Below are 72,089 nucleotides of genomic sequence, written 5' to 3'. Positions count from 1 at the left end.
ATAGAAGGAAACGGACAGCACTTCCATTACAAAAACCGTGATTTATTCAGCCCATTTGGCACAGCGAGGCAACATTTTGGCTCGGACACAGAGCCTTTCTCAAGCATGCTTGAGAAAGGCTCTGTGTTCAAGTCGAAACGTTGCCTCACTGTGCCACATGGGCTGAATAAATCACGGTTTTCTATTGGAAGTGCTGTCGGTTTCCATATATATATATAAGAAAAAAGGCAGCACTTGTGATGAAAAAAAGTGGAAGGTTTATTCACCCAGCAACGTTTCAGCTCTCTCATTGGAGCCTTTGTCCAGCTAAATAACATGTGCATAGTGGCATACATAAGTAGTGCAAACTATTTCATAATTACAAATCGATGATTAAACAATAAAGTGCAAGTGCATCAAAAGTTTACCAGTGTTAAAAATACAATTCATCTGTCGCCATGATTATATCCCAAATAGTTGTGAACATGATCATATGAAGCACATATAGTGAGCGGTACAGTGAAAAAATCTATAAACATACATGATTGCCAATCAAATATAGTAAAGTGTACACAGTATGTGGCAATGACAGATCAATTAAAACATTAAAAAACCTTGAATAAGTCCCGTTGAATCATAGAGACCTGGTGGAATCTGCTGGCGTCCGGAAAGGTAATCGGCGCATGCGCAGCTCCATGTGCTCTCACGAGACACGTGATAATTAGTGTTGATCACGAATATTCGAATTTCGAATTTTTATCGCGAATATAGGTACTTCGAAAATTCGCGAATATTTCGAATATAGTTATATATATTCGTAATTTCGAATATTCGATTTTTTTCAGATTTTTTTCCCCGATTATTTTTATTTTTTTTAAATCAGTAGATATGATCCCTTACTGCTTCTAGCTTGTGGGCCAATAAGAAGGCTGCAATATACTTGACTTTAGGAGTAGTGATGAGCGGCAGGGGTCATATTCGAAAATGCTAAAAAAAAAATTGTTGAAAAAATCGGCAAGGTAATGATTGTGTAATATACAAATTTTCGTAATTCGAATTTTCGTATTCGAATTTTTATTGCGAATTTTTCAACTTTTAGACAAAGATTATAGCACTATATTAGCTAAATTGCTCTATATTCGTTTTTTTCGAATATTCGCTATATTGCTATATATTCTTGTTTTAAAAAGTTATAGCAATATAGCGAATATTCGAAAAAAAAACTAATATAGAGCAATTTAGCTAATATAGTGCTATAATCTTCTTTGTGTAATAGTTGTAATTTTTTTCTCATCTGAAGCTCAGATTGGAAAAAAATTACAACTATAAAAAAAAAGATTATAGCACTAAATTAGCTAAATTGCTCTATATTCGTTTTTTTTCGAATATTCGCTATATTGCTATATATTACGAATATTCGAAAAAACTGTTAGCAATATAGCGAATATTCGAAAAATCGAATATAAAGCAATTTAGCTAATATAGTGCTATAATCTTCTTTTTCTAATAGTTGCAAGTTGAAAAATTCGCAAGAAAAATTTGAATCCGAAAATTCGAATTAAGAAAATTTGCATATTACACAATCATTACCTTGCCGAATTTTTTAAATCGCGAATTTTCGAATTTTCGAATATTCGACGAATATTCTAAAAAATATTCGCGAAATATCGCGAATTCGAATATGACCCCTGCCGCTCATCACTAGTGATAATGACAGAGAATACAGGAACCACATTAGAGATGGCCGCTGTCCAACTTTGCACCAGGAACATGCTCGTGCCCATACAGGCCGACAAGTTCCCTGTACAGAATTACAAGAGACACTTACAGTGTCCAGCGCTCCGCAGTTTAAAGCAGATAAAGCCGATCCACAAACGGAAGATCGGCGGGTGAGCACCAGTCTCCGTAATGGAATGTCTGTATCAGGGGGGCATCACGGCCTATCAAACCGCATACCCCCCTCTGTCCAGACCTGTCAGCATGTCCGCTCCATGACAAGAACCCACCACAATGATGTGATCCCGATTCCCTGTCTCAGCGGGTGTAGTCACAGATGAACTGCATCAGAGCATTGCATAATGACAACTAGACAGATCTACCCGTCAGGAGTCAGTGTCACTCAAGTCCCGAATGGGGCTAGAGTGGCATCAAATCACAGACAGGGATTGTCACTATTTAAAAAATTCCAGAGGTGGTATCCCAACATAATTAATTGTTTAATAGCATATAAATGGATCGCCTGCATAGTTCCTCCAGTCTTCACCAAACGTGACCATTCATGATAATAAAGTCAAAGATATTGTCCTACAAAAAAAAGAGAACACAGTTAGACATATAGGACATGTTGTTTTCCCTAAATAGAATACAAGGCGAGAGCACATACTTAACTGGTGACTAGATTACCCTAAATTCTACATTTAAGCCCTGTGGCTTCAAAGTACTTAGCGTGTAAATCCAATAAAGCTCTCTTCTTTTCAATAATTTGGTTCTATCACCACCTCGTCTCAAAAGAGGTATTTGTTCCAAAAATCTAAACCATAAATCCTTTTCAGTATGTTTCGCCTCAGTAAAGTGTTTAGATACGGGAAGATCCATTTTTTGGTTTTCTAATGGAATGCCGATGTTGATTGAGTCGAGTTTTGACATCCCAGGTGGTTTCACCTATGTATAGAAGGTGGCAGGGGCAGGTCAACAAATAAATAACATGGGACGAGTCACATGTTAGATATTGTTTAGTTTTAATCATTTGGCCGGAGACCGGGTGAACAAATGAATCACCCCGTAACATCAGGTTGCAATTTACACAGTTATAGCATGGAAAACAACCTTTGCGGGGGGATCCAAAATATGTCTCACAAGTTTCCCTAGATAAACCTATATCGGACTTAACCAATCTGTCATCCAGATTGCGACTTCTCCGGTATGAGTATAAAGGCAAAGATTTAAATTCTTCAACATTCTCAAAATTACTGGTCAATATTCTCCAATGCTTTTTTAAAATAGCTGAAATATTATCACTATTAGTACTGAACTCAGACACAAAAGGTATACTGGCTTTGGAACGTTTAGTATCACCTAATCCCTCCCTGATGGCCTCTTTGGTGAGGGGCTTAATTCTGCCTAGATGTTCTTGGATACGTTTTTTAGGGTATCCACGTGTCCGAAATTTGGACCCCATTTCTTGCAGCCTAATATCTACTGAGGTGGGGTCTTGCACAATTTTCTTAATTCTAAGTAATTGGCTAAAAGGAAGTGACCTAATCATAGGTCTAGGATGATGACTCTCAAAATGTAGCAAAGTATTTTTGTCTGTGGGCTTCACATATAAGTTAGTGACTAGCCTGTCATTACAAATGCTGACCTCAGTGTCCAAAAACTGTATAGTTTCCTCAGAATGCATCAACATGAATTTGACACTGGGGTCAATAGTGTTCAAAAAGAGGTGAAACGCCATGAGGTCCTCTGTGGCACCGACCCAAATCAGGAAAATGTAGTTGATGTACCGCCACCACCCCAGCACATGGCTGAAGTGGTGGCTCACATAGACGACAGACTCGTCAAGATGTGTCATGTAAAGATTTGCGTAGGTCGGCAACACATTGGACCCCATCGCGGTCCCCCGCAATTGCAGAAAAAAATCATCTTGAAACAGAAAATAATTGCGAGTGAGGAAAAACCTCACTTTCCGGACGCCAGCAGATTCCACCAGGTCTCTATGATTCAGCGTGGCTTATTCAAGGTTTTTTTATGTTTTAATTGATTTATCATTGCCACACACTGTGTACACTATACTATATTTGATTGGCAATCATGTATGTTTATAGATTTTCTCACTGTACCGATCTCAATATGTACTTCATATGATCATGTTCACAACTATTTGGGATATAATCATGGCAACAGATGAATTGTATTTTTAACACTGTTAAACTTTTGATGCACTTGCACTTTATTGTTTAATCATCGATTTGTAATTATGAAATAGTTTGCACTACTTATGTATGCCACTATGCACATGTTATTTAGCTGGACAAAGGCTCCAATGAGAGAACTGAAACATTGCTACTAGATGGGTGAATAAACCGTCCACAGTTTTTTTATCACAATTTGGAGTGCTGCCTTTTTTCTTCTATATACATTTGGGACCTTGGTCTCAGGCCCCCAGGAGGACTTGCACCCGTATTTAATGACCTAGTTGTAAGTAGCCGACCAAGCTCAATATATAATATCATGAGTGCATCCAGGCGTTCTTGGAACATTGTACTCCTCAGTTTGGTTTTTACATGTGTCAGTTTTGAAAAGGCTCTTTCACATGAACAGCTTGTCACAGGTAACACTGTAAAGCCCACCTTGTGTTTGACAGTGACTTTACAGTCTTTAACCGAGTTCCTACTTCTTGAGAAATCTTCTCCATTACAGCACGTCTCACAGGACTTCTCTCCATGAAGGCATAACGAGTCTGAATAATGCCAAAGAAGTCAAACACTGTTCTGATTTGTCTACTTGAGGTGCATGCATCAACTAGGACAAGGTTTAAACAATGTGCATAGCAGTGTACATAGAGTATTTCATGTTTTTTTTCTTTACATTTCATCTGAACACCTGCAGTGCATCCAGACATAGTAGCTGCTCCGTCAAAGCACACAGAGATCACTGATGACCAGTTGGTTTTAAAAATTTCAAGAACATTATTTATTTGGTCAAAAATCGACTGAGCATCAACTTTTAAGAGCCTTTGAATTGAAACAAAATGCTCAACTGGACCTTGCTGTTCATTATTAAAATATCGTACAACAACAGACATCTGTTCATGGTGTCCACAGTCAGCAGTATCATCTGCAATTATTGAGATCATTTAACAATTTATTGCTGACACCATTTTTTGTTGCACAATATTATGTAAGGCCATAATTAAATCATTCTGTATGCGGTTACTCAGATATGTTGCATTTCGAAGTGATTCTTGAAAATGTCTTTGCATGACAGGATCATATTTTTTTAGTAGATTGACAATATTTAGAAATAAACCTCTCGTGGCTATCTGTTTTTTCATTGTGACCTCGAAATGGTCTGCCACCTGTTGCCAAACACCGAACAATGTTAGTCGCTGAATTAGATTTCTGTTCTTGCACCTTTCTTCTTCTTTTGATAGATAAACTTTCTTGCTCTCATCTAGTAACACATCAATAGGTTTTCCTTCACTAAAGTTTTGACTATGCAGAAGTGCTCAGCATATGAGATTTGGATTGTTGGTAAGTTTTAAAACATTCATTAGTCCTGTGCCAGTTTCTGAATCCCTTTTCAATAAAGGCTGGATCAGCGTGACCTTTTTGTGTTGCATCACTAGAAGAAAAGCAACGGCAGTAGAAACAAAATGCTGCATCTTTTGCTGGACTGTATTCAAGCCACTTGTATTTTCCATACCAATCACTCTGAAAATGTATTTGTTTATTCCCTGTTTTAGTTCTCGGAAACATCCTCAGTTTTGGCTGATAAGGGCCTCTAGCTACTCGATTCTGGTGTTCAAATCTGTTCTGGGGAATGCTACAGACTGGATCATTAGCTGCTATGTTTGATTGCTTTGTTGAACAAAGACCTGAACTAACATATATTGTCACCACCAGACATCTGAGAAGCTCTGACAGACGTCCTTCAGAACCTCCTCCTTGAGGTTTCCTTTTGTTTTTCTTTCATTTTCTCACCTCGTTAGCCTCTCTCAGCTGTCATGTAGTTGCACTGATTGCATGCCTTTAAATCCCTCCCCATACTGCATCACTTTGCGGTTTATATTACTTCCTGGAGTGTGTGCATGCTGATGCTACTACTGAGTCTTCTACAGATAAGTTTTGTTTGCTCATTTGTGTTTTCCTGTTTGCTGGATCCCAGGTGACCCTGACTCCCTGCGTATCAAGTGTAGGGAGCCGGTGGTCGTGTCCCCTCACTATTATAGGGTGTTCAGGTGTTATACAGTCGAGGTACGAGGATATGCGATCATCTACCATTGGGATTTTCGCATAGGCTGAGCAGTTAGGGAGAGAGCCAGGTCTGATGCAGGGCTCTCCCTTTTGTTCCTTAGTTTTGGATCCAGTCAGTCGGATCTTCATTTTGTGTCTTCTAGTTTTCTGTACACCTTCCGTGACATTATAAACCGCCAAAACCGTCTCAAGCATGGATCCGGTTTCACTTTTGACTGAACGCATGCAGGGTCTTTCATTGGAGGTAGCAGATCTCCGTAAGACTCTTTCTCAGTTTCAGGTGACCGATTCAGCTTGCGTTCATGGAGTTTGTTCTGAGCCTAAGATACGTTCTCCGGGGGTAGTGAGAATTTTGTTTGTTTTAGAGAGGCTTGCAAACTCCATTTTCGCCTACTTCCCCATTCCTCTGGTGATGAGGAGCGGAGGGTGGGGATCATTATCTCGCTGCTCAGGGATAACGCTCAGTCCTTGGCCTTTTCGTTGCAAGTGGGGGCACAGCCCCTCCGTTCAGTGGATGAATTTTTTTTAGCCCTGGGTCAGATATATGATGATCCGGATCGTATTGCTCTGGCTGAGTCTAGACTACGTCTTTTATGTCAGGGTAAACAGTCCGCAGAGATATACTGTTCAGAATTTCGGAGATGGGCAGCTGATACTGGTTGGAATGATGCTGCACTCCGAAGTCAATTTTGCCATGGTCTTTCAGAGGGATTGAAAGATGCATTTGCCTTTCATGAGAGACCTACCTCCTTGGACTCTGCCATGTCTCGGGCCGTTCGTATTGACAGGCGTCTTAGAGAGAGAGGAGAGATCACTCCTTCCTGTCATACTCAGTCCAAGGACAGTGCGGCGGTCTCATTCAGTGCACAGGGGTCTCAGTCGCTCTCAATCCCTTCTGAGCAGGAGCCCATGCAGCTGGGTTTGATTGCCTCTGACAATAGAAGATTCAGCCCTCATAGGAAGGTTTGTTTCTGTTGTGGGGGTATAAATCATTTGGCAAATGTTTGTCCCTCTAGGAGATTCAGGCAGTTTTTTGAGAGTAATAAAGTAACAAAAAGAAAAAATCCTCTAAAAACATTCCATCTGTTACTATTTGCAAGGTTGATGCGGAAATTAAAGGTTTTCAGTTTGCTTGTAGTTCCCGTTTTGTCCTACCTGCCAGGGTGGCGCTAGAGAGCAAGAACATTTTTTGTGAGATTTTTGTAGATAGTGGAGCAGCTGTCAATCTCATTGATAATCAATTTGCTATAACTCATGGTTTCCAGGTATGCACTTTGGGAAAGGATATACCTGTTCTTGCTATTGATTCCGTTCCACTTTCTCAGAAATCGTTAAAGGGCATAGTTCACAATATCCGTTTGATTGTGAGTGATACTCATGTTGAGGATGTGTCATGTTTCGTCCTAAGCGGGTTGCCTACTCCTCTAGTGTTGGGGCTACCCTGGCTCACTAAACATAACCCCACCATTGATTGGTAAGCGAGGCAAATAAATGGTTGGAGTGACTTTTGCAGAGAGAATTGCCTCACGACATCTGTTTCTGAGGTTTCTACTAAGACTGTACCATCTTTTCTCTCTGAATTTTCGGATGTGTTCTCTGAGAGTGGTGTTCAGGACTTGCCCCCGCACAGGGAGTACGATTGCCCTATTAATCTCACCCCAGGCACCAAGCTGCCTAAATCTCGTTTATACAATCTCTCCCAACCTGAAAGGGTCGCTATGCGTGCTTATATCTCTGAGAGTCTAAGAAAGGGACACATATGACCCTCGAAGTCACCTGTTGCCGCAGCTTTTTTCTTTGTTAAGAAAAAAGATGGTTCTTTAAGACCATGTCTGGATTTCAGGGAGCTGAACAGTATCACAATTTGCGACCCTTATCCGCTTCCTCTGATCCCAGACCTGTTTAACCAGATTTTTGGGGCTAAAGTTTTTTCCAAGTTGGATCTAAGAGGGGCATACAACCTGGTCAGGGTCAGAGAAGGAGACGAATGGAAGACGGCCTTCAATACCCTTGAGGGCCATTTTGAGAATTTGGTTATGCCTTTTGGTTTGATGAATGCTCCAGCCGTCTTTCAGCATTTTGTGAACAGCATTTTTTATCATTTAATGGGGAAATTTGTATTAGTGTATCTAGATGACATTTTGATTTTTTCTCCTGATTTCAAAACTCATAAGGAGCACTTACGTCAGGTCTTGCTCATCCTGCGGGAGAATAAATTGTACGCTAAACTGGAAAAATGTGTGTTTGCGGTTCCAGAAATTCAATTTCTGGGGTTTCTTCTCTCCGCTTCTGGTTTTCGCATGGACCCCGAGAAGGTCCGCGCTGTGCTTGAGTGGGAGCTTCCTGAGAATCAGAAGGCGCTGATGCGTTTTTTGGGTTTTGCCAATTATTACAGGAAGTTTATTTTGAATTATTCCTCTGTTGTTAAACCACTCACTGATATGACTAGAAAGGGGGTAGATTTTTCCTCCTGGTCGGTAGAGGCGCGTAAGGCCTTTTCTAATATCAAGGAGAGTTTTGCTTCCGCTCCCATCTTGGTACAACCTGATATTTCTCTACCCTTCATAGTTGAGGTTGATGCTTCTGAGGTGGGTGTGGGTGCGGTCTTGTCTCAGGGTCCCTCTCCTGCCAAATGGCGACCGTGTGCCTTTTTCTCGAAGAAACTCTCCACCACAGAGAGAAATTACGATTTGGGAGTTAGGGAGTTGTTGGCCATCAAGTTGGCTTTTGAGGAATGGCGCCATTGGCTAGAGGGAGCCAGACACCCTATTACCGTGTTTACTGACCATAAGAATCTGGCCTACTTGGAGTCAGCCAAGCGTCTGAACCCGAGACATGCCAGATGGTCTTTGTTCTTTTCAAGGTTTAATTTTGTTGTCACGTTCCACCCTGGGGTTAAGAATGTGAAGGCGGATGCCCTGTCACGTTATTTTCCGGGAGGTGGGAATTTTGAAGACCCCGGTCCCATTTTGGCTGAAGGTGTGGTGGTCTCTGCTCTTTATCCTGAATTGGAGGCAGAGGTTCAGGTAGCCCAGTCAGAGGCTCCTGATCTTTGTCCTCCTGGGAGGAACACCACGATACGGTCCTTGCTGGGCACCCGGGGGCAAGAGCCACAGTGGATCTCATCGCTCGGAGATTCTGGTGGCCGGCGCTTCGTAAGTCGGTTGAGGGTTTTGTGGCAGCCTGCGAGACCTGCGCTCGTGCCAAAGTCCCTCATTCACGGCCATCAGGTCCTCTCCTTCCGTTACCCATTCCTTCCCGTCCTTGGACACATCTGTCCATGGACTTCATTACGGACCTGCCTCGTTCCTCGGGGAAGACTGTGATTCTGGTGGTGGTGGACTATTTTAGCAAAATGGTGCATTTCATTCCTTTTCCTGGCTTGCCCAATGCTAAGACGCTGGCGCAGGCATTTATTGATCACATTGTCAAATTGCATGGTATTCCTTCGGACGTAGTCTCTGATAGGGGCACACAGTTTGTTTCCAGATTCTGGAAGGCTTTCTGTTCTCGCTTGGGGGTTCGGTTGTCATTCTCTTCTGCTTTCCACCCACAGTCGAATGGTCAGACAGAGCGCGTCAATCAGAATCTGGAGACATATCTGCGCTGTTTTGTGGCGGAGAATCAGGAGGATTGGTGTTCTTTTTTGTCCCTTGCTGAGTTTGCTTTAAATAACCGTCGTCAGGAGTTCTCTGATAAGTCACCATTTTTTGGTGCATATGGGTTTCATCCGCAGTTTGGGACATTCTCTGGAGAGGGGTCTTCTGGTTTACCTGATGAGGACAGATTCTCCTCGTCTTTGTCATCTATTTGGCAAAAGATTCAGGATAATCTAAAGAGCATGAGTGAGAGATATAAGCCTGTGGCGGATAAGAGACGTGTGCCTGGTCCGGACCTGAATGTTGGTGATCTGGTGTGGTTGTCTACTAAGAATATCAAATTGAAGGTTCCCTCCTGGAAGTTGGGTCCTAAGTTTATTGGACCTTACAAAATCTTGTCCGTCATCAATCCTGTTGCCTACCGTCTTGATCTTCCTCAGACTTGGAAGATCCATATTGTTTTTCATAAGTCCTTATTAAAACCTTATGTCCAACCCATTGTACCCTCATCTTTGCCTCCTCCTCCGGTTGTGGTTGATGGTAATCTTGAATTTCAGGTCTCTAGGATTGTGGATTCTCGTGTTGTCCACGGTTCTCTCCAGTACCTCGTTCATTGGGAGGGTTATGGTCCTGAGGAGAGGATGTGGGTCCCAGTGACGGACATTAAGGCCACTCGTCTCATCAGGGCTTTCCATAGGTCCCATCCTGAGAAGGTGGGCTCTTAGTGTCCGGAGTCCACTCGTAGAAGGAGGGGTACTGTCACCACCAGACATCTGAGAAGCTCTGACAGACGTCCTTCAGAACCTACTCCTTGAGGTTTCCTTTTGTTTTGCTTTCATTTTCTCACCTCGTTAGCCTCTCTCAGCTGTCATGTAGTTGCACTGATTGCATGCCTTTAAATCCCTCCCCATACTGCATCACTTTGCGGTTTACATTACTTCCTGGAGTGTGTGCATGCTGATGCTACTACTGAGTCTTCTACAGATAAGTTTTGTTCGTTCATTTGTGTTTTCCTGTTTGCTGGATCCCAGGTGACCCTGACTCCCTCCGTATCAAGTGTAGGGAGCCGGTGGTCGTGTCCCCTCACTATTATAGGGTGTTCAGGTGTTATACAGTCAAGGTACGAGGATATGCGATCATCTGCCATTGGGATTTTTGCATAGGCTGAGCAGTTAGGGAGAGAGCCAGGTCTGATGCAGGGCTCTCCCTTTTGTTCCTTAGTTTTGGATCCAGTCAGTCGGATCTTCATTTTGTGTCTTCTAGTTTTCTGTACACCTTCCGTGACATATATAATGTCTTCTGTTTGGTCCTGACCTGCCGCTTGGCACTTACTGGAACTACACTTTGGTTCTGGTTCTGGTTCATCAGTTTGTATGTCTGATGGCTTTAAATATGAAGTGCTCTGTTCAAAACTAAAAAAAATAACATCCTCAGCTTCATCAAGACTTGACGCTTGTAATACACTGCTACACACTGAGTCATCAACTGGTACATTTTCTGAGTGTAAACTGCACTGATCGGAACCAACAGAAATATCTTCTTCTGCACTTTTATCAGGAACATACTCAGGCACAGTGTTAGCCACCGAGTCTGAGGTATTGGCTTTTTTTGGTTTCTTGATAACAAACCGATCCATATTTTGGAATTCTGTATCTCGTAATTACTCTTTTCAGGATAACAGACTGTGTATCTTCCAAGATTAAAATAGTCAGAAAAATCTGTATTTGAATCTAAACTAACTATTAATCAGTAGTAGGCAGTAGACATTTGACCCTTTAAGTTAGATGATACAGCTGAGCCGCCCTGACCCTGAAAGTAAATGAATAATGCCTTGAGTGAAAAAAAAAGCTTCAGCCTGATGAAGGGAGAAGAAATCATTTTTTAAACTTACTCTACCTGGCTGCCGCCTGGAACCCGTTCTGGGAGAAAACGCCGGGCTCTGCTCTGACACTGTGCTGTCCTACTCTGCGTGATGTCACAGAACGTGTGTATGTGAACGCGTACGTTACAGGCAGTTGCGACTCTAGGAACAATATATAGGGGGGCACAGAAGATACACAGTAAAAAATGGTGGTGGGGGCACTAATAATTTACACCACTTAATCATACTACAGAAAAAACTAAATAAGTATATATATAAATAAGATTACAAAATACAAGAGTATTGCGGTATGCAGGGAATACCTTTTTATTGTTCTATCCTAATACTTAAAAGACAAGCTTTCAATAGTTTTCCTTTCTTCCTCGGTAGGCTTGAGTACTCAGAAACAATCTATTCCTAAGGGTGGGTTCACATTTGCGTTATGCCATTCCTTTATAGGTTCCGTTTCAAACGGAATATAACGGAATGGCCAGATGGAATGCAAAACGGAAACCTTTAAAAGGCATTCCGTTTTGCTCTGTCCTAAAAGAAGTTTATGAGAAAGCATAACGGATCCGTCTGGGTCCCCTTATGCAAGAGGGAAAACAAAGTCCTGTCGACAGGATTTTGTTTTCCGTCTTGCATAACGGGAACGAGATGGATCCGTTTTGATTCCCATAGACTTTTAAGAGGACGGAGAGCAAACGGAATGCCTCTTGTAGAGTCTGCACTGTACGAGAGAGAGATAGCAGTGGCTGTGAAGGGAAAAGTTCTAGAGCACACAATGACAGCCCCAGAGCCTTTCTGCTGCCTGACCAACCGTATGCTTCCACCGTGCCAGCCCAGCCTGCAGGACATCAGAGAGGCCTGGGGTCCACATTACAGCACCACTACATTTACATTTATTTATTATCAAAAAGCATTATACATAACAAAAATAAAACTGACTAGGCTCCAAAAGCTAGGGAACAAATGGGTCACCCCCTATCAATCCCTAAAAGAATTTCCCTACGCTGCTATGCCCATGTGCATATCTCAATGGTAGATATTCACATGCCCACGTACCTAAGCTGAAACACACTGGACCAAACCCTCAGCAGTAGGGGAAAGGGAAAGAGACTACCAGCTCCTTCAGCCACCAAAGGAGCTAGCGTCACTCTAGGGGCCTAGTAAAAACAGACACAGAAGGAAAAAGGACTTATCTTTAGATGAGTTGGAGCAGACAATCCACCAAAACTTCCAGCACACAAACAAGGAAGCACTATAACACTGCATATGGGCATCTGTGGATGACACTCAGCTGTTATGGGCATCTGTGGATGACATACTGTTATGGGCATCTGTGGATGACAATATTATGGGGGCATCTGTGGATGACGCACTGTTATGGGCATCTGTGGATGACACTGTTCTGGGCATCTGTGGATGACACACTGTTATGAGGCATCTGTGGATGACTCACTGTTATGAGGCATCTGTGGATGACACTGTTATGGGGGCATCTGTGGATGACATTACTATGGGGGCATCTGTGGATCACGCACTGTTATGGGCATCTGTGGATGACACTATTATGGGGACATCTGTGGATGACACACTGTTATGGGCATCTGTGGATGACACTCCACTGTTATGGGCAAACTGTTATGGGCATCAGTGGATGACACATGGTTATGGGCATCTGTGGATGACTCACTGTTATGGGCTCCTGTAGGTGACACTATTATGGGGGCATCTGTGGATGACGCACTGTTATGGGCATCTGTGGATGACACACTGTTATGAGGCATCTGTGGATGACACTGTTATGGGGGCATCTGTGGATGGCATACTGTTATGGGCATCAGTGGATGACACACGGTTGTGGGGGCATCTGTGGATGATGCACTGTTATTAACAGTGCGTCATCCACAGATCCCCCCATAACAGTATCATCCACAGATCCCCCCCCCCCATAACAGTGTCATCCACAGATATCCCCTTAATAGACTGTTAAGGGGATATCTGTGGATGGCACTGTTATGGGGGCATCTGTGTGGAATTTGACACAGATGCGGGGGGATCTGTGGATGACACTGTTATGGGGGGCCGGGGGAATCTGTGGATGACACATATACAGCAGCATCTTGAGCTATATATGTGTCACCATCCACAGATATCTCCCCCCCCCCATAACAGTGTCCCTGACAGTGACTAACCCCCAACAGGGGGTGGAGGCCGGCAACTATTGTAAGACCCCACCGTTCCTTATGTAAGTGAGCTTGTAAATAAACTTGTGCCAAGTTGTACTACTATCTAATAATCTATCACTAACGTACTGGCACAGTCAGGACTCCAGATAGTATTCGCATCAGTTTTTCACAATGCATAAAAGACATCACCATCCATTCACTGGGCAGGCAGACAGGCTCCCGCTCTTCAAACATTCAAACTAGGCGGCCTGGCGGCAGCGTAACGTGGCATCACGCACTCCATCACGCCGCACGCACATGCTCCTCCCACTTTATTAATGAAGCAGGCAGGGCAGGCGTGTGACGGAGTGAGTGACGTTATGCGGCCAGCCGCCGGGAGACAGAGTCACAGAGCACAGGAGCAGTGGATACATTACAGTATTATACTCGTCGTCAGTCGATGTATGTCATACATTGAAGCTGTGCGGACACTAGTGCGGGGCTGGCAGGCGGCAGTGCAGGGGGCGGAGGACAGGGGTGTGGTTAGGGTGTGCCCAGGCACACCCGGCACACCCTGTGTGCACGCCTATGAGCACTGCCCTAGCCGTTTTAATTGTCTAGGGCAGCGCTAAAGCTCGCCCATCCATGCCGTTGACGTCACTTGGCTTCCTGGCAGCCCCATGGAGAGCCCGGTTCGTCACATGAACTCCTGAAAATGCCTTTGCCCTGTGCGATTCAGCACAGGGCAAAGGAGAGCATCAGAGCATGAACTGCTCTAATGCTCAAGTCAGGGGAGCTGCCTGGGTGAAAATGGAGGAATGTCCTGACATCCCGGAGCTCTGAACCTGGACATCCCCTTTAAGATGCACTTATTGAAATCACTGCCAACGTTTTGGTCTGTCATGGACCTTGTTCACGGTCCAAACAGCATAGAGAAATGAGGTAGAAAGACGCCATCCTTCTACCTCATTTCTCTATGCTGTTTGGGCCATGAACAAGGTCTGTGACAGACTGAAACGTTGGATGTGATTTCTATATGTGAATCTTAAGAATTAAATAAATATTATTTTTTATTGAAACTTCAAGTGCCGTGATTCTCCAAGTCCAAACCCCATCGTTTAACCCCTCAGATACGGGGGCAGCAGGGGCTCCAATCGGTTACCATAACAGCTTGGGGCCTGTTAAGGCTCCCAGGGCTGTCATAGTAACCTCCTAGCTAAGCTCTACACAAGGCAAAACTGAGCATGGAGCATGTTAAAGGTTTTCTTTCACTAGAATTAACCCTATAAAACTGGCTGACATAAGCTATGTGCTAATGTCAGCAGACCCCAACTGTACTATTTTTATGCTTATGGGTGCCCTGGTTACGTCACAATTTTAACTTTGATGATATACTTATTCGCCTCTAGGAGCAGGGGGGGGGGCGTTGCTCCTGCTCCTAGAGGCTCCGTTCTCCTACCTCAAGTCACGCCCTGCCGTCCTTGATTGACAGGGCCAGGCAGCATTCATCTCTTCCTGCCAGCCGTGTGTGCTAGGACTGCGCAGGCACAAGATTTATCCAGCACACAGCGTCGGCGGAGAAGACAAATGCTGGCCCTGTCAATCAAGGACGGCAGGGCGTGACTTGAGGTGGGAGAATGGAGCCTCTAGGAGCAGGAGCAACGCCCCCTTGCTCCTAGAGGCTATTTAGCATATGATCAAAGTTAAAATTGTGAAGTAACCGGGGCATCCATAAGCATAAAAATAGTACAGTTAGGGTCTGCTGACATTAGCACATCGCTAATGTCAGCCAGTTTAATAGGGTTAATTCTGGAGACAGAAACTCTTTAAAATCCTTTTCACCCTAAAAGATCTCTATTAGGGTTCATGCACTCGAACGTGTGCCGCCCGTGCCATGCATTGGCAACCGCAACTATGTTTGCCTGATCACACAAACCGCACTATATTTAGCTGCAATTACTTTTTGAAAATTTTATCAGGTATGAAAAGTAATAAAATAGTCTTTATGTCAGTCATCAGAGGAAAATACTTCTAGCTCCATCCACAAACTCCTCGTATGGCATGTTTTACTTGGTTGTTTCTCAATGTATAGATGAAAGGGTTCAACATTGGTGTTATTATAGTGTTCAGGACTACTGCCATTTTGTTGAATTCTACAGTAGATCCACTAATGAAACGCAAACACATGAAAACAGAGCCTGAATAGAATATTAAAACAAGGATAAGGTGGGAAGAACAGGTGGAAAAAGTCTTCCATCGCTGCCCACTTGACCGTATTTTACAAATGGCTAAGATAATAAGTGTATATGACACTGTGATGCAGAGAAGGGATCCAAGAACAGTAAATGAAGAAGCTATTAGATTTAGAAGATCAATTAGGCTAGTGTCTTGACAGACAAGCTTTAGAAATGGATCAATGTCACAAAAAAAATGCTGAATAACATTAGAACCACAAAATGGTAGGTTAAAGGTAAGAATAGTAGCTGGTAAAGTATCTGCAAAGCCACACAACCAAGAACCTGCAGCAAGGTACAGGATTACTCTATGGTTCATCACAGTAACATAATGTAAAGGTTGACATATTGCCACATACCTATCAAAAGACATAACTGCTAAGAGGAAGAAATCAACGGAAGCTAATACAAAATAGAAATAACATTGGAAAACACAACCCCAATAGGAGATTGCACGGTTGCCAAATCCAACAATGGACAGAAATTTTGGTGTGATTGTTGTAGTGACACATATTTCTACAATAGACAGGTTGGACACAAAGAAGTACATGGGAGTGTGGAGACTTGGACAATTTAATGTTAGAGCAACTATGAGAATGTTTCCAGCCAAAGTGATCAAGTAGGAGACTAGAAGTAGTGAGAAAATGAAGATCTGAAGAGATCTAGTATAATGTATTTCTATTAGAAGAAAACTTTTAGTGGTATTGAATAGAGTTGAGCGAACACCTGGATGTTCGGGTTCGAGAAGTTCGGCCGAACATCCCGGAAATGTTCGGGTTCGGGATCCGAACCCGATCCGAACTTCGTCCCGAACCCGAACCCCATTGAAGTCAATGGGGACCCGAACTTTTCGGCACTAAAAAGGCTGTAAAACAGCCCAGGAAAGAGCTAGAGGGCTGCAAAAGGCAGCAACATGTAGGTAAATCCCCTGCAAACAAATGTGGATAGGGAAATGAATTAAAATAAAAATTAAATAAATAAAAATTAACCAAAATCAATTGGAGAGAGGTTCCATAGCAGAGAATCTGGCTTCCCGTCACCCACCACTGGAACAGTCCATTCTCAGATATTTAGGCCCCGGCACCCAGGCAGAGGAGAGAGGTCCCGTAACAGAGAATCTGTCTTCATGTCAGCAGAGAATTAGTCTGCATGTCATAGCAGAGAATGAGGCTTCACGTCAGCCACCACTGCAACAGTCCATTGGCATATATTTAGGCCCAGCACCCAGGCAGAGGAGGGAGGTCCCGTAACAGAGAATCTGTCTTCATGTCAGCAGAGAATTAGTCTGCATGTCATAGCAGAGAATGAGGCTTCACGTCAGCCACCACTGCAACAGTCCATTGGCATATATTTAGGCCCAGCACACACACAGGCAGAGGAGAGAGGTCCCGTAACAGAGAATCTGGCTTCATGTCAGCAGAGAATCAGTCTGCATGTCATAGCAGAGAATGAGGCTTCACGTCAGCCACCACTGCAACAGTCCATTGGCATATATTTAGGCCCAGCACACACACAGGCAGAGGAGAGAGGTCCCGTAACAGAGAATCTGGCTTCATGTCAGCAGAGAATCAGTCTGCATGTCATAGCAGAGAATGAGGCTTCACGTCAGCCACCACTGCAACAGTCCATTGGCATATATTTAGGCCCAGCACACACACAGGCAGAGGAGAGAGGTCCCGTAACAGAGAATCTGGCTTCATGTCAGCAGAGAATCAGTCTGCATGTCATAGCAGAGAATGAGGCTTCACGTCAGCCACCACTGCAACAGTCCATTGGCATATATTTAGGCCCAGCACACACAGGCAGAGGAGAGAGGTCCCGTAACAGAGGATCTGGCTTCATGTCAGCAGAGAATCAGTCTGCATGTCATAGCAGAGAATCAGGCTTCACGTCAGCCACCACTGCAACAGTCCATTGTCATAAATTTAGGCCCAGCACCCAGGCAGAGGAGAGAGGTCCCGTAACAGACAATCTGGCTTCATGTCAGCAGAGAATTAGTCTGCATGTCATAGCAGAGAATGAGGCTTCACGTCAGCCACCACTGCAACAGTCCATTGGCATATATTTAGGCCTAGCACACAGGCAGAGGAGAGAGGTCCCGTAACAGACAATCTGGCTTCATGTCAGCAGAGAATCAGTCTGCATGTCATAGCAGAGAATGAGGCTTCACGTCACCCACCACTGCAACAGTCCATTGGCATATATTTAGGCCTAGCACACAGGCAGAGCAGAGAGGTCCCGTAACAGACGATCTGGCTTCATGTCAGCAGAGAATCAGTCTGCATGTCATAGCAGAGAATGAGGCTTCACGTCACCCACCACTGCAACAGTCCATTGGCATATATTTAGGCCTAGCACACAGGCAGAGCAGAGAGGTCCCGTAACAGACAATCTGGCTTCATGTACAGCAGAGAATCAGTCTGCATGTCATAGCAGAGAATGAGGCTTCACGTCACCCACCACTGCAACAGTCCATTGGCATATATTTAGGCCTAGCACACAGGCAGAGCAGAGAGGTCCCGTAACAGACAATCTGGCTTCATGTCAGCAGAGAATCAGTCTGCATGTCATAGCAGAGAATGAGGCTTCACGTCACCCACCACTGCAACAGTCCATTGGCATATATTTAGGCCTAGCACACAGGCAGAGCAGAGAGGTCCCGTAACAGACAATCTGGCTTCATGACAGCAGAGAATCAGTCTGCATGTCATAGCAGAGAATGAGGCTTCACGTCACCCACCACTGCAACAGTCCATTGGCATATATTTAGGCCTAGCACACAGGCAGAGCAGAGAGGTCCCGTAACAGACGATCTGGCTTCATGTCAGCAGAGAATCAGTCTGCATGTCATAGCAGAGAATGAGGCTTCACGTCACCCACCACTGCAACAGTCCATTGGCATATATTTAGGCCTAGCACACAGGCAGAGCAGAGAGGTCCCGTAACAGACAATCTGGCTTCATGTCAGCAGAGAATCAGTCTGCATGTCATAGCAGAGAATCAGGCTTCACGTCAGCCACCACTGCAACAGTCCATTGTCATAAATTTAGGCCCAGCACCCAGGCAGAGGAGAGAGGTCCCGTAACAGACAATCTGGCTTCATGTCAGCAGAGAATTAGTCTGCATGTCATAGCAGAGAATCAGGCTTCATGTCAGCCACCACTGCAACAGTCCATTGGCATATATTTAGGCCTAGCACACAGGCAGAGGAGAGGTTCATTCAACTTTGGGTAGCCTCGCAATATAATGGTAAAATGAAAATAAAAATAGGATTGAATGAGGAAGTGCCCTGGAGTCCAATAATATATGGTTATGGGGAGGTAGTTAATGTCTAATCTGGACAAGGGACGGACAGGTCCTGTGGGATCCATGCCTGGTTCATTTTTATGAACGTCAGCTTGTCCACATTGGCTGTAGACAGGCGGCTGCGTTTGTCTGTAATGACGCCCCCTGCCGTGCTGAATACACGTTCAGACAAAACGCTGGCTGCCGGGCAGGCCAGCACCTCCAAGGCATAAAAGGCTAGCTCTGGCCACGTGGACAATTTAGAGACCCAGAAGTTGAATGGGGCCGAACCATCAGTCAGTACGTGGAGGGGTGTGCACACGTACTGTTCCACCATGTTAGTGAAATGTTGCCTCCTGCTAACACGTTGCGTATCAGGTGGTGGTGCAGTTAGCTGTGGCGTGTTGACAAAAGTTTTCCACATCTCTGCCATGCTAACCCTGCCCTCAGAGGAGCTGGCCGTGACACAGCTGCCTTGGCGACCTCTTGCTCCTCCTCTGCCTTGGCCTTGGGCTTCCACTTGTTCCCCTGTGACATTTGGGAATGCTCTCAGTAGCGCGTCTACCAACGTGCGCTTGTACTCGCGCATCTTCCTATCACGCTCCAGTGCAGGAAGTAAGGTGGGCACATTGTCTTTGTAGCGTGGATCCAGCAGGGTGGCAACCCAGTAGTCCGCACAGGTTAAAATGTGGGCAACTCTGCTGTCGTTGCGCAGGCACTGCAGCATGTAGTCGCTCATGTGTGCCAGGCTGCCCAGGGGTAAGGACAAGCTGTCCTCTGTGGGAGGCGTATCGTCATCGTCCTGCCTTTCCCCCCAGCCACGCACCAGTGATGGACCCGAGCTGCGTTGGGTGCCACCCCGCTGTGACCATGCTTCATCCTCATCCTCCTCCACCTCCTCCTCATCCTCGTCCTCCTCGTCCTCCAGTAGTGGGCCCTGGCTGGCCACATTTGTACCTGGCCTCTGCTGTTGCCAAAAACCTCCCTCTGAGTCACTTCGAAGAGACTGGCCTGAAAGTGCTAAAAATGACCCCTCTTCCTCCTCCTCCTCCTCCTCCTCCTGGGCCACCTCCTCTTCCATCATCGCCCTAAGTGTTTTCTCAAGGAGACATAGAAGTGGTATTGTAACGCTGATAACGGTGTCATCGCCACTGGCCATGTTGGTGGAGTACTCGAAACAGCGCAACAGGGCACACAGGTCTCGCATGGAGGCCCAGTCATTGGTGGTGAAGTGGTGCTGTTCTGTAGTGCGACTGACCCGTGCGTGCTGCAGCTGAAACTCCACTATGGCCTGCTGCTGCTCGCACAGTCTGTCCAGCATGTGCAAGGTGGAGTTCCACCTGGTGGGCACGTCGCATATGAGGCGGTGAGCGGGAAGGCCGAAGTTACGCTGTAGCGCAGACAGGCGAGCAGCAGCAGGATGTGAACGCCGGAAGCGCGAACAGACGGCCCGCACTTTATGCAGCAGCTCTGACATGTCGGGGTAGTTGTGAATGAACTTCTGCACCACCAAATTCAGCACATGCGCCAAGCAAGGGATGTGCGTCAAATTGGCTAGTCCCAGAGCTGCAACGAGATTTCGCCCATTATCACACACCACCAGGCCGGGCTTGAGGCTCACCGGCAGCAACCACTCGTCGGTCTGTTGTTCAATACCCCGCCACAACTCCTGTGCGGTGTGGGGCCTGTCCCCCAAACATATGAGTTTCAGAATGGCCTGCTGACGTTTACCCCGGGCTGTGCTGAAGTTGGTGGTGAAGGTGTGTGGCTGACTGGATGAGCAGGTGGAAGAAGAGGAGGAGGAAGCCGAGAAGGAGGAGGTGGCAACAGGAGGCAAAGAATGTTGCCCTGCGATCCTTGGCGGCGGAAGGACGTGCGCCAAACAGCTCTCCGCCTGGGGCCCAGCTGCCACTACATTTACCCAGTGTGCAGTTAGGGAGATATAGCGTCCCTGGCCGTGCTTACTGGTCCACGTATCTGTGGTTAGGTGGACCTTGCTACAGATGGCGTTGCGCAGTGCACACTTGATTTTATCGGATACTTGGTTGTGCAGGGAAGGCACGGCTCTCTTGGAGAAGTAGTGCCGGCTGGGAACAACATACTGTGGGACAGCAAGCGACATGAGCTGTTTGAAGCTGTCTGTGTCCACCAGCCTAAATGACAGCATTTCATAGGCCAGTAGTTTAGAAATGCTGGCATTCAGGGCCAGGGATCGAGGGTGGCTAGGTGGGAATTTACGCTTTCTATCAAATGTTTGTGAGATGGAGAGCTGAACGCTGGCGTGTGACATGGTTGAGACGCTTGGTGACGGAGGTGGTGGTGGTGGTGTTGGTGGTACATCCCCTGTTTGCTGGGCGGCAGGTGCCAACGTTCCTCCAGAGGCGGAGGAAGAGGCCGAGGCGGCAGCAGCAGAATAGGCCGAGGCGGCAGCAGCAGAAGAGGTAGCAGGGGGAGCCTGAGTGACTTCCTTGGTTTTAAGGTGTTTACTCCACTGCAGTTCATGCTTTGCATGCAGGTGCCTGGTCATGCAGGTTGTGCTCAGGTTCAGAACGTTAATGCCTCGCTTCAGGCTCTGATGGCACAGCGTGCAAACCACTCGGGTCTTGTCGTCAGCACATTGTTTGAAGAAGTGCCATGCCAGGGAACTCCTTGAAGCTGCCTTTGGGGTGCTCGGTCCCAGATGGCGGCGGTCAGTAGCAGGCGGAGTCTCTTGGCGGCGGGTGTTCTGCTTTTGCCCACTGCTCCCTCTTTTGCTACGCTGTTGGCTCGGTCTCACCACTGCCTCTTCCTCCGAACTGTGAAAGTCAGTGGCACGACCTTCATTCCATGTGGGGTCTAGGACCTCATCGTCCCCTGCATCGTCTTCCACCCAGTCTTGATCCCTGACCTCCTGTTCAGTCTGCACACTGCAGAAAGACGCAGCAGTTGGCACCTGTGTTTCGTCATCATCAGAGACATGCTGAGGTGGTATTCCCATGTCCTCATCATCAGGAAACATAAGTGGTTGTGCGTCAGTGCATTCTATGTCTTTCACCGCTGGGGAAGGGCTAGGTGGATGCCCTTGGGAAACCCTGCCAGCGGAGTCTTCAAACAGCATAAGAGACTGCTGCATAACTTGAGGCTGAGACAGTTTCCCTGGTATGCATGGGGGTGATGTGACAGACTGATGGGGTTGGTTTTCAGGCGCCATCTGTGCGCTTTCTGCAGAAGACTGGGTGGGAGATAATGTGAACGTGCTGGATCCACTGTCGGCCACCCAATTGACTAATGCCTGTACCTGCTCAGGCCTTACCATCCTTAGAACGGCATTGGGCCCCACCATATATCGCTGTAAATTCTGGCGGCTACTGGGACCTGAGGTAGTTGGTACACTAGGACGTGTGGATGTGGCAGAACGGCCACGTCCTCTCCCAGCACCAGAGGGTCCACTAACACCACCACGACCATGTCCACGTCCGCGTCCCTTACTAGATGTTTTTCTCATTGTTATGGTTCACCACAACAACAAATATATTATTTGGCCCAATGTATTGTATTCAAATTCAGCGGGATATAAATTTGAGGCCTAGTATTTAGGCGCTGGGTGACCGGTATGGATTTAGTGACAGAATTAGACTTGGAAATGCACAGAAGCGTGTGTGTGTGAAGTTATTCTGAATGACCCAATGTGCACCTTGAATATTATATACCCTTTTAGGGATAGATTTCAAATAGCTCTGATATAGCAGAAACCACTAAATTATGAAATTGCTAAATTGGGAATTGTATTTCAACCCAGAACAAAAAATGTGCTTTGACGGACACTAAATAACTTTCCCAGCCACAACAGGACAGCGTTAACGAGAGATTTAGCAGGATATAAATTTGAGGCCTAGTATTTAGGCGCTGGGTGACAGGTATGGGTTTAGTGACAGAATTAGACTTAGAAATACACAGTAGCGGGTGTGTGTGAAGTTATTCTGAATGACCCAATGTGCACCTTGAATATTATATACCCTTTTAGGGATAGATTTCAAATAGCTCTGATATAGCAGAAACCACTAAATTATGAAATTGCTAAATTGGGAATTGTATTTCAACCCAGAACAAAAAATGTGCTTTGACGGACACTAAATAACTTTCCCAGCCACAACAGGACAGCGTTAACGAGAGATTTAGCAGGATATAAATTTGAGGCCTAGTATTTAGGCGCTGGGTGACAGGTATGGGTTTAGTGACAGAATTAGACTTAGAAATACACAGTAGCGGGTGTGTGTGAAGTTATTCTGAATGACCCAATGTGCACCTTGAATATTATATACCCTTTTAGGGATAGATTTCAAATAGCTCTGATATAGCAGAAACCACTAAATTATGAAATTGCTAAATTGGGAATTGTATTTCAACCCAGAACAAAAAATGTGCTTTGACGGACACTAAATAACTTTCCCAGCCACAACAGGACAGCGTTAACGAGAGATTTAGCAGGATATAAATTTGAGGCCTAGTATTTAGGCGCTGGGTGACAGGTATGGGTTTAGTGACAGAATTAGACTTAGAAATACACAGTAGCGGGTGTGTGTGAAGTTATTCTGAATGACCCAATGTGCACCTTGAATATTATATACCCTTTTAGGGATAGATTTCAAATAGCTCTGATATAGCAGAAACCACTAAATTATGAAATTGCTAAATTGGGAATTGTATTTCAACCCAGAACAAAAAATGTGCTTTGACGGACACTAAATAACTTTCCCAGCCACAACAGGACAGCGTTAACGAGAGATTTAGCAGGATATAAATTTGAGGCCTAGTATTTAGGCGCTGGGTGACAGGTATGGGTTTAGTGACAGAATTAGACTTGGAAATACACAGTAGCGGGTGTGTGTGAAGTTATTCTGAATGACCCAATGTGCACCTTGAATATTATATACCCTTTTAGGGATAGATTTCAAATAGCTCTGATATAGCAGAAACCACTAAATTATGAAATTGTTAAATTGGGAATTGTATTTAAACCCAGAACAAAAAATGTGCTTTGACGGACACTAAATAACTTTCCCAGCCACAACAGGACAGCGTTAACGAGAGATTTAGCAGGATATAAATTTGAGGCCTAGTATTTAGGCGCTGGGTGACAGGTATGGGTTTAGTGACAGAATTAGACTTAGAAATACACAGTAGCGGGTGTGTGTGAAGTTATTCTGAATGACCCAATGTGCACCTTGAATATTATATACCCTTTTAGAGATAGATTTCAAATAGCTCTGATATAGCAGAAACCACTAAATTATGAAATTGCTAAATTGGGAATTGTATTTCAACCCAGAACAAGAAATGTGCTTGAACGGACACTAAATAACTCGCCCAGCTACAGCACTAAGGACAGATTTAGCTGGATATAAATTTGAGGCCTAGTATTTAGGCGCTGGGTGACAGGTATGGGTTTAGTGACAGAATTAGACTTGGAAATACACAGTAGCGGGTGTGTGTGAAGTTATTCTGAATGTCCCTATGTGCACCTTCAATATGATCTACCCTTTTAGGGATAGATTTCAAATAGCTCTGATATAGCAGAAACCACTAAATTATGAAATTGCTAAATTGGGAATTGTATTTCAACCCAGAACAAGAAATGTGCTTGAACGGACACTAAATAACTCGCCCAGCTACAGCACTAAGGACAGATTTAGCTGGATATAAATTTGAGGCCTAGTATTTAGGCGCTGGGTGACAGGTATGGGTTTAGTGACAGAATTAGACTTGGAAATACACAGTAGCGGGTGTGTGTGAAGTTATTCTGAATGACCCAATGTGCACCTTGAATATTATATACCCTTTTAGGGATAGATTTCAAATAGCTCTGATATAGCAGAAACCACTAAATTATGAAATTGCTAAATTGGGAATTGTATTTCAACCCAGAACAAAAAATGTGCTTTGACGGACACTAAATAACTTTCCCAGCCACAACAGGACAGCGTTAACGAGAGATTTAGCAGGATATAAATTTGAGGCCTAGTATTTAGGCGCTGGGTGACAGGTATGGGTTTAGTGACAGAATTAGACTTGGAAATACACAGTAGCGGGTGTGTGTGAAGTTATTCTGAATGACCCAATGTGCACCTTGAATATTATATACCCTTTTAGGGATAGATTTCAAATAGCTCTGATATAGCAGAAACCACTAAATTATGAAATTGTTAAATTGGGAATTGTATTTAAACCCAGAACAAAAAATGTGCTTTGACGGACACTAAATAACTTTCCCAGCCACAACAGGACAGCGTTAACTAGAGATTTAGCAGGATATAAATTTGAGGCCTAGTATTTAGGCGCTGGGTGACAGGTATGGGTTTAGTGACAGAATTAGACTTAGAAATACACAGTAGCGGGTGTGTGTGAAGTTATTCTGAATGACCCAATGTGCACCTTGAATATTATATACCCTTTTAGGGATAGATTTCAAATAGCTCTGATATAGCAGAAACCACTAAATTATGAAATTGCTAAATTGGGAATTGTATTTCAACCCAGAACAAGAAATGTGCTTGAACGGACACTAAATAACTCGCCCAGCTACAGCACTAAGGACAGATTTAGCTGGATATAAATTTGAGGCCTAGTATTTAGGCGCTGGGTGACAGGTATGGGTTTAGTGACAGAATTAGACTTGGAAATGCACAGTAGCGGGTGTGTGAAGTTATTCTGAATGTCCCTATGTGCACCTTCAATATGATCTACCCTTTTAGGGATAGATTTCAAATAGCTCTGATATAGCAGAAACCACTAAATTATGAAATTGCTAAATTGGGAATTGTATTTCAACCCAGAACAAGAAATGTGCTTGAACGGACACTAAATAACTCGCCCAGCTACAGCACTAAGGACAGATTTAGCTGGATATAAATTTGAGGCCTAGTATTTAGGCGCTGGGTGACAGGTATGGGTTTAGTGACAGAATTAGACTTGGAAATACACAGTAGCGGGTGTGTGTGAAGTTATTCTGAATGACCCAATGTGCACCTTGAATATTATATACCCTTTTAGGGATAGATTTCAAATAGCTCTGATATAGCAGAAACCACTAAATTATGAAATTGCTAAATTGGGAATTGTATTTCAACCCAGAACAAAAAATGTGCTTTGACGGACACTAAATAACTTTCCCAGCCACAACAGGACAGCGTTAACGAGAGATTTAGCAGGATATAAATTTGAGGCCTAGTATTTAGGCGCTGGGTGACAGGTATGGGTTTAGTGACAGAATTAGACTTGGAAATACACAGTAGCGGGTGTGTGTGAAGTTATTCTGAATGACCCAATGTGCACCTTGAATATTATATACCCTTTTAGGGATAGATTTCAAATAGCTCTGATATAGCAGAAACCACTAAATTATGAAATTGTTAAATTGGGAATTGTATTTAAACCCAGAACAAAAAATGTGCTTTGACGGACACTAAATAACTTTCCCAGCCACAACAGGACAGCGTTAACGAGAGATTTAGCAGGATATAAATTTGAGGCCTAGTATTTAGGCGCTGGGTGACAGGTATGGGTTTAGTGACAGAATTAGACTTAGAAATACACAGTAGCGGGTGTGTGTGAAGTTATTCTGAATGACCCAATGTGCACCTTGAATATTATATACCCTTTTAGGGATAGATTTCAAATAGCTCTGATATAGCAGAAACCACTAAATTATGAAATTGCTAAATTGGGAATTGTATTTCAACCCAGAACAAGAAATGTGCTTGAACGGACACTAAATAACTCGCCCAGCTACAGCACTAAGGACAGATTTAGCTGGATATAAATTTGAGGCCTAGTATTTAGGCGCTGGGTGACAGGTATGGGTTTAGTGACAGAATTAGACTTGGAAATGCACAGTAGCGGGTGTGTGAAGTTATTCTGAATGTCCCTATGTGCACCTTCAATATGATCTACCCTTTTAGGGATAGATTTCAAATAGCTCTGATATAGCAGAAACCACTAAATTATGAAATTGCTAAATTGGGAATTGTATTTCAACCCAGAACAAGAAATGTGCTTGAACGGACACTAAATAACTCGCCCAGCTACAGCACTAAGGACAGATTTAGCTGGATATAAATTTGAGGCCTAGTATTTAGGCGCTGGGTGACAGGTATGGGTTTAGTGACAGAATTAGACTTGGAAATACACAGTAGCGGGTGTGTGTGAAGTTATTCTGAATGACCCAATGTGCACCTTGAATATTATATACCCTTTTAGGGATAGATTTCAAATAGCTCTGATATAGCAGAAACCACTAAATTATGAAATTGCTAAATTGGGAATTGTATTTCAACCCAGAACAAGAAATGTGCTTGAACGGACACTAAATAACTCGCCCAGCTACAGCACTAAGGACAGATTTAGCTGGATATAAATTTGAGGCCTAGTATTTAGGCGCTGGGTGACAGGTATGGGTTTAGTGACAGAATTAGACTTGGAAATGCACAGTAGCGGGTGTGTGAAGTTATTCTGAATGTCCCTATGTGCACCTTCAATATGATCTACCCTTTTAGGGATAGATTTCAAATAGCTCTGATATAGCAGAAACCACTAAATTATGAAATTGCTAAATTGGGAATTGTATTTCAACCCAGAACAAGAAATGTGCTTGAACGGACACTAAATAACTCGCCCAGCTACAGCACTAAGGACAGATTTAGCTGGATATAAATTTGAGGCCTAGTATTTAGGCGCTGGGTGACAGGTATGGGTTTAGTGACAGAATTAGACTTGGAAATGCACAGTAGCGGGTGTGTGAAGTTATTCTGAATGTCCCTATGTGCACCTTCAATATGATCTACCCTTTTAGGGATAGATTTCAAATAGCTCTGATATAGCAGAAACCACTAAATTATTAAATTGCTAAATTGGGAATTGTATTTCAACCCAGAACAAGAAATGTGCTTGAACGGACACTAAATAACTCGCCCAGCTACAGCACTAAGGACAGATTTAGCTGGATATAAATTTGAGGCCTAGTATTTAGGCGCTGGGTGACAGGTATGGGTTTAGTGACAGAATTAGACTTGGAAATACACAGTAGCGGGTGTGTGTGAAGTTATTCTGAATGACCCAATGTGCACCTTGAATATTATATACCCTTTTAGGGATAGATTTCAAATAGCTCTGATATAGCAGAAACCACTAAATTATGAAATTGCTAAATTGGGAATTGTATTTCAACCCAGAACAAGAAATGTGCTTGAACGGACACTAAATAACTCGCCCAGCTACAGCACTAAGGACAGATTTAGCTGGATATAAATTTGAGGCCTAGTATTTAGGCGCTGGGTGACAGGTATGGGTTTAGTGACAGAATTAGACTTGGAAATGCACAGTAGCGGGTGTGTGAAGTTATTCTGAATGTCCCTATGTGCACCTTCAATATGATCTACCCTTTTAGGGATAGATTTCAAATAGCTCTGATATAGCAGAAACCACTAAATTATGAAATTGCTAAATTGGGAATTGTATTTCAACCCAGAACAAGAAATGTGCTTGAACGGACACTAAATAACTCGCCCAGCTACAGCACTAAGGACAGATTTAGCTGGATATAAATTTGAGGCCTAGTATTTAGGCGCTGGGTGACAGGTATGGGTTTAGTGACAGAATTAGACTTGGAAATGCACAGTAGCGGGTGTGTGAAGTTATTCTGAATGTCCCTATGTGCACCTTCAATATGATCTACCCTTTTAGGGATAGATTTCAAATAGCTCTGATATAGCAGAAACCACTAAATTATGAAATTGCTAAATTGGGAATTGTATTTCAACCCAGAACAAGAAATGTGCTTGAACGGACACTAAATAACTCGCCCAGCTACAGCACTAAGGACAGATTTAGCTGGATATAAATTTGAGGCCTAGTATTTAGGCGCTGGGTGACAGGTATGGGTTTAGTGACAGAATTAGACTTGGAAATACACAGTAGCGGGTGTGTGTGAAGTTATTCTGAATGACCCAATGTGCACCTTGAATATTATATACCCTTTTAGGGATAGATTTCAAATAGCTCTGATATAGCAGAAACCACTAAATTATGAAATTGCTAAATTGGGAATTGTATTTCAACCCAGAACAAGAAATGTGCTTGAACGGACACTAAATAACTCGCCCAGCTACAGCACTAAGGACAGATTTAGCTGGATATAAATTTGAGGCCTAGTATTTAGGCGCTGGGTGACAGGTATGGGTTTAGTGACAGAATTAGACTTGGAAATGCACAGTAGCGGGTGTGTGAAGTTATTCTGAATGTCCCTATGTGCACCTTCAATATGATCTACCCTTTTAGGGATAGATTTCAAATAGCTCTGATATAGCAGAAACCACTAAATTATGAAATTGCTAAATTGGGAATTGTATTTCAACCCAGAACAAGAAATGTGCTTGAACGGACACTAAATAACTCGCCCAGCTACAGCACTAAGGACAGATTTAGCTGGATATAAATTTGAGGCCTAGTATTTAGGCGCTGGGTGACAGGTATGGGTTTAGTGACAGAATTAGACTTGGAAATGCACAGTAGCGGGTGTGTGAAGTTATTCTGAATGACCCTATGTGCACCTTCAATATGATCTACCCTTTTAGGGATAGATTTCAAATAGCTCTGATATAGCAGAAACCACTAAATTATGAAATTGCTAAATTGGGAATTGTATTTCAACCCAGAACAAGAAATGTGCTTGAACGGACACTAAATAACTCGCCCAGCTACAGCACTAAGGACAGATTTAGCTGGATATAAATTTGAGGCCTAGTATTTAGGCGCTGGGTGACAGGTATGGGTTTAGTGACAGAATTAGACTTGGAAATGCACAGTAGCGGGTGTGTGAAGTTATTCTGAATGACCCTATGTGCACCTTGAATATTATATACCCTTTTAGGGATAGATTTCAAATAGCTCTGATACAGCAGAAACCACTAAATTTTTAAATTGCTAAATTGGGAATTGTATTTCAACCCAGAACAAAAAATGTGCTTTGACGGACACTAAATAACTTTCCCAGCCACAACAGGACAGCGGTAACGAGAGATTTAGCGGGATATAAATTTGAGGCCTAGTATTTAGGCGCTGGGTGACCGGTATGGATTTAGTGACAGAATTAGACTGGGATATGGCCAAAAAATAACCACACTATTGCTGGTTAAATGCACTTGGTGATGGGCGCAGCTTGCCCCTGATGTAGTATATGGCCAAAAAATGAACAGACTATTGCTGGTTAAATGCACTTGGTGTCACAGCTTGACCAACCACACTACTGAGGGTTAAATGCACTTGGTGACGGGCGCAGCTTGCCCCTGATGTAGTATATGGCCAAAAAATGAACAGACTATTGCTGGTTAAATGCACTTGGTGACGGGCGCAGCTTGCCCCTGATTTAGTATATGGCCAAAAAATGAACAGACTATTGCTGGTTAAATGCACTTGGTGTGATAGCTTGACCAACCACACTACTGAGGGTTAAATGCACTTGGTGACGGGCGCAGCTTGCCCCTGATGTAGTATATGGCCAAAAAATAAACAGACTATTGCTGGTTAAATGCACTTGGTGTGACAGCTTCACCCTGATGTAGGCTTTAGCCAAAAAACAAACGCACCATTGAGGGTTAAATGCACTTGGTGACAGGCGCAGCTTGCCCCTGATGTAGTATATGGCCAAAAAATAAACAGACTATTGCTGGTTAAATGCACTTGGTGTGACAGCTTCACCCTGATGTAGGCTTTAGCCAAAAAACAACCACACCATTGAGGGTTAAATGCACTTGGTCGCAGCTTGTGCTGGCGCACCACAAGACACAAAATGGCCGCCGATCACCCCAGAAAAATGTGACTGACAAACGGTCTGGGCAGCCTAAAAACAGTGAGCAATTGAGGATCAGCAGCTCAATGATCCACAGCTGCAGATCGATCAGTTAATCAAGTCCTTTGGAGGAGTTAATCTGCCTAATCTCGCCCTACTGTCGCAGCCGCAACCTCTCCCTACGCTAATCAGAGCAGAGTGACGGGCGGCGCTATGTGACTCCAGCTTAAATAGAGGCTGGGTCACATGGTGCTCTGGCCAATCACAGCCATGCCAATAGTAGGCATGGCTGTGATGGCCTCTTGGGGCAAGTAGTATGACGCTTGTTGATTGGCTGCTTTGCAGCCTTTCAAAAAGCGCCAAGAAAGCGTCACAAAAGCGCGAAGAAAGCGACGAACACCGAACCCGAACCCGGACTTTTACGAAAATGTCCGGGTTCGGGTCCGTGTCACGGACACCCCAAAATTCGGTACGAACCCGAACTATACAGTTCGAGTTCGCTCATCCCTAGTATTGAACATCTCATCGGGGTTTGGTTTTACAATGGTCACTGTCATAGTCTCCAGAAGACTGAAGTAGCTGTTATAATACGTGACTTATACCTGAAATATGAAATGATTAGTGAGCAACAAAAGACATTGTATAAACATAATAATAAGAACGATCTATAAAGAAAGCCAACTTTCAACAGAGCCTCTGATAAATGAGAGCTGGAATGTGGTTACTGGAATCTAGTTGGAATCTGCATTCTTTGGTTTTCTTTTAAAATATTTTTTTACGATTTTAAAACCAAGAAGAAATATAAATTTACAATTTCATCAATTACTTCAAATGAGTGGTGATACGTTAGAGGTATTACATATGAAATATTATAATGACAATAATAACTGACAACAATGTAGAGTAGGTGTCTTGAGATGGCTGCTCATCAAGGTTCATCAGCTATTGCATTCTTTTACAGTATAATTTGTAATTGCCACTACTAACATGGGAGATGGAAGTTCAAGGAAAACAAAAGTTTTCCTACATTTTCATACATTTTAGTTGTGAAATTGTACAATATTAGGCAGGTGTAAATTTAAAGAATCTTACTGCTGAACTATGTTCTTTATGAATTTAAACAAATGCACTTTGACTCACATTATCATATGGAAATGAAGCAAACTTGCAGCACGGTGGCACAGTGGTTAGAACTGTTGCCATGCACTGAGCTTGAAGAGAAAAGGAGAGCACAGCTTCATAGGAAGGACTGTTTTTAAATCGTGGTAAGCATGTGTGTTAGAGCTTTTCAACTGGAAGGGTTGCGCTGAGGGTGCAACACCCGATACAGGCCTTCTCCTTCCAGGCACGTCATGCAAAGCTGTTGATATAATGAAGAAGAGAGCACGGGATACATTAGCAGCGCAACCAAGTAAATCCAGTTACATTGTAGTGTTTGAATATCTTTATTGAGGTTTCATCAGACCGAAAACAACAAATGTTTTCTGAAACCATGGAGAAGGAGCTATGCTTCAGTCATTTGTAGGTGACCTCCAATTTTCTCCATCTTGACTTTGTCACTAGTGTTGAGCGAATCGAAGCATCCAAAGTGGAATTCAATCCGAAGTTTTGGAAAAATTTAATTTGCCGGAAAAGCTAAATTTTCTCGCGCTTCGTGGTAACAAATCGGATTTTTTTCTAAAATTGCTGCTGCAGGTGTTACAAAATGAAAGTAAAAAGCCCGGGAATTAGAGATGTGACAAGCGCTCATGTGCTAGGGACAGTGTTGTTACAAATACTTAAAAAAATAATATTGGTGAGGTAGAGTGTAAGGACAATGCAAGGAGATCGTAGAGACAGTTTTTAGAGACTGTAGGAAGAGCACAAGGAGAGCATAGGGAGACTGCAGGGACAGTGCAGACTCAGTGGAATCGTCCTGTGCATCTTGTTCACCTACTGTACTATTCAGACTTAATCTGTTTTGTTTTAAATACACTTACTGTGAATTGTGTTGGATCCATTTGTTTAGACATAAAAAAATGTAAGTGAATGGTGTTGGATCCATTTTTTCAGACATAAAAAAACTGATCCAGCGCCCATTGACTCACGCTTTTAGTGACGGATCCGTTATTATGTGACGGATCTGTTATTATTAGAATGGAGATGTCGGAACTCAAAACTGTACATTAAAAACACAGAAGTGAAAGTAGTTTTAGTCTCAACAGGCGGTCTAATATATATCCGCGTTTATCTTGTTCACCGTCTGCACCATACATACCTAATCTGTTCTATAATACATAGACTTACTGTCTGTCAGACTTAGTCTTAACAGGCAGTGTAATATATCAAAAGAAGAGTTGGTTGTAGCAGCGGCCGCAGCAACAGGCCAGAGCTGCTTTGAATAACAATCCAGCTGTACTGGAATGGTTGACTCGCTCTTTAACATCATCTCAGGTGACAACAGATACACACAGCCAGGAATCGGTGGCTTCCTCTGACACCTTGTTTAGTTGGCATTGCGAAGGAACTGCCACTGTGTCCTCACCTGTCCTGAATCTGCCTCTTGCTTTTTTTGCTCCTTTTGCTAGCCAAGTAAGGTATGCCGCAGGCGCTGCTCTGCTTTTCAGCGAGGATGAGCTTTTTGCGGACAGTCAGCAGTTACAGGCCAGAACAGACTTGGAGGAAGGGTCCCCTGCAAACTCCTATACTGATGATGACAGTTAGGTAGGAGCACATGTTGTGAGAGATCAGGGACGTGCACAAAAGACAGGTGAGGAACAAACCAATGTAGGCGACAATGTTGTCGATCGCAAGAGGAAGTTTTTTTAAAGAGGGGGCATCATCATCATCAGGGGCAAGGGTGGCAACATGCCCATAAGACAGCAAGTTCGAAGAGGGCCTGTGAGATAGCATGGTGGCATCATGCCCATTAGACAGCAGCATGGACGAGTGCCTGTGAGACAGCAGGATGGAAGTAGTGGGAGATCTGCAGCCAAATGCCTGAGGGGTTCACTGTGTGCTACTCAGGAGACTACTTAGGAACCCACCAGCAGTGCACGGGTTCATAAAGGCAGTGACATACTCGGCAGTGTGTGAATTTTTCACCAAGTCTATGGGGGATAATAGCGTGGCCGTATGCAGGATATGTAGGCAGAAGGTGAGGCGTGGTCAAGGTGGTAATGTTTGGAGTCTAGGATAAGCAGTTTTCTTTAGCCACCTGCTGAAGAATCCACCCAGCAACAGCCGCATGAAATGCAGCAGAATCTCAACCAGCAGGTTGTGGCATAATTCGACTGCACTCTGTCACCCATTATCCAAGATCCCCTGGACTACTGAACATGCAAACTTGAATTGTGGCCACAAGTGACTTAGCTTGTCATGGGCATGCTTTCCTGTCAGTCTAGTAGTGTGGCATCTAAGCGGGTTTTTAGTGCTGCGGGGGGCATAGTTACCCCTAAAAAAAAATTGCCTTTCCTCTGAAAATATTCAGAGACTAACCTTCATAAAGATGAATCAGGCGTGGATCAACCAGGATTTTCAGACACCAGCGCCTGATGCAACATAATAGATCATTCTGCCACTAATGATCATACTGTAGTGTACTGGCACACTGGAATATTTTGCAAAATGGGCCATTACTTCTGGACACGTGCTGCTTCCACCATTCTGACGCTGCCACCCTCCTGATGCCACCCACCTGCTGTCTCTACTGCCATTCATACAAAGAGGATTCTTGGCCTACTGATATATACATGTGAATTTTTATTTTTTTATATGATATGCATGCCACGGGGCTTTGTTATTACACTGCTAATGTTGGGTTCTGCTACTACTGTGGTCTGCTACCATCTTGTGCTGTATGCCACTGCTGTTGCCTCCCTCCCTCTCTGTCATAGGGCCACTATTGTCCCTGTTACTGCCACTGCTGTTGACCCCCATACCCACTCTATTATGAAGTCAATATTGTCTGTGTTGACTTCATCGGTTATATTTTTATTTTTTTCTAAAGAACAGCAAAAAAAAAAAAAAAAAATATTGAAAAAAAGATAGATCCTGTATTTTGAGCATCCATATGGCCTCTTTCACAAATCAGTGTTTTGTATCAATATTTGATAAAAATTGGTAATCCAAAAGCAGGAGTAGATCTAATACACAGATGAGATGCAAATAATTTATTACACTTTATCTCTGTTTTGGACCCACTCCTGTTTTTGGCTTATACATACTGATTAAAGATTGATGCAAAACACTGACCAAAGACTGACCTCCTGAAAGAGGCTTTATGGATGCTCAAAATATTGAGCTGTTCTTTTTGTTTTTAGTTTTCTGTTCTTCTGACGGATTAGAAGAACAGAAAAGTAAGCAGTGATGTTAACACATTACTGCCAATGTTGCTGCCCCCCCACTGTGTCATGGGGTCACTGCTGTCACTGTCTCTGCCACCTTCCCCACTCTTTTATGGGGCCACTACTGTCACTGCTGCTGCCACCATCCCCACTTCTGTTATGGGATTACTATTGCTACTGCTGCCACCATCCCCACTCTGTCATGGGGCCACTACTGATGATGCCACCGTCCCCACTCTTTCATGGGGCTGCTACTACTGCTGCCACCGCCCCCACTCTGTCACTGGGAGACTTTTGTCACAGTTACTGTCACTGCTGCCACTGTCCCTACTTAGTCATGGGAACACTTTTGTCATGGTTACTGCCGCTGCTGCCACCCTCCCCACTTTGTCATGGGACCACTATTGTCACTGTTATTGCCACTGCTGCAGCCACCCTCCCCACTCTCTCATTGGGCCTGTACTTGAATCTTAGGGCACTGCATGGTTAAGTCCACAGTGATAAACTAGACCTGACACTAACAATGACCTGTACCACTGATGCACAGCGATTCGACAGCTAACAGAAGGGATTAAAAAGCATGTGTTTGGACTCCCACAACATGCATTGAAATAACAATTTTTCTTCTCCACTACTTTATTGGTCCTGCCTCCATTTCTTTATTTTGTTCCACTAAGGTGACATTTGGACACAGCTCATGCAGTAGCACACAAATTTTCTTTTGCTTTACTGAAGGGTGCTGTATGCTTTCCTTTTCTTTTTACAGAGAGGATTAACTGTAAATCTGGTTGCCCTGCACAGTGATGTAGACATTGATAAATACAACTGCCTGTAATACTGACAGCACAGTACCTACAGAACAGATTAAAAATTAATTTGGGTGCACTAGAATGTAATGCACATTCCCTGCAGTTTAAGTTTCAAGCCTTCACACTGAGATTGGGCTAATAACTGGGATAAATATGATTAGGCAGAGTAGCCAGCATATACAGTTGCAAGAAAAAGTATGTGAACCTTTTGGAATGATATGGATTTCTGCACAAATTGGTCATAAAATGTGATCTGATCTTCATCTACAGTCATGTGAAAAAATTAGGACACCCTTTGAAAGCATGTGGTTTTTTGTAACATTTTTAATAAAAGGTTATTTCATCTCCGTTTCAACAATACAGAGAGATTAAAGTAATCCGACTAAACAAAGAAAACTGAAGAAAAGTCTTTTCAAGATCTTCTGTAAATGTCATTCTACAAAAATGCCTATTCTAACTGAGGAAAAAGATAGGACACCCTTGCCCCTAATAGCGAGTGTTACCTCCTTTGGCTGAAATAACTGCAGTGAGATGGTTCTTGTAGCCATCTACCAGTCTTCGACATCGGTCTGAGGAAATTTTACCCCACTCCTCAATGCAGAACTTTTTCAGCTGTGAGATGTTTGAGGGGTTTCTTGCACGTACAGCCCTTTTCAAGTCACCCCACAGCATCTCAATGGGATTCAAATCTGGACTTTGACTTGGCCATTCCAGGACTCTCCATTTCTTCTTTTTCAGCCAATCTTTGGTTTATTTACTAGTATGTTTTGGGTCATTGTCATGTTGCATGGTCCAGTTCCGCTTCAGCTTTAATTTTCTAACTGATGGTCTCACATGTCCTTCAAGCACCTTCTGATACACAGTAGAATTCATCGTGGATTCTATGATGGTGAGCTGACCAGGTCCTGCTGCAGCAAAGCAGCCCCAAACCATGACACTTCCACCTCCATGCTTCACAGTTGGTATGAGGTTCTTTTCTTGGAATGCTGTGTTTGGTTTACGCCAAACATGTCCTCTGCTGTTGTGTCCAAATAATTCAATTTTGGACTCATCTGTCCAAAGAACATTATTCCAGAAGTCCTGGTCTTTGTCAACTTTATCTCTGGCAAATGTCAGTATGGCCTCGATGTTTCTCTTGGAAAGCAAAGGTTTCCTCCTTGCACACCTCCCATGCAAGTTAAACTTGTACAGTCTCTTTCTGATTGTAGAGGCATGTACTTCTACATCAACAGTAGCCAGAGCCTGCTGTAGTTCTCGAGATGACACTTTAGGGTTTTTGGAGACCTCTTTTAGCATCTTGCGGTCTGCTCTTGGGGTGAACTTGCTGGGGCGACCAGTCCTGGGCATGTTGGCAGTTGTTTTGAAAGCCCTCCACTTGTAGACTATCTTCCGGACAGTGGAATGGCTGATTTCAAAATCTTTTGAGATCTTTTTAAATCCCTTCCCAGACTCATAGGCTGCTACAATCTTTTTTCTGAAGTCCTCTGACAGCTCTTTTGCTCTCACCATGGTGCTCACTCTCACTTCAACAGTCAGGAGCACACCAAACTAAATGTCTGAGGTTTAAATAGGGCAAGCCTCATTCAACATGCAGAGTAACGATCTACTAATTATGTGCACCTGGTGTGATATACCTGTGTGAGATCTGAGCCAATTTAAGAGGGAATACATGTGAGGGTGTCCTATCTTTTTCCTCAGTTAGAATAGGCATTTTTGTAGAATGACATTTACAGAAGATCTTGAAAAGACTTTTCTTCAGTTTTCTTTGTTTAGTTGGATTACTTTAATCTCTCTGTATTGTTGAAACGGAGATGAAATAACCTTTTATTAAAAATGTTACAAAAAACCACATGCTTTCAAAGGGTGTCCTAATTTTTTCACATGACTGTAAGTCACCAACAATAGACAATCACAGTCTGCTTAAACTAATAAAACACAAAGAATTAAATGTTACCATGTTTTTATTGAACACACCAGGTAAAAATTCACAGTGCAGGTAGAAAAAGTATGTGAACCCTTGGATTTAATGACTGGTTGAACCCCCTTTGGCAGCAATAACTTGATCCAAACGTTTCCTGTAGTTGCAGATCAGACGTGCACAACGGTCAGGAGTAATTCTTGACCATTCTTCTTTACAGAACTGTTTCAGTTCAGCAATTTTCTTGGGATGTCTGGTGTGAATCGCTTTTTTGAGGTGATGCCACAGCATCTCAATCGGGTTGAGGTCAGGACTCTGACTGGGCCACTCCAGAAGGCGTATTTTCTTCTGTTTAAGCCATTCTGTTGTTGATTTACTTCTATGCTTTGGGTTGTTGTCCTATTGCAACACCCATCTTCTGTTGAGCTTCAGCTGGTGGACAGATGGCCTTAAGTTCTCCTGCAAAATGTCTTGATAAACTTGGGAATTCATTTTTCCTTTGATGATAGCAATCCGTCCAGGCCCTGACGCAGCAAAGCAGCCCCAACCATGATGCGCCCACCACCATACTTCACAGTTGGGATGAGATTTTGATGTTGGTGTGCTGTGCCTCTTTTTCTCCACACATAGTGTTGTGTGTTTCTTCCAAACAACTCAACTTTGGTTTCATCTGTCCACAGAATATTTTGCCAGCACTGCTGTGGAACATCCAGGTGCTCTTGTGCAAACTGTAAATGTGCAGCAATGTTTTTTTGGACAGCAGTGGCTAACTCTGTGGTATCCTCCCATGAAATTAATTCTTGTTTTACTTAGTGTTTTACGTATTGTAGATTCGCTAATGGGGATGTTAGCATATGCCCGAGACTTTTGTAAGTCTTTAGCTGACACTAGGATTCTTCTTTACCTCATTGAGCAGTCTGTGCTGTTTTATTGCAGTCATCTTTACAGGACTGCCACTCCTAGGGAGAGTAGCAGCAGTGCTGAACTTTCTCCATTTATAGACAATTTGTCTTACTGTGGACTGATGAACAGCAAGGCTTTTGGAGATACTTTTATAACCCTTTCCAGCTTTATGCAAGTCAACAATTCTTAATCATAGGTCTTCTGAGAGCTCTTTTGTGTGAGGCATCATTCACATCAGGCAATGCATCTTGTGGAAAGCAAACCCAGAACTGGTGTGTGTTTTTTATAGGGCAGGGCAGCTATAAACAACACCTCCTGATTGGACTCCAGTTGGCTGACACCTCACTCCAATTAGCTCTTGGAGATGTAATTAGTCTAGGGGTTCACATACTTTTTTCACCTGCACTGTGAATGTTTACATGGTGTGTTCAATAAAAACATGGTAACATTTAATTATTTGTGTGTTATTAATTTAAGCAGACTGTGATTGTCTATCGTTGTGACTTATATCAAGATCAGATCACATTTTATGACCAATTTGTGCAGAAATCCATATAATTCCAAAGGGTTCACATAATCTTTTTTTGCAACTGTAACTGATTTATTGCGGTTCATGACAATTTAATTTGTAATGAATCAAATTTCTTGTTGAAGTTCAGCAAATCGATCAAATACAATTTTTCAAAACTGTGCTCATCACTATTTGTCACCCTCTTTATTCACCTGGAACCTTTTTCTAGAGTCATCCCCGTTGCCTTGACTTTTTTGTTTACTTCTCTGGGAAACACTCTGGTGATCCTGTAGATAATTTTTTTTCCCCCCAGTAAAACGAGCTGTAAAAAATTAATTAATGTGACTCATAATACTTGAGAATAACTGATGTTCATGTAAGGTAAGTACAAGCTACATTTAAAACAAGAGCAAATCTAAACCTGCTGTATAAACAGAATAACCCTTAAAGTTTTGAAGTATTGTCTTGTAGAGGCATAATCATCTCAAAGTCCATGTACATGATATAAGGCAGTTGGAACTCCATCACACAAAAATGTGATCAAGTAAGGTCTTCTCAAAGAGGTGTACGTTTAGAGAGGTGTAGTATATTTTGGGCAATCATTTCTTAAAAATGTTGCTTCGCATTTGCACATCTTTTGAGCCTTTTGCTGGTATGGCTCAGTCAGTGTATTACCCATCGAGAGAATAAAGCACAAGCATCCTAATGTCTGGGCCTGATGACCTCTCTCAATACAGTACAAGAAGTCTATATACTGTATTCTTGCTATATGGCTTGTGTCCTCAGTAAGCTTATTGTATCAATTCCCTTCACTGTATATAACTTTGATATATCACCTGGGGATTTTCCTGCAAGCTAATAATTCCTCTTGGGCCTTTGTTCTTCAGGGTAATTGTGTATGGAATGAATTTTCAAAATAATTGTATTGGCAGTTTGTGTGGTAAAAGTACTGATAATAAAGAATAAAATGCCTATTGAAGAGAAAAATTATTTATCCCCCCCTTTTAGATGTTCCCTATTATTGGGCATTTGTTACACTGAATGGTTTCTAATGTTTAGGAAACACTAATGGCAGTTTTCTAAGTTCTACTGCTTAAACTATCCTTCTCAAAGGAGATTTACATCAAAATGTTATAAACAGAGATGACCAATAGTCATGAAATTAGTTTCAGCTCTGAATCGCACAAAATTGTGTATCTTATAAAGCACTTATTAGTATGTAGGAGGCATGTGGCATGGGGAGTGTAATGCTGCTAGCGGTGGCTGACCTTACCGCTCCCTAGTCTATTTTTTAGATGCCCAGTGTGCTGTGTCCTGACTGCATACAGTGTCAGACTGTAGTGCACATAGGGGTTCCCTATTATCTGACACTTTGTGATATCAGGTTGCAGTGCAGTGCAGACTGAAAACCAAGGAGTGGTGAGTGCAAGAAGAGCATGCTGTCTGGAGCAAAAGGATGACGTAAGTTGTTTTATTTATTTTACTGTCTGGTCTGAGGTCTAATGAAGATTGAGGGTCTGATTTGAGGTATTATAAGGATTGAGGGTCTGATTAGAGGGTCTGATCTGAGGTCTGATAAAGATTGGGGGTCTAAACTAACGTCTGATGAAGGTTAAGGGTCTGATCTAAGGTCTGATGAAAATTGGGGGTTTCATTTGGAGATCTGATGAAGATAGAGTGTCTGATCTAATAAAAAATATTTTATTTCTTATTTTCCTGCTCTAAAACCTAGGTGCATCTTCTCATCATGTGCGTCTTATAAAACAAAAAATACTGCAAATTCAGCCCTAATTGAAAGTGCTCCACTTGCCTTGAAAAGTCTTGCATAACATTCAGAGATCTCCGATACTGCACGTAACTACTTTCAAACTCTTTAACACCAAGACAGCGCTAGTAATGTCAATTTGACAGCAACAACTTTGGTGAGCCAAACATTTCAATGAGTGCATTCTGGATAAAGCACCAGTCTGCCATTCTTGGATCTTGGGAGCTAGGTAATATGAAAAGAGAAAAAAGAAAAGGATCTTTCTGGCTTGTCGAGGTCTTAGTGTTTTTGCTGAGGTAATCAAATTTTGTGATGTCAGAAATAATCAAGAATGGATGAATAGCACTTTAAAAAAATGTTTCTATTCTTTAAGGGATTTTCCTATCTGCAACAATCAACAACCACACAAGCGGAGCATTAAAAAACTCATTGTGCATACTGGACCAATGGAAAGCATTCTTTGTACTGGTGAGTGAAGTAAGAGGTTGTACAATGGTAGAAAAATTCCTGATTAACTTCTTGGATTATCCTTAAAGGTATTTTATGAGATCTTTTTATACTGATGAACTATCCCCTGGATATGTCATCATTATCTGATCGCTGGTGATCCGACACCTGGGGCCCTGATAATCAGCTGTTTAAGAAGGCAGCGGCACTCCTGTGAGCTTTGCAGCCTTCTCTCAGATTTTTCTAGGCCAGTGGCGGCACGTTCATCAGTCACATGGTCTTTAAAGTGAATGGGGTTTAGCGCGAGACCAAGCACAGCCGCAATATAATGTACAGTGCTGTGCTTGGTGAGCATGGAAAAAGCTGCGGCACTCACAGGAGAGCCAGTGTCTTCTCAAACAGCTGATCAGTGGAGGTGTTGGACATCTACTGATAAGTTCCAATTGACTAGAGATAAGCTAAGTTGACAAGAAATAAAATTTTTAACAGTCACTTAGAAAGAAGTGCATCCATCTAATGATGGTGTCACCACAAGATCACGCTTAGAGCAGGTCCTTTGGCAGGTCCTTTGGTCATCATCAGCATAAAAATTTCGGAAAACCATTTTAATTCCATTGTTGGAGAAAACCCTAAAATTGTAGAATTCACACTTCTCGGCTTTTGCATCATGTTTTTGAGATTGTTTAAGATGTTTTTCAGATGCTTGTTTTACCCAAAGATAAGAACTGGAATATCATGAATATATAGTACAACTGATACATTTAAAAAGGTCAGGGAGATTTCATTTACAAAATGCTGGAAGGCATCAGGATCATTGCAGAGTTGCCAAATCATTGCAGAAGTAATGAATAAGTGTCCATAGAACATACAAAAAATGGTCTTGCTTTAAAACGCTTCCTTTGGGGTGTTTCATCTCTCCTTGGGGAGAGAGCACCTTAATTGGCATGAGGAGATTTACAGGCCATACATGCTCCTCTGGAATTCTGGGAAAAAAGGGATGCAAATGAGCTTTTAACAAGCTCTGCCGCTAATGCCACCAGATGTAAGGTAGCTATCCTAAAAGTTAATGTTCGACCATTTAAATAGGCCTTGAGACATGACTAGGATATTAAATAAGACAGCACCTCATCTGCAAACAGATGTTTCGGGGTGATCGCCCCTCATCAGTACAGAGCAGAGAGTACTGACTTAACTGGGCTCTCAGGATCTTCTGTAGATGGTTTCTTAACATATACGTTTTAGAGGCACGGATCCCATTGTTGGTCATGCAGGGGTGTTGAGGTAACAGGAATAAAATGAGAAGAGTCCACTTTATGAGAAGATTATATGAACCAGGAAAGGCCAAAAAGGATGTGGAATAGAGGAGACTGAGCATAGTCCATCAATATTAAAATCCTGGAATACCCCTTTAAAGGGGATGTCCCACAAAAAATATTCTACAGTTTTCAAACCACCACCTGGATCTGAAATCTTTAGTAATTGCATGTAATTAAAAATTTAGCCGCTGAGTTATTCAACAAAATGTATTTGTACAGGGTGGGCCATTTATATGGATACACCTTAATAAAATGGGAATGGTTGGTGATATCAACTTCCTGTTTGTGGCACATTAGTATATGTGAGGGGGGGAACTTTTCAAGATGGGTGGTGACAATGGCGGCCATTTTGAAGTCGGCCATTTTGAATCCGACTTTCGTTTTTTCAATAGGAAGAGGGTCATGTGACACATCAAACTTATTGGGAATTTCACAAGGAAATCAATGGTGTGCTTTTAATGTAACTTTATTCTTTCAAGAGTTATTTACAAGTTTCTGACCACTTATAAAATGTGTTCAATGTGCTGCCCATTGTGTTGGATTGTCAATGCAACCCTCTTCTCCCACTCTTCACACACTGATGATGTGTTTCCCTCTTTATGCACTGAAGCTGGCACGTTCCCTGAGTTTTTCCATCAAGATGGTGCACCACCACATTATGGGTGTCAGGTCCGAGCATTCCTAGATGAACAGTTTCCTGGAAAGTGGATTGGTCGTCGTGGGCCAGTTGAATGGCCCCCAAGGTCTCCCAATCTGACCCCCTTAGACTTTTATCTTTGGGGTCATCTGAAGGCAATTGTCTATGCTGTGAAGATACGAGATGTGCAGCACCTGAAACTACGGATACTGGAAGCCTCTGCTAGCATTTCTCCTGCTATCAGTGTGTGAAGAGTGGGAGAAGAGGGTTGCATTGACAATCCAACACAATGGGCAGCACATTGAACACATTTTATAAGTGGTCAGAAACTTGTAAATAACTCATGGAAGAATAAAGTTACGTTAAAACCAAGCACACCATTGTTTTTCTTGTGAAATTCCCAATAAGTTTGATGTGTCACATGACCCTCTTCCTATTGAAAAAGCTAAAGTTGGATTCAAAATGGCCGACTTCAAAATGGCCACCATGGTCACCACCCATCTTGAAAAGTTTCCCCCCTAACATATACTAATGTGCCACAAACAGGAAGTTAATATAACCAACTGTCACGAGGGTGTCAAGAGCCACGTCTGACTCCGTTATACCCGGGGTCTAAAGATCACGTTGTTTCTTAGTGATTGTTTTCTGTGTTTGCCTTGCAATCCTTTTTGTCTCACTCAGGGATCCGTAGCTTCTCCTCCTCAGCTGTTTCTTGTCTGCCACTCCCAACCTCCTTATATTCTCCTCTCACACTTCTCTAGTTGCCAGTTATAGAGCTTCCTGCCTGGACATCTATACTGACCCACTGGAGCTGTGAATCCTGGTTGTTGTTCCAGAGTGCTACCCTCCGGATCCCTGTTGGGCTTTTTGTTGTCTCCTGTTGTCGCCCACCTGGGATTATATGTTTAGTCTGTATTGTCTGTCCTCCCCTTGGTGTTTTCCTTTAGAGCTAGTGGTGCGGACTAGTGTTCCCACCGCCCTGTTCACTATCTAGGGCTCATCTTAGGGAAAGCCAGGGTTTTAGGCACGTGATCGGCGTACGGGTGAGGAACCCGTCTAGGGACGTCAGGGCAGCCAGGTGCCAGCCGCAAGGTGAGTCAGGGGTCACCACCTTCCCTCTCACTTGGGCAGGGCCTTCCTCTTTCCCTCCCTCTGTGTCACGTATGTGATAGTCACGCCGATCGTGATATTATAACTGGCCCTTATTTTTTTAGAGAAAAAAATATATACATTTTTTTTTTCTCTCTACTTAGAATCCAATATGGATCCTATTGCTGCTTTGGCAAAACAGCTTCAAGGCCTATCTTTGGAGGTGGCAGGATTGAAGGTGTCTGTCCTCCAACAACAGCAGCAAATGCAGCAGACCGCAAGCCCAGCGGTTGCTATGGGTAACCAGGTTGTTACAGAACCCAAGGTTGTTCTTCCTGACAGATTTTCTGGGGGAAGGGACAAATTTGTGACGTTCCGTGAGGCCTGCAAATTATATTTTAAGCTGCGCCCTTACTCCTCAGGTAATGAAGAACAGCGGGTGAAGATTGTTATTTCCCTGCTTCAGGGGGACCTGCAATCCTGGGCGTTCTCGTTACCCCCTGGTTCCCAGGCTCTCCGGTCAGTGGAGGGATTTTTTGGGGCTTTGGGTCTCAAATATGATGACCCTGACCGAGTCGCCCTGGCTGAGTCGAAGTTACGGAGACTCCTACAGGGAGATCGGCCAGCAGAGGAATATTGCTCAGAGTTCCGTAGGTGGGCTACGGATACTCAGTGGAACGACCCGGCTCTCAGGAGTCAGTTCTGCTCTGGGTTATCTGAAAGGGTTAAGGATGCGCTGGCGCTGTATGAGACCCCCCTTTCCCTTGATGCTGTTATGTCCCTCTCTATCAGAATAGATAGACGTTTTAGGGAGAGATCGAAAATTCCTGAGCAATCGGTAACCTCTCCCAAGCAGCAGTTAGTCTGTACTGACTTAGATGAGCCTATGCAGCTAGGAGGAACTTCTCGTCAGGTCCGTCCTCCTGAGGTTCGCCGTACATTCGGGTACGGGACCACCATAATGAGTGTCTTTCATGTTACGTTCTGGAGGGCCTTCCCTCTCCTGTGGTATTGGGTCTTCCCTGGTTGGTAGCGCACAATCCAGTGGTGGATTGGCAGGCCAGGGAGATATTGGAGTGGAGTGAGCATTGCCGAGAGAATTGCTTAAATAACAATTGCTTAATCGCCTCCATAGCTTCCCTACCTACATTTATTTCGGACTTTGAGGATGTTTTTCTGAAAAGGGTTGTCAGAAGTTAACCTGATTCCCGGTGCAAAATTACCCAAGTCCAGGTTGTATAATCTTTCGGGTCCCGAGAGACAAGCCATGAAAGATTATATCTCCGAGAGTCTGGCTAAGGGACACATCAGACCCTCTTCTTCACCCGTGGCTGCAGGGTTTTTCTTTGTTAAAAAGAAAGATGGGGGCCTGCGTCCTTGCCTAGATTTCCGTGAGCTAAACCGGATAACCATCCGAGACCCATACCCTCTTCCTCTCATTCCTGACCTTTTTAATCAGATTGCGGGTGCTAGGTGGTTCTCCAAACTTGATCTTAGGGGGGCCTACAATCTGATTCGTATCAAGGAAGGGGATGAGTGGAAGACAGCTTTTAACACCCCTGAGGGGCATTATGAAAATTTAGTCATGCCTTTCGGTCTGACCAATGCCCCTGCTGTCTTCCAACATTTCGTTAATGATATTTTTAGTCATCTCATCGGCAGGTTTGTAGTCATATACCTAGATGATATCTTAATTTATTCGGCTGATCTGAAAACACATGAAGTACATGTCAGGCAAGTACTGCAGGTCCTACGGACGAATAAATTATATGCGAAAATTGAAAAATGCGTCTTCGCCGTTCAGGAAATACAGTTCCTGGGATATCTATTATCTGCTTCAGGTTTCCGTATGGATCCTAGGAAGGTCCAGGCAATTTTAGATTGGGATCTTCCTGAGAACCTTAAAGCTCTACAACGGTTTTTGGGTTTCGCTAATTTCTATAGAAAGTTCATTAAAAACTATTCAGTGATCGTTAAACCCCTTACTGACATGACTAGGAAGGGGACTGATTTTTCTAAATGGTCTGACGCCGCTAAAATTGCATTTTCCTCTCTAAAAGAGAGATTTACCTCGGCACCTGTTCTAATTCAACCTGATGTCTCCCAGCCTTTTATTGTTGAAGTAGATGCGTCAGAGGTGGGAGTGGGGGCTGTATTGTCTCAGGGTCCGTCTCCTGGCAAATGGCGTCCTTGCGCTTTCTTTTCCAAAAAGTTATCTACAACAGAAAAGAACTATGATATTGGAAATAGGGAACTGTTGGCGATTAAACTGGCGTTTGAAGAGTGGCGTCACTTCTTAGAGGGAGCAATCCACCCCGTCACGGTGATTACGGATCACAAAAACCTTATGTACCTAGAATCGGCTAAGCGTCTCACCCCTAGACAAGCTAGGTGGTCGCTATTCTTTACCAGATTTAACTTTGTAATCACCCTATCGTCCTGGGGCAAAAAATACCAAGGCAGACGCATTATCTCGTAGTTTCCCTGGAGGGGGTAATGTTAGTGATCCGGTACCTATTTTACAAAGAGGAGTGGTTGTCTCTGCTGTACACTCTGTTCTAGAGGGAAAGGTGTTAGAGGCCCAGGGGGACGCCACGCCCTCTTGCCCCTCAGAGAAATTGTTTGTACCGTTAAACCTGCGTCTTGAACTATTAAAGGAACATCATAATTCGGCACTTGCTGGGCACCCGGGTAGTAAAGCAACCTTGGAGCTATTGTCTCGTCGTTTTTGGTGGCCAAGGTTGCGTCAGGATGTAATGGATTTCGTGTCTACTTGTTCTACTTGTGCACGCGCGAAAGTCTCTCATACACGTCCAGCAGGGTCTTTATTGCCACTTTTCATCCCCAATAGGCCATGGACACATCTATCAATGGATTTCATCACTGACTTACCTTTGTCTGAGGGTAAAACAGTTATCTTGGTAGTAGTAGACAGGTTTAGCAAAATGGTACACTTTATTGCGCTACCCGCACTTCCTAATGCTAAGACTCTTGCTCAGGTGTTTATCAGTGAAATCGTGAAGCTTCGCGGGGTCCCTTCCGATGTGGTTTCGGATCGGGGAACCCAGTTTATTTCTAAGTTTTGGAAAGCTTTTTGTTCCCGTTTGGGGGTACACTTGTCCTTTTCCTCAGCTTTCCATCCTCAGTCGAATGGACAGACTGAGCGTACCAACCAAAACCTAGAAACATATTTAAGGTGTTTTGTGTCTGAAAACCAAGAGGTGTGGTCATCATATTTACCGTTAGCCGAGTTTGCCATAAATAATCGCTGTCAGGAATCCACTGGCAAGTCACCATTTCTTGGTGCATACGGTTTTCATCCCCAATTTTGTACTTTCAAAGAGGGGGGTCTTCTGGGGTTCCCGAAGAGGAACGGTTTTCTTCATCTCTTTCATCGGGATGGCAGAAGGTGCAAGCTAACTTGAAAAATATGAGTGGTAAATATAAATGCATGGCCGATAAGAAACGGTCGCCAGGTCCGGACCTAGGAGTGAATGACTATGTGTGGTTGTCTACTAGGAATATTAAGTTGAAGGTTCCCTCTTGGAAACTGGGTCTTAGGTTCATTGGTCCTTATAAAATAGTAGCCGTCATTAACCCTGTGGCTTTTCGCCTGGAGCTACCTCAGACTTTTAAGATCCATAACGTCTTCCATAAGTCGTTACTCAAGAAGTATGTTCCACCTCTAGAACCATCACCGCTGCCACCTCCTCCTGTTATTGTGGATGGTAATCTGGAGTTTCAAATATCCAGAATTGTTGATTCTCGTCGGGTCCGCCGCTCTCTTCAGTATCTGGTGCATTGGAGGGGTTACGGTCCCGAGGAAAGAATGTGGGTTCCAGCATCAGAGGTAAACGCCAACAGGTTAATTCAGGCTTTCCATGCCTCTCATCCTGAGAGACCTGGTCCTGAGTGTCCGGAGGCCCCTCGTGAAAGGGGGGGTACTGTCACGAGGGTGTCAAGAGCCACGTCTGACTCCGTTATACCCGGGGTCAGGAAGTCGCAGCGGGTGGCTGCGCGCTCTATGTCTAAAGATCACGTTGTTTCTTAGTGATTGTTTTCTGTGTTTGCCTTGCAATCCTTTTTGTCTCACTCAGGGATCCGTAGCTTCTCCTCCTCAGCTGTTTCTTGTCTGCCACTCCCAACCTCCTTATATTCTCCTCTCACACTTCTCAGTTATGCCAGTTATAGAGCTTCCTGCCTGGACATCTATACTGACCCACTGGAGCTGTGAATCCTGGTTGTTGTTCCAGAGTGCTACCCTCCGGATCCCTGTTGGGCTTTTTGTTGTCTCCTGTTGTCGCCCACCTGGGATTATATGTTTAGTCTGTATTGTCTATCCTCCCCTTGGTGTTTTCCTTTAGAGCTAGTGGTGCGGACTAGTGTTCCCACCGCCCTGTTCACTATCTAGGGCTCATCTTAGGGAAAGCCAGGGTTTTAGGCACGTGATCGGCGTACGGGTGAGGAACCCGTCTAGGGACGTCAGGGCAGCCAGGTGCCAGCCGCAAGGTGAGTCAGGGGTCACCACCTTCCCTCTCACTTGGGCAGGGCCTTCCTCTTTCCCTCCCTCTGTGTCACGTATGTGATAGTCACGCCGATCGTGATACCAACCATTCCCATTTTATTAAGGTGTATCCATATAAATGGCCCACCCTGTATAGTGCCACCTGTTTTTTTTTCTTATTTCTTTGTCCTGCTCAGCAACAGTTATTGGAAGATGTGGAGAACTAACCTGCACAGAAAGGCTGATTGGGTCAAGCTATGAGTAGGTGTCCAGGTTGTCCACAATAGAGACATTATGTCTCAGGTTCAGAAAAACTATGCATTTGAATTCTTCAGTAAAGAACCGTTCTGATGCACAACTGTTTCATCCCTGCTTTCTGTACATCATAAGGTGTTGGCATCACAACAACAGGGATTCCGCTTTGCACAGTAAAACCATCAACAACAATGGCACCTCGGCAGGTTGATCCCAAGAACCAGAGTGTTTCCCGAAGGGAAGAACTGGTCTGCCCTTCCCTTCATGAGGCCAGGGAGCTTCATAAAAAATTAGTACAACTACTAGTACACCTATGTGGTTACACCTGCGCTCACACACACCCCTGCGCCATGCTGAATATTAGCGCGGCTTGTCTTGTGGTCGGTATTTATAGAACTCTGCATACAGTATGTAGCCCTATTCAAATGTTCCTGACATTGCTCATGAAGTCGTGCTTGATCTGAATGGATAGCTGAATCAAACTTCCTAATGTCTCCAGAACTCCTGTGCAAACTAATTATTTAGCCAATTACTAAGTGCCAGATGAACTTACAACTTTATTTTTGTGTGATTTGTGTATCAGTATGTATCAGCATAAATTCTCTGAAATTCCATGATTTAGTCTTCTCAAAGGAGCACCTCAGCTGATCGTCAGGTTGCTAAGAGTTGGACACCTACCAATCATGTATGATGACCCCTTTAACAGCCATGAAGATTCCTTCTTTTCAACCTTTGCTGGAAAATAACAGCAGTGCAATAATAATAATAATTCTGCCTGTTGGTTCTCTACTGACCATAACCAGAAGCAAGACCATGATAACTATCTGTGTGCCCTCTGCTGATCATTAGCAGAGGTATGGCATGTGAGAGGCAGAAGGACATAAAGTTTTTAAGGTGCTGGTGAAGATCTGCAAAAAAGGTATGGAAGTGCACTTTTGTCAACTTCTGTGAGATTGTGCGTTTCCTTGTGCAGCAGCTGATAATGCTAGCTATAACATGACCAACAGATATGTCAGACATGTTCGATGTACTTCCCAGTGAACATCCAGGGCCATGTGTCCTTCGGGATCTGTTGATGCTGCTGACAATGCAAGCGAGTTAAGCCAAGCTCAGCTGCCTCTATCTCTGAGCCAGGTATCTCCCTTCTGGCAGATTTTCTCCACAAAGCCAGAACAAAATAAGACATGGGCAGGCAAACACAGCGTAGGCACCACAGCTCTATTGAAACACATAAAGCGGCATTATCCCATTCCGTCGGCAAGCCTAAGTGACAGCCAGCTACTGCAACAGGAGTCCCCCCATTTCCATTTGTGGCAGCCAGGGAACATCCATGGGAAGTATGGTGTCTTTCACAGTTTCATCATCCCTTTCTTCGTCTCAAGCTCAGACTCCCCTCCTCCTCCTTTGCTCCATTGTCAGCCATTGATAAATTAATGCATGGTCAGGAAACAATGGTACATGGCTAGTAGAGATGAGCGAGTTTTTAAAAAATTGGATTCGGTAGATTCGCCAAATTTTGGTAAAAAATTTGCTTCAATCCGAATTTATTCACGGCAAATAACGTTAAAAAACTGCTATTTCCGGGCTGCAGGTAGCCTTTATTTGGGTGTAGAATACTGTGCCTTTCAGTAACACGCATAGGGAGTCTGCTGTGGTAGTGAAATAATACTGTGAGTCAGTCTGACATGCAGATGACAGGCGTCGCTCTTAGAATCACTGCATACTTCACTTATTTGGGCAGTCGCGGAGCCAAAACTGACCAAATAACTGAAGTATCAACTCAGTCTTACAGGTCGATGTTAGCGTCAAGAAGAAGCGCAGTCCTTTTACACCCTCGCCAGCTGATTCCATATACGTGTCTACAGAACCTGTTCTATTAAACGCTTATATAAGTAAAGCCCCCATGACAGAGTAGAGAGGGTGTCAGCAGTAAGTTTTGACATCACTGATTAATTAACTTTTCCTCTGATCTGTCAGAACAATAACCCACAAAAAACGGATCCTGTCTGTGGAGCATACGCCTTCACTCGATCAGCCTTTGCTCAATAATCCATCAGTATTGCTAATGCCCCAAAAAAACTGGAGTGGATATAAAACAGAGATAACAAGTGAATGGAATATTTGCATGTGTTTTGTACCCACTCCTGCTTTTGGCTACCAAATCATAACCTAATTCTGATGGGACCATACAGGCCTTGCAGCTGCTACAGGATCCATTGTGCATCTCAGTTTTCCTTCCTTCTGACACATCAGAAGAAAGGTCAAATAAATGATGATGTCAGCCAGGCCAAAAACCTAAATACTGGACCACTCATGAAGTGGGGAGGTTGGGAACAGCATGAGAAGTCCACAGAGTTGACCTATGACATAGTGGTAAGGTTCAAGCAGCTTGAGGAGACCACAGAGTGGCCCAATAACATGGCCTGGAGGTGGAAGCAGTATGAGGAGGCTAAAAAGTGGCACAATGACAGAGTTTGGAGTTGGCAGCAGTATGAGGAGGACACCAAGTGGCACAATGACAGAGTCTTGAGGTAGAAGCAGTATGAGGAGGCCACCGAGTGGCACAATTACAGAGTCTGGAGTTGTCAGCATCTGTAGAAGGCCACCGAGTAGCACAATAAACGAGTCTGGAGTTGGCAGCAGTATAAGGAGGCCACCGAGTGGCACATTGAACAAGTCTGGAGGTGGCTGCAGCAGCAACAGCATCAAGAGAAGGCCACCGTGTGGCACAATAACCGAGTTTGGAGTTGGCAGCAGTATAAGGAGGACACCGAGTGGCACAATTACAGAGTCTTGAGGTGGAAGCAGTATGAGGAGGCCACCGAGTGGCACAAATACAGAGTCTGGAGTTGGCACCATCTGGAGAAGGCCACTGAGTGGCACAATGACCGAGTCTGTAGTTGGCAGCAGTATGAGGAGGCCACCAAGTTGCACAATGACAGAGTCTGGAGTTGGCAGCAGTATGAGGAGGCCACCAAGTGGCACATTGACTGAGTCTGGAGTTGGCAGCATTTGGAGAAGGCCACGAGTGGCACAATGACCGAGTCTGGAGTTGACAGCAGTATAAAGAGGCCACCGAGTGGCACATTGACCTATTCTGGAGGTGGCTGCAACAGCAACAGCATCAGGAGAAGTCCACCGTGTGGCATAATAACCAAGTCTCGAGTTGGCAGCAGTATGAAGAGGCCACCAAGTTCCCAGTCATCATCGATGGAAAGGAGGAAATCCTGTGGTGCATGGAGATGGAGAGGGTCTTCGGATTCCCCCCGCACTATTCGGACGTCTCAGAAATGAACCGCTGCTCCCAACAGCAGCTCCTGGGAAGGTCATGGATCTTCCCGGTCATCCGGCATATATTCGCCACGCTGAAGGATTATTTTGAAAGTATATAGAAGCCACACGGGGCCCCATGCTGCAGATTTATCATAGAGACTTCATAGAGATTTTACCGCATATAAGTACAGCGCTGAACGCTGAATAAATTTAGTTTTTTGACCGAAATATGTCAGTAAAGATTTTATCACATATAACGGCAACAGTGAAGACTGAATAAATTTAGTTTTTCGACCGAAATGCGTCACTAAAGATTTTACCACATATAACGACAGCGCTGAATGCTGAATACATTTTGTTTTTCGACCAAAATACGTCAATAAAGATTTTACCACATATAACTGCATCGCTGAAAGGCGATTTTTTTTTTTTTCGACCGAAATACGTCAATAAAGTTTTTACCACATTTAACTACAGCGCTGAACGTTGAACAACATTTTATTTTCAACTTAAATACGTCAATAAAGATTTTACCACATACAACTGCAGTTCTGAACGCTGAATAAAATTTGGTTTTCGGCTAAAATACGTCCCCAAAATTTTTACCACATATAACTGCAGCACTGAACACGTAATAAAATTTTTTGTCAACCGAAATAAGTCAAAAAATATTTTACTACATGTAACTGCAGCGCTGAATGCTGAATAAAATTAGTGAAGTGCGTATATATTTTTTTAGTTTTTGTACGGAACTAGGACAGTGAACGCTTTCACCACATATAATTGCAGAAGTGAAATGCGTATAAATTTTTCCTTTTTGTACTGAAATACGCCACAAAATTCTTTCTCCACAAATAAATGCAAAAGTGAAGTGCGTATATATTTTTTTCCTTTTTGTACTAAAAATAGGCCACTAAACTCTTTCAACACAAATAACTGCAGAAGTGAAATGCGTATATAGTTGTATTTTTCCATAGATATAAGCCATACAATAACAAATTGCTGGAATGCCAGAGCTGTATAATGGCTATTTGGATCCCCAAATAATGTTTCCCTGCAGTTGTAAATCACTTTTTTTTTTTCACAATGAGGTTTTTCGAGCACTGTCCCTAGCGACTTCAGACGTTTCGCCCTGCACTAAGATGCTGTGAAATTATTCCTCACTATCGTTTTCCTGCAATTTGAATAATGATTCCCTGCACTTGTAAATCGCTTTTTTTTCACAATGAAGTTTTTCTAGCACTATCCCTAGCGACTTCAGACTTCTTTCCCTGCACTAAGATGCTGTGAAATGATTCCTCTCTATCGTTTCCCTGCAATTTGAATAATGTTTACCTGCACTTATAAATCTCTTTTTTTTTTTTGTATAACTCTCCCTAGCGCCTGAAACATCTGTCCCTGCACTCAGAATGCAGGAAAATGTCTGAATCCAAGATTGCTGCTGTATTTATAGGGCTGTGATATAGCAGGGCTGGTTGGCTGCATGCAGGCATGTCAATCTGAGTGATCCCGTCTTCCCAGAGTTCCGTGCCCCATGTCCTCAGTCCTCACATGTGTAGCCGTCATTTTAGGAAAATTGCGATTCGTTACCACGAAGTTCGAGGGAATTCCAATTCGTTGCGAATCAAATCTTTCCTGAAATTCTGATCGAATTCCCCTTGTCAGCTTTGTTTGGCTCATCTCTAATGGCCAGCAATACAATGATGTGCAAACTTAATTCCTACCTGGCCAAGTTTCTGGTGGTGCAGTCACTGCCATACCATTTTGTCAAGTCTGCTGCCTTTAGGGAGCTAATGATGTGCACTTAGTCTTGCTGGAAGATACCTCGCCACCATTATTTATCCAAAAAATCCATCCCTGTCTCTCTGCGATTCTCGATGTACAGCAAGGTTAATGCCACGTTGGACACCTGGAGCAGCTCTTAGAGTAACGGGCAGTACATGTGTTTCACGGCCCGCTAGGTCAATATTTTTTGTGGTAGTTGCGAGGCAACAGCGCGACAACAAGGCCAGGTCCTTTTGACTCCCCCCAAGAATTAATTATCCTGGCCCCCACACCTGACACTTATCTGCCTCCTCCAGCTACTCCTCAATGGACATGCTCCCCTTCCCATATAATGACAACAGATAAGATCTGGATCCCCAACACACAGCAGGAATATAGGATCCCTGGGACATTCACATGTTCTACATCTAATGTTGTTTATCTGATTCTCTGCACTAAATGTCCTGTTAGAGGCCTCTACATTGGAGAAACAGGACGGAGACTCAATGCAAGGATGAGGTCCCACCGCTACACAATTAAAGAGAAGAAGCTACACTTTCCTGTGGCTAAGCATTTCTGTAGCCCAGGACACAATGTAGAACACATGAAAGTTCTCATATTAAAAGGTAATTTCAAATCCCAAAAAGCTAGAAGAATTTGGGAATACAAATTTATAACACTGCTTGACACTTTGAATACTGGACTGAATTTGTCCCCGGGATTTATGACACACTAGAAGATCTAAAGAGTCTTCTATACAGGGCCATCTTTAATATTGATTGGACCCTGGGCAAGAATTTCCTTGGGCCCCCTGGATCCTGTCCTAGCTCTCCAGTGATTTAACTATTCACCCTTTCAGGGCCCTATGTGTTTCCATCAGCATCATGGCATTTAAATGGAGGTGCAGGAAGCATGCTTTACCTAACCTCTATTTAAAGTGTAACTGCCATTTAATTATTATTTTTTTGCTAAAGTGTAGGGCAAGTGATAGGCAATATTTTTAGAATATAGTTTATTTAGCCAAAACGTTTAATTTTAGTAGAAAACTGTGGCTGAGATGGCCCTTAGCAGCGCTCTCTGAAATGCTAAGGTCCATCCGTCTTCATGAGTGATTGTCACAGGGAAGGCAGGTTAGTTAGTGCAGTGTTTCCCAACCAGTGTGCCTCCAGCTGTTGCAAAACTACAACTCCCAGCATGCCCAGACAGCCAAAGGCTGTCTGGGCATGCTGGAGTTGTAGTTTTGCAACAGCTGGAGGCACACTGGTTGGGAAACACTGAGTTAGTGTACCCGAGCATTAGATTTTAAGATGCCTGTGGCTACCGGGGGAGCACGGGAGGCAGAAGCACAGCTCCCGCACAGCCCGTCTCCCCTTTTCAAATAGAAGACGGTTGGCCGTTAGCAACGCTAATTTCAGAGAGCACTGCTAAGGGCCATCTCAGCCACAGTTTTCTACTACAATTAAACGATTTGGCTAAATAAACTATATTCTAAAAATGTTACCTATCACTTGCCCTATACTTTAGCAAAAATAAATAATGAAATGGCAGTTACACTTTAAGCTCTTCCAAGCGACGGTCATCCTGAGGATCGGTGATAAACACCTGTCATACGGTTGCTAATCACTGCAGTATTATTTATTTAGGGACTGTAAGCACATGCAGTCTCAAGAGTGGGTCCACACCACACCCCTGGCTTGCAGCCTCACAGGAGTACAGGACCAGTATCTGTACACGTATGTATGGCATAATTAATGTAATGACACATCACACATAACATGACATGAGTGACACAGGTCTTTACCAGGCTGCCTGGTAAAGACCTGTGTCACTCATGTCATGTCATGTGTGATGTGTCATTCTATTAATTATGCCATACATACGTGTACAGATTCTGGTCCAGGCAGCAGGACATTAAAGGGGTATCCCAGGATTGGGTCCCTTTTAAAGTCACCCCCTAGTATGTGGTACCTAAGGAAATAACCAGACTCATCTGCCCCCCAAGCGTCGGTCCTGACCCTGGCTTCGTGGGGTGATCTTTCAGATAGGGAACAGGCTTCTCTGCAGCCTGTGTCCTAACAAGCAGCTGTAAATGGAGGCCTGTATTCTGCTGATGGCATCACTGATGTTGAACCCCTACATTACATAGACTGGCATATGCTTACACATCACTGGTGAATTAACTCTCTATCTGGATATTGCAGAAGCTGCACTACACATTTCTAACCATAAAACATTGCTCATCAAATAATATCTAATGACATCCACATCCATGAATACACAGTGGCATTATCTCCTAAATCGCCCATGGCAGTGGTCTACTATTATCACAGGCCATAATACTGTTAACCCTTACATACACCCTTACTTTTAACCAGCTGAATTGGCCGGGGGCTGATGGTGGTGGTGATGGGCTGGGTGTCTCCTCTGTAACACAGCCGCCTTTGCAAGTTGAGGTCGGAACTTGAGGGATGAGGCTGGCAGCAGCGGGAGAATGTGGCTCAGAGAGAGGCAGCGTACATACCGTAGGGACGCAAGGGCAGGCCCAGGTCGGAGGTCGGGAGGAGGAGCTAGCATGGCACTGGCCGGCAGACGGCAGTAAGTAATTGACAGACAAGTCCTTCACTAATGCGAGCAGCGAGCCACACGCCGCTCGCTCGCATAGACAACAAGTAAATGTGGGAGTCGGGAAACGGAGCTGCCTTGGGCCCCCAGGAGCATCTGGGCCCGGGGCAGCTGCCCCTTTTGCCCTGCGGCAAAGACGGCCCTGCTTCTATAGACATAGTCGGGGCACCAGGTCTCTGAGATAACATCAATTTAGAGACCATAAAACTTTCACACCCCTTATCTGTAAGATAATTAAGGACTTATTCTCAAGATCTTTAATATGTTGTTCTGTTATTTATTTATTTTTTTTCAAATGTCCATTCATTCCCCCCATGCCTCTGTTCTTATTGTATATATATTGCTGTTTCTTCATATATTCTTGCAGTACGCCTGATGAAGAGACTGGTGATGTCTCGAAAGCTCGCTATGTAACATCATTACTTCTATTTTTGTTAGCCATTAAAAGGTATCAAACCTGCAATACTCTTATTTTGTTTCTCTTAATGAGAGCACTAAACTGTCATCATATAGAAACCCAAAAAAGAAATCATGTAGGGATACACATACATACACAAAATATGAAACTTTATTAAATAATTACATGCAAATAATTACAAAGACACATGATAAAAAGCAATAATCTAAATGGTAAAGCAACAATACAGGCGGTGTTGCAAAATGGTAGCTCACACGCTGACCGGCATAGTATAAGGTCCCAAGATCCAAAATAAACTAGGCACAAATGCTATGAACAGCAGTGGCAAAAAAATATATCTATGTACCAAAGGAAAAACCCTGGAATCCTATCTAATATTCCTGGGTGCTCTGTATAAAGAAACGTCCACACAAGGTCTCGGCAGGCTACCAATAGTGGGCATACAGACAGCAGTCATCTCAGGGAAAATACCTAGGCTATGGTACAGAACAGGGATCCAACCTCCGGTCAGCTGTGAACGCCCTCTGATGTACGTTTCGCTCCACTTTCTCAAGGGGCGTATCTGTTTAATCACTCACCCATGTTATATATCCAGAGATTGATTACAGAACAAGGGCACCTGTGGATGGACCAATAGAATAGTTTCCCTTTGTCCTGGGCGGAGGTGGTGCCTCGTCATCATGGTCATGTGATCGTGAGTGGACCACCCTCAATATTGCGTCATTGTTCGAGTCACAGCCATTCTCGCGATACTGTGCTCGGGGCGGACTCACTCAACCTCGGTCACGTGATCCATATGTCAGTCAGAGACGCATAGTGCCAAAACCTCACTTCGAGATTCTAGTCTTGCAAGACCCCGCACATGGCATCATCGCTAGGCCGCGGTCACATGACCGTGACGGCTGCCACATGACCGTGACGGCTGCCACTTGGTCATATGATCACACCCAGGTCGTCTCATCCAAAGGGGAGACGAGATCTCAGTCACAAAGGTATAACTTATTCATACATGAACCAACCTCGACGTGAGGTTTTGGTACTATGCGTCTCTGGCTGACGTATGGATCACGTGACCGAGGTTGAGTGAGACCGCCCCGAGCACAGTATTGCGAGAATGGCTGTGACTCGAATAATGACGCAATATTTAGGGTGGTCCACTCACGATCACATGACCATGATGACGAGGCACCACCTCCGGACAGCGGGGCCCCCCAGGACAAAGGGAAACTATTCTATTGGTCCATCCACAGATGCCCTTGTTCTGTAATCAATCTCTGGATACATAACGTGGGTGAGTGTTTAAACAGATACGCCCCTTGAGAAAGCGGAGCGAAACGTACGTCAGGTTGCGCTCACAGCTGACCGGAGGTTGGATCCCTGTTCTGTACCATAGCCCAGGTATTTTCTGTTTTTCCCTGAGATGACTGCTGTCTGTATGCCCACTATTGGTAGCCTGCCGAGATCTTGTGTGGACGTTTCTTTATACAGAGCACCCAGAAATATCAGATAGGATTCCAGGGTTTTTCCTTTGGTACATAGATATATTTTTTTGCCACTGCTGTTCATAGCATTTGTGCCTAGTTTATTTTGGATCTTGGGACCTTATACTATGCCGGTCAGCGTGTGAGCTACCATTTTGCAACCCCGCCTGTATTGCTGCTTTACCATTTAGATTATTGCTTTTTATCATGTGTCTTTGCAATTATTTGTATGTAATTATTTAATAAAGTTTCATATTTTGTGTGTGTATGTATGTGTATCCCTACGGGATTTCTTTTTTTGGGTTTCAACAGCAGCAGGGTACAGCATTGTTCCTACTCCTTCTATTTCCTATCACATGTGTCAAGTAAAGCCTTGTCGCACCGTGCTCGAGCTGATTGGCCTGAGCGATAGTAACCACACAGGCGAGCAGTTGCAAAGTACATCAAGTAGTAAACATCCCACTGGCTGTCATTCTGACAACTCCAACTGGGCAATGTGGTCCATGACAATAGGCACAGCATCGTGGCTACCCTGTACCTGGGGGAAATAACACATGCTCCCTGCATGGCGCATGTCATCAACCTTTTTATGCAATGCTTTTTAAATAAGTACACTGGCTTGCATTTCAGACATTCTTATGTGGTGAGGAACGCTCTGCTGGACAGCCGGTCACTAAACAGCTTAATCTGCAACATTCCATCTCTCTGGAATTCAACTTTGTACATACTCAAGCGTCTGTATGAGCAGCAGAAAGCTGTGAACAATTTTGTTGTGCACCAGACTGCCTTAGCAGCAGGGAGTATGTGTTGCTTTGAGGCCGTAAAGTTTGTCAGCACAGACAACTGTGGTATGAAAAATGTCACCCGCTTCCCCATATATTTATCTTAGAACAGATGTAGACACTCATGCAGCAGGGGACGATGGTGGAAGAAGAACAGCTAATGCATTATGCTGTATGCTTTTGTTAGCTTTTGGGAACCCTCAAGGAGGGACTGCTATGGAGGAGGAGAAGGAGGATGAAGAGCTGCCACTACAAGAGGAGAAGGAATCAGAGGCGGAGGAGCAAGAGTACAATGATGATGGCACTGACCAGGACACCCATAGGGGGCAGAGCCGGAAAAAACTGTCTCCTCGAGCACGCTGGCCAGAATGTCAAGCTGTATGCTCATTTGCTTACAAGTGTATCATTGACATCAAGCAGTCTGATGATTACTGGATCGCCATGGTTTTAAGACCTCACTATCAAATAAAAATGGGAGAATGTTTTCCTACCTCTGAAAGGGAGGACAAATTATGTTATTACCAGGAAACACTGTGTATGTAGCCTGCCGGAGCGCTCAGTGAGCAGATGCCTGCTACCAGCATGTCTGAAAGGGATGCCCCATCCAACTGCGGCAGAGTCACCCCACTCTCGTCACCACAAACAGCATAAGCAAAATCAGTAGTAGAAGTAACAGCAGCCTGTTCAGTCTCCTCAACATGATGGAGTAATTATTCCACATGCCATGCCCGGCTGAAGCCAATCAGCAAGCTGAGAGCTCCCACCTTAATGACCAGGTTCAGGCCTACCTGCAGTGCCCGGATCCGCAGGGGCAACAAGTAAGGCTATGGTGGGCCAATGGGGGTAGTAGTAGAAGAGCAGTTAGAACAGTTAGAAGAGCCTCCCTGGGCCGGCTTGCAGTGAAGGGGAAGACAGCACTAAATGCTCCGGGGCACTCTCTATTGCAGGGAACACCAGCCAAAGGAAGTTGAGGTGCCCTTGATGGAAATGGGTACGCTTATGGTGCTTTGGTGGCTGGCTCTGTCTTCGTGATGCCAGCACCATTAGGTGCAAAGATTGGTGGTGGAAAAGATGAGGAGTCAGTTGCAGTAAAACAGTTGAACCTTTACTTGAATCACTTGTCTCCATGTAGTCAATACAGTTCATTTATAGGGCAAAGGTAATAATCCGAATAATATCCACTGCAATTCCTATAAGAGGCTTGACAATTGTACTTTGAGGAGTTTCCTTCTCTCTATATCTGTCTATGCTTCGTCAACACTCTAGCACTCAGGTATTGAATATAATTACTCCCTCTGGTCAGTACCAATCCACAGGGCAGTCTCCCTAACTGCAGGCATCAGTATTCTGCTCCATTCTTTGTGCAGGATGCTCACTGAAAAATTATGGTCCACTATGACCATAGAGGCATGTGGTAAAGTACAATGTTGTGCAATAATTTTCCGGTTGTGTCCAGGCGCTTTTAGGCTTATCCCTGGTGCTTGTGAAGTCCATTGGCTAATTTAGCTCTAACCCTCACTAGACTTTCTCTATATTCAGACATACACTACGTGCAGAATTATTAGGCAAATGAGTATTTTGACCACATCATCCTCTTTATGCATGTTGTCTTACTCCAAGCTGTATAGGCTCGAAAGCCTACTACCAATTAAGCATATTAGGTGATGTGCATCTCTGTAATGAGAAGGGGTGTGGTCTAATGACATCAACACCCTATATCAGGTGTGCATAATTATTAGGCAACTTCCTTTCCTTTGGCAAAATGGGTCAAAAGAAGGACTTGACAGGCTCAGAAAAGTCAAAAATAGTGAGATATCTTGCAGAGGGATGCAGCACTCTTAAAATTGCAAAGCTTCTGAAGCGTGATCATCGAACAATCAAGCGTTTCATTCAAAATAGTCAACAGGGTCGCAAGAAGCGTGTGGAAAAACCAAGGCGCAAAATAACTGCCCATGAACTGAGAAAAGTCAAGCGTGCAGCTGCCAAGATGCCACTTGCCACCAGTTTGGCCATATTTCAGAGCTGCAACATCACTGGAGTGCCCAAAAGCACAAGGTGTGCAATACTCAGAGACATGGCCAAGGTAAGAAAGGCTGAAAGACGACCACCACTGAACAAGATACACAAGCTGAACGTCAAGACTGGGCCAAGAAATATCTCAAGACTGATTTTTCTAAGGTTTTATGGACTGATGAAATGAGAGTGAGTCTTGATGGGCCAGATGGCTGGATTGGTAAAGGGCAGAGAGCTCCAGTCCGACTCAGACGCCAGCAAGGTGGAGGTGGAGTACTGGTTTGGGCTGGTATCATCAAAGATGAGCTTGTGGGGCCTTTTTGGGTTGAGGATGGAGTCAAGCTCAACTCCCAGTCCTACTGCCAGTTTCTGGAAGACACCTTCTTCAAGCAGTGGTACAGGAAGAAGTCTGCAAGGTAAGAAAAACATGATTTTCATGCAGGACAATGCTCCATCACACGCGTCCAAGTACTCCACAACGTGGCTGGCAAGAAAGGGTATAAAAGAAGAAAATCTAATGACATGGCCTCCTTGTTCACCTGATCTGAACCCCATTGAGAACCTGTGGTCCATCATCAAATGTGAGATTTACAAGGAGGGAAAACAGTACACCTCTCTGAACAGTGTCTGGGAGGCTGTGGTTGCTGCTGCACGCAATGTTGATGGTGAACAGATCAAAACACTGACAGAATCCATGGATGGCAGGCTTTTGAGTGTCCTTGCAAAGAAAGGTGGCTATATTGGTCACTGATTTGTTTTTGTTTTGTTTTTGAATGTCAGAAATGTATATTTGTGAATGTTGAGATGTTATATTGGTTTCACTGGTAAAAATAAATAATTGAAATGGGTATATATTTGTTTTTTGTTAAGTTGCCTAATAATTATGCACAGTAATAGTCACCTGCACACACAGATATCCCTCTAAAATAGCTAAAACTAAAAACAAACTAAAAACTACTATACAAAAATATTCAGCTTTGATATTAATGAGTTTTTTGGGTTCATTGAGAACATGGTTGTTGTTCAATAATAAAATGAATCCTCAAAAATACAACTTGCCTAATAATTCTGCACTCCCTGTAGACTCACAGCTCTGCTGCTGTGATACTGCTCTCTATACTTCCTTAGCTTGATCAGGGCCAAGGGGTTAAAATAGCAGCTACATTGTGGACAAGACTTGCTCCTCACCTCCATTAACTTCCTTCTATTCACTTGTGGTCGTGGCAACCAAGTACGTGTCTGTCCTACCTGGGCTACCCTACCCCTAAGCGGTCAGAGTTGTGCCGTGACCGTGTCGTGGAGGGACGCCTGAAAGAGGGCAAAAGACATACTGACAGGCAGAAGTAATTTATTGCAAAGTCGTTACAAAGCTAAAGTTTGAAAGGCTGCCGACATTTTGGTTTCGGGGCGCGGTACGTAGCGGTTGAAACAAGACGAGTGCCAACGCCCCAGTTTCTGAATGACATGCGCAGGCACTCGATTCTTGGAGGCCGCGGACGCAGCACCTATGCGGAACGAATGACCCGAAATGGTGGCAGGGTCAACGCCCGCGCTGGCCACTAGTGACCTTACATGAGATATGAACTGGTGGGTGGTGAGCGGAACCACCCCGAAGGGTAACAACGGACTGTTCGGTCCGGCCTCGGACAAGGCAGACCGTAACTGACGAAGCACCGTGACGGGACACCATTGATGTGCTGTGGGAAAGAAGGATACCTGGACAGGGGGGCCCAACTGGGAGGTCTTAGACGTCTTGAGCAGTAATATGAACCCGTCGGAGTTCTGGACCAGCTGGCTGACCGTGAGGAACCTGCTGCTGCCTGGCGAACAGGTGAACTCCCCAGGTCTCAGGAAGCCGTAAAAGGCTAAATAGATGGCGGATTTAAGTACCAAGCTGGGCAAAACCCCGAAAGGATTACCGTCCAAGGCGTCGGACAGTTTGCGGAAAAGAGGGCCGGTGACCGGTTGCCTGCGTACTTGGCTTTGAGGCCCGCACTTGCTCAAACCCTTGAGGGCAGCTTTGACAGCATGCATGGTGAACACTGATGCTAGTTCGGGATGGCTAACAGAGAGGAAGTGTTGCACTCCCGCCAGGTACAACCTCACTGTAGCGTGGGAGAGCTTGCGCACTGAGTGGCAGTAACCAATGAACGCCAGGATGTACTCTGGAAACCTGGAGTCCCCCTGAGGACATTCCCCTCGAAACCTGCAGAACGTCTTCCACCCGGTGTTGTATGCCCTGGTCGTGTTAGGCGAGAGGGAATGGCGTATTAGAGCGTGGGCCGTCTCAAGGTGGTCGGTTACATTAGCCTTAAGGACTCGTGAGGAGGGATGGTGGCGCCTGTCGCATCTGCCTCTGGCATGATCTGAAAGAAACGGGAGAAGTTAGCCCTCGACAAGGCGTCAGCAGCCCCGTTTTGCGCACCTGGCACATGCGCACTAAAAACATGAAAGTGGTGTTGTAGGGAGAGCTGCACTAACCGTCTGAGGAAACACATGACTGGGCTAGATTTTGACAGCCCACTGTTAAGAATGTCTACTACGGCTGTGTTGTCAGTCACAAACAGAACAGACTGACGCGCCCAAAGATTGCCCCAGATATGGGCGGCCACCACGATGGGGTACAGCTCGAACAGCGCCGAGGTTTGGAGGAACCCCGGGATTTGTCCCACCTCGGCAGGCCATGCGTCTGCCACCCAGTGGGTGCCGAAAATGGCGGCAAACCCCGAGCCCGCAGCTGCATCTGAAAAGACTGTAGGTGACTGACACGACAGCTCGGGTACGAATAAGGAGACCCCGTTCCACTGGCTAAGGAAATGGTCCCACATGTGGAGGTCCGCTAGGGCTTGACTGTCCAGGCACACTGGGCTGTCCTGTTCCGGGGCGGAACTTAAGAGCGCCAGTAGGCGGGATATGAACGCTCTGCCCTGCGGGATGATGCGCATGGCGAAGTTTAACATGCCCAGTAGAGACTGAAGGTCAGCCTTAGTGACCACGGTCGTGACTGTGAACCTGTGGATGACTCCTCTAATCCTTGTTAACTTGTCCGCAGGCAACCTAGCTAGCATATGCTGGGAGTCTAACTCGATGCCCAGAAAGGTGATGACTGTGGCTGGGCCTTCTACTTTCTTGGGGGAAACCGGGACACCTAACTGGGAAAAACACCTCAGCAACTTGCCCAGCCCTAGGGGGAGTGCCCCTGGCCTCTCAATCAGCAGGAAGTCATCCAAGTAGTGGATGACAAACTCACAGAGGACTTTATGCGCCAAGATCCAGTGGAGTGCCTGAGCCAACTGATCGAAGAGCCAGGGGCTACTCTTGGAACCGAAGGTGAGCTTGGTGGAGAAATAATACAGGCCTTTCCACTTGATGCCGTGCCACTGCCAGAGGGCTGGCATGATGGGAAGCAACTTGAAGGCATCCGATATGTCGGCTTTGGACAACCAGGACCCTGGGCCCGTTTTCATGATGATGGCGATAGCCTGGTCGATCGAAGCATATCTCATGCCCACTTCCTCCGAACGAATGAGGGAGTTGAGGCTGGGGACCTGGGAGCCGTGTGAGGCCGACAAGTCGATAATGAGTCTCTCCTTTCCGCTGAACTTGCCTGTGACTACCCCCACGGGACTGACTCTCCAGCGTTGAAAAGGGGGCACACCAAAGGGACCGATTAGGAACCCTTTGCTTAACTCGGCCTCTATTAGTGCGTCTACCGAGGCGGGATTTCTTTCGGCTGACTGAAGGTTTTTGCACTCGTGTGTGGACTCTGGAGTCGTGATCAGTCCCGTATGGAAGCCCTCGTGAAATCCTGACACCAGGAACTGTACAAACCCTGGGTTGTGGTGACCTTGCAAGTATTCTTGTAGACGGCTGATATTGACCACACTCATGTAATTTTTTACCGATTTTAATGAGCATGCTACTCGGGGGTGGGCCCTAAAACAATTGGTACAGATATGCAACAACCGGCACTGCCCAAAATTACAAGAGGCGTAATTAAAGTTGTTGCATATCTGTGCCCTCCCTAGCTGAACGATGGGTCGGCCCAGCTTGTCTACTGAGTTGGGGGGCCTGAAGACCTCAAGAGGACCAGCTGCAGAGCTGGAGGGGTAGGACGCCGTGCTGACGGCGGACTTATCGCACCACTTGACAGAGTGGAAGATAGACTGACAGGCGGAACAGGAGGGAGCCTTCAGGCCTGCAAAGTGTCTGCAGAAAAGCTCAGTGTCCAGGTTGGACCAGTCAGTAACGTGTTGGAATTGGGAGAGAGCCGCTGCCACCTTAGCTGCAAATGAACAGTGGTAGTCATAGAACGCGGTCCCTCCATACCTATGTGTCACAACCAGACAGCTGAGAAGCTCTGACAGAGGCCTTTCAGAACCTCCTCTTTGAGTTTCTGTGTTGTGGTATTCAGCTCCTCCTCTCCTTAGCCTCTCTCAGCTGTCATGTGTTGGACTAATTGCTTCCCTTTAAATTCTTCCCCAGAAGGCTTTTCTGGGCGGCTTATATTTCTTCCTGGAGTATGTGTGCATGCCCATCTGGTTCTCCTCTCCTCTACAAAGTTAAGTGTTAAACTGTTATCTGTTATTTTATGTTTTCTGGATCCCAGGTGACCCTGACTCCCTCCGTGTCTGGTGTAGGGAGCCGGTGGTCGTGTCCCCTCACTATTGTAGGGTGCTCAGGGGTTATATAGTCAAGGTACGTGGATATGCATACCTCCACCATTCGGATCTATGCATAGGCTAAGCAGCCAGGGAAAGTGCCAGGTCTTCTACAGGGGTCTCCCTTTTGTTCCTTAGCTGTTGGATCCAGCGAGTCATTTATGCATGTTGTTTTGCCTTGTTACCTGTACACATTCCGTGACATTATAAGCCGCCAAAACCGTCTTAAGCATGGATCCGGTTTCACTTTTGGCTGAACGCTTCCAGGGTCTTTCATTGGAGGTAGCTGACCTCCGTAAGACTTTTTCTCAGCTTCAAGTGACCGGTTCAGCTTGCGTTCATGGAGCTTGTTCTGAGCCTAAGATCTCGCTCCCGGATACGTTCTCCGGGGGTAGTGAGAATTTTGTGCGTTTTAGAGAGGCTTGCAAACTCCATTTTCGCCTTCTTCCCCTTTCCTCTGGAGATGAGGAACGGAGGGTGGGGATCATTATATCGCTGCTCAGAGGTAACGCTCAGTCCTGGGCCTTTTCGCTGCCGGAGGGGGCACGGCCTCTCCGTTCAGTGGATGAATTCTTTTTAGCCCTGGGTCAGATATATGATGATCCGGATCGTATTGCTCTGGCGGAGTCTAGACTACGTCTCTTATGCCAGGGTAAACAATCCGCAGAAATATACTGCTCAGAATTTCGGAGATGGGCAGCTGATACTGGTTGGAATGATGCTGCACTCCGAAGTCAATTTTGCCATGGTCTTTCAGAGGGATTGAAAGATGCATTTGCCTTTCATGAAAGGCCTATTTCTTTGGACTCTGCTATGTCTCAGGCCGTTCGTATTGACAGGCGTCTTAGAGAGAGAGGAGAGATCTCTCCTTCATGTCATACTCGGTCCCAGGACTGTGCAGCGGTCCCATTCTGTGCACAGGGGTCTCAGTCGCTGTCAGCCCCTTCTGAGCAGGAGCCCATGCAGCTGGGGTTGATTGCTTCTGACAATAGAAGATTCAGCCCGCATGGGACGGTTTGTTTTTGTTGTGGAGGTATTAATCATTTGGCAAATATTTGTCCCTCTAGGAGATTCAGGCAGTTCTCTGGGTATAATAAAGAAACAAAGAGGAAAAAATCTTTGAAAAATGTTCCGTCTGTTACTATTGGCAGGGTTGAGGCGGAAATTGAAGTTTTTCCGTTTGCTTGTAGTTCCCGTTTTGTCCTGCGCTAGAGAGCAAGAACAATTTTTGTGAGATTTTTGTGGATAGTGGAGCAGCGGTCAATCTCATTGATAATCAATTTGCGATAACTCATGGTTTCCAGGTGTGCGCTTTGAGAAAGGATATTCCTGTTTTTGCTATCGATTCCGCTCCACTTTCTCAGAAATCATTAAAGGGCATAGTTCACAATATCCGTTTGATTGTGAGTGATGCTCATGTTGAGGATGTGTCATGTTTCGTCCTTAGCGGTTTGCCCACCCCTCTGGTGTTGGGGCTGCCCTGGCTCACTAAGCATAACCCCACCATTGATTGGCAAGCGAAGCAAATAAATGGTTGGAGTGACTTTTGCAGAGAGAATTGCCTCATGACATCTGTTTCTGAGGTTGCTACTAAGACTATACCATCTTTTCTCTTTGAATTTTCGGATGTCTTCTCTGAGAGTGGAGTTCAGGATTTGCCCCCGCACAGGGAGTACGATTGCCCTATTAATCTCATCCCAGATGCCAAGCTGCCTAAATCTCGTTTATACAATCTTTCCCAACCTGAGAGGATCGCTATGCGTGCTTATATCTCTGAGAGTCTGAGAAAGGGACACATACGACCCTCGAAGTCACCTGTTGCCGCTGGTTTTTTCTTTGTTAAGAAAAAAGATGGTTCTTTAAGACCTTGTCTGGATTTCAGGGAGCTGAACAATATCACAATTCGTGACCCTTATCCGCTTCCTCTGATCCCGGACCTATTTAACCAGGTTGTTGGGGCTAAAGTCTTTTCCAAATTAGATTTAAGAGGGGCATACAACCTGGTCAGGGTCAGAGAAGGGGACGAATGGAAGACAGCCTTCAATACCCCTGAGGGCCATTTTGAAAACTTGGTTATGCCTTTTGGTTTGATGAATGCCCCAGCCGTTTTTCAGCATTTCGTGAACAGCATTTTTTATCATTTGATGGGAAAATTTGTATTGGTGTATTTGGATGACATTTAGATTTTTTCTCCCGATTTCAAAACTCATAAGGAACATTTACGTCAGGTCTTGCTCATTCTGCGGGAGAATAAATTATATGCGAAACTGGAAAAATGTGTGTTTGCGGTTCCAGAAATTCAATTTCTGGGGTTTCTTCTCTCCGCTTCTGGTTTTTGCATGGACCCCGAGAAGGTCCGCGCTGTGCTTGAGTGGGAGCTTCCTGAGAATCAAAAGGCGCTGATGCGTTTTTTGGGCTTTGCCAATTATTACAGGAAGTTCATTTTGAATTATTCTTCTATTGTTAAACCACTTACTGATATGACCAGAAAGGGGGTAGATTTTTCTTCTTGGTCAGTAGAGGCGCGTAAGGCTTTTTCTGATATCAAGGAGAGTTTTGCTTCTGCTCCCATCTTGGTGCAACCTGATGTTTCGTTACCCTTCATAGTTGAGGTTGATGCTTCTGAGGTGGGTGTGGGGGCGGTCTTGTCTCAGGGTTCCTCTCCTGCCAATTGGCGACCATGTGCCTTTTTCTCAAGAAAACTCTCCTCCGCAGAGAGAAATTACGATGTGGGAGATAGGGAATTGTTGGCCATCAAGTTGGCTTTTGAGGAATGGCGCCATTGGCTAGAGGGAGCCAGACACCCTATTACCGTATTTACTGACCATAAAAATCTGGCCTACTTGGAGTCAGCCAAGCGTCTGAACCCGAGACAGGCCAGATGGTCCTTGTTCTTTTCTAGGTTTAATTTTGTTGTCACGTTCCGCCCTGGAGTTAAGAATGTGAAGGCAGATGCCCTGTCACGTTGTTTTCCGGGAGGCGGGAATTTTAAAGACCCGGGTCCCATTTTGGCTGAAGGTGTGGTGGTCTCTGCTCTTTTTCCTGAATTAGAGGCAGAGGTGCAGGCAGCCCAGTCAGAGGCTCCTGATCTTTGTCCTCCTGGGAGGTTGTTTGTGCCTCTCGCTTTAAGACACAAGATTTTTAAAGAACACCACGATATGGTCCTTGCTGGGCACCCGGGGGTAAGAGCCACACTGGATCTCATCGCTCGGAGATTCTGGTGGCCTGCGCTTCGTAAGTCGGTTGAGGGTTTTGTGGCAGCCTGCGAGACTTGCGCTCGTGCCAAAGTCCCTCATTCACGGCCATCAGGTCCTCTCCTTCCCTTACCCATTCCTTCCCGTCCTTGGACACATCTGTCCATGGACTTCATAACGGACCTGCCTCGTTCCTCGGGGAAGACTGTGATTCTGGTGGTGGTGGACTGTTTTAGCAAAATGGTGCATTTCATCCCTTTTCCTGGTTTGCCCAATGCTAAGACGCTGGCGCAGGCATTTGTTGATCACATTGTCAAATTGCACGGTATTCCTTCAGACATAGTCTCTGATAGGGGCACGCAGTTTGTTTCCAGATTCTGGAAGGCTTTCTGTTCTCGCTTGGGGGTTCGGTTGTCATTCTCTTCTGCTTTCCATCCGCAGTCGAATGGTCAGACAGAGCGCGTCAATCAGAATCTGGAGACATATCTGCGTTGTTTTGTGGCGGAGAATCAAGAGGATTGGTGTTCTTTTTTGTCCCTTGCTGAGTTTGCTTTAAATAACCGTCGTCAGGAGTCCTCTGATAAGTCACCATTTTTTGTGCATATGGGTTTCATCCACAGTTTGGGACTTTCTCGGGAGAAGGGTCTTCTGGTTTACCTGATGAGGACAGATTCTCCTCGTCTTTGTCATCTATTTGGCAAAAGATTCAAGATAATCTAAAGAGCATGAGTGAGAGATATAAGCGTGTGGCTGATAAGAGACGTGTGCTTGGTCCGGACCTGAATGTTGGTGATCTGGTGTGGTTGTCTACCAAGAATATCAAATTGAAGGTTCCCTCTTGGAAGTTGGGTCCTAGGTTTATTGGGCCTTACAAAATCCTGTCTGTCATCAATCCTGTTGCATACCGTCTTGATCTTCCTCAGACTTGGAAGATCCATAATGTTTTTCATAAGTCCTTATTGAAACCTTATGTTCAACCCATTGTACCCTCGCCTTTGCCTCCTCCTCCGATTATGGTTGATGGGAATCTTGAATTTCAGGTCTCTGGGATTGTGGATTCTCGTCTTGTCCGCGGTTCTCTTCAGTACCTTGTTCACTGGGAGGGGTATGGTCCTGAGGAGAGGATGTGGGTCCCAGTGACGGACATTAAAGCCTCTCGTCTCATCAGGGCTTTCCATAGGTCCCATCCTGAGAAGGTGGGTTCTGAGTGTCCGGAGTCCACTCGTAGAGGGAGGGGTACTGTCACAACCAGACAGCTGAGAAGCTCTGACAGAGGCCTTTCAGAACCTCCTCTTTGAGTTTCTGTGTTGTGGTATTCAGCTCCTCCTCTCCTTAGCCTCTCTCAGCTGTCATGTGTTGGACTAATTGCTTCCCTTTAAATTCTTCCCCAGAAGGCTTTTCTGGGCGGCTTATATTTCTTCCTGGAGTATGTGTGCATGCCCATCTGGTTCTCCTCTCCTCTACAAAGTTAAGTGTTAAACTGTTATCTGTTATTTTCTGTTTGCTGGATCCCAGGTGACCCTGACTCCCTCCGTGTCTGGTGTAGGGAGCCGGTGGTCGTGTCCCCTCACTATTGTAGGGTGCTCAGGGGTTATATAGTCAAGGTACGTGGATATGCATACCTCCACCATTCGGATCTATGCATAGGCTAAGCAGCCAGGGAAAGTGCCAGGTCTTCTACAGGGGTCTCCCTTTTGTTCCTTAGCTGTTGGATCCAGCGAGTCAATTATGCATGTTGTTTTGCCTTGTTACCTGTACACATTCCGTGACACTATGACCCAACTCTGTGACCCTAAAGAGATATAGGTCTAGTTCCTCCCTCCTGTCCGGCCTGGCAGTGCAAATGACATCCCTAAAAAGGCTTAAACGCCATGACGAATTCCGGGATGGACAATTTGCGGTTGAGCCGGTGGTCGCGGCTCCTCAGTACCACTGACACTTCCCCACAAGCTATGACCTTATTGTCAGAAAGGTCCCTGGAGGCTATCAGTAGAGACGCAAGATTGACATCCCTACCCTCTAGGATGTCTTTCCTGATGTTGACCGGGACGTAGTGGGAGGGAGTCACGTTGGGGACGGACTGGACAGAACGAATGTCTGCTATGGCAGAGGTGGATGCGACCGGAACCTCGAGGGAGGAAACTGGTACGACTGCGCTGCGAGTCTCGATAGACTCCAATCTCGCCTGCATGGATGTGACGGCCGACGTCAGACTGTTTAGCAAGACGTGTATCTCAGTCAGCGATGTTTGCATCGTAGTTGCAGGGGGATCATTGGCACTGGGTACCAGGGAGTCTCTCCACAGCCGATATAGCTCCGCTTTTCTGGCGGTTGCCGGGAAAGGAACGCCCCGCTTTGTCAGCTCCGCCATAAGCCTGGGGATGGTCCAAGCACGTAGGGACGGTGTACTGCCCCTCTCGGATGTCTGTGCTACGACCTCGTCCACCGACGCTTTGACAATGTCTGATGCACGTGAC

General features: G+C 44.6%; 1 protein-coding gene across 1 annotated transcript; it reads right to left on the bottom strand.

The window, feature by feature from the left end:
* Positions 1-15,616: 15,616 nt before the first annotated feature.
* Positions 15,617-64,702, bottom strand: LOC122939364 (olfactory receptor 6C65-like). Its single transcript, XM_044295429.1, has 4 exons — positions 64,239-64,702; positions 63,677-63,819; positions 63,474-63,622; positions 15,617-16,471 (listed from the first exon to the last, which is right to left on the bottom strand). The coding sequence occupies exons 1-4, from the start codon at positions 64,700-64,702 to the stop codon at positions 15,617-15,619; spliced, it is 1,611 nt and encodes a 536-aa protein (XP_044151364.1).
* Between the last annotated feature and the right edge of the window lie 7,387 nt (positions 64,703-72,089).

Source organism: Bufo gargarizans, chromosome 5 (genome assembly GCF_014858855.1).
Source record: "Bufo gargarizans isolate SCDJY-AF-19 chromosome 5, ASM1485885v1, whole genome shotgun sequence".
In the NCBI taxonomy this organism is placed as follows: Eukaryota; Metazoa; Chordata; class Amphibia; order Anura; family Bufonidae; genus Bufo; species Bufo gargarizans.
The sequence above is the reverse complement of the archived record's forward strand: the minus strand, read 5'-3'. Positions and strand labels throughout refer to the sequence as shown.

Excerpts from the sequence above, each read along its gene's own strand:
- LOC122939364 (XM_044295429.1), bottom strand. The coding sequence starts at position 64,702 with ATGCGCATCATCCCGCAGGGCAGAGCGTTCATATCCCGCCTACTGGCG. Across the intron at positions 63,820-64,238 it reads GTCATGTGTTTCCTCAGACG|CCATCCCGAACTAGCATCAG; the intron begins GTTAGTGCAGCT and ends CCTCTCTGTTAG. Across the intron at positions 16,472-63,473 it reads AGTTGGGCCCCCCTGTCCAG|ATCTTCATTTTCTCACTACT; the intron begins GTATCCTTCTTT and ends AGATCTCTTCAG.